The sequence below is a fragment of the Electrophorus electricus genome, chromosome 4 (assembly GCF_013358815.1).
Source record: "Electrophorus electricus isolate fEleEle1 chromosome 4, fEleEle1.pri, whole genome shotgun sequence".
Taxonomy (NCBI): Eukaryota; Metazoa; Chordata; class Actinopteri; order Gymnotiformes; family Gymnotidae; genus Electrophorus; species Electrophorus electricus.
The window spans coordinates 8,757,506-8,829,594 of record NC_049538.1 but is presented as its reverse complement, the minus strand read 5'-3'; the positions used below and the strand labels follow the sequence as shown (position 1 = coordinate 8,829,594).

Sequence of the window (72,089 nt, the reverse complement as noted above, 5' to 3'; positions counted from 1 at the left end):
CAGAGGTCCAGGCAGGCTGTCAGAGCAAAAGCAGCATAAGAACTGTGTATCGGAAGTTTCACGAAATGAGTTTCCATGGCTGAGAAGCTGCACACAGCTAAGTTTACTATGCGCCAAGTGCCAAGTGTCAGCTGGAGTGATGTAAAGCACAATGCTACTGGACTCAGGATCACTGGAAATTCTCTGGAGTGATGAATCACATGTCACTATCTTACAGTCTGATGGATGACTCTGTGTGTGATGGATACGAGAAGAATCTTCCTTACTTTAAAGTTTGGGGGAGGAGGGATAATGGTCTATGGCTATTTTTCAGGCTTTGAGCAAGGCGTGTTAGTTTCAGTGAAAGATTTGATGTCAATTCTACAGCAAGCCAAGACATTTTAGACAATTACATGCTTACATCTTTTTGGCAACAGTGTGTACAAGGCTCTTTCTTGTTCTAACATCACTTTGCTCCAGTGCACCAAGTGACGTCCATAGAGACATGGTTTGACGTGTTTGGTGGGGAGGAACTCCAGTGGCCTGCACAGGACCCTGACCTTCGAGATGAAGTGGAACGTTGAATGGAAACAAATATTCACAAATACACTCCAAAAACTTGTGGAAAACCTCATCAGAAAAGTTGTTATAGCAACAAATGAGGGGCAAATTATTATTAATGCACATGGTTTTGGTATGGGATGTACAACAAGCTCATATAACTGATGGTCAAGTATCCACATACATTTGGTCCATGTAAAATTTCTGAAATTATATATCTGTAGCACAGCTGTCTTAAATAGTAACCAAACCTCCAGTGGAATAGCTCTACTGTACTGTATATGACATTTGTGAAACTGTCCGGCTTTGTGCTTACTACATTAGGAGTCACTGCTTAGGTTCCTCATTTGTGTTTAGAACAGTAGGTACCACATCGAATGTGCTTCTAAACATAAATTGCCTAGCCAAAATAGAAAATGGAAAAAAGGCTATGGTGTAGAATTTAGTATTTAGTACCTCACCTCACTGCTTTGCTTGAGTGGCAGTTAGCAATGAGTGATGTTAGAAAATTGCACTGGTGCTGTTTTCTGGAAATAGCTCTCATTTTGTATTCATGGACTAACCATTTTTTAATTTCATGTGGCTTAATGCATTGAGCTCTTGCATTGTTTTAGCACAGTGACTTTGTTGGGTAGAATATATTGTGGAATTGTATTTTTACTAGAATGTGAACATGAAATGAGTGGGATATATCCGATCATAAGCCGCAGTAATAGAGGTCAGAAACATTTTTGTGAAGCTCAAAAAGTTAAATTCCTATTTTGCTCCCTGACAAAACAAAAAAACCCACGGAACTCTGGCTGAAATCGTGGCAAGATCATCCTTTGCTATCTTTTTGTGTGAATATTGTATGAACTTATCAGCCATAGGCCTTCTTTTTCTTTTTCTTTCTTTCTTTCTTTCTTTCTTTCTTTCTTTCTTTCTTTCTTTCTTTCTTTCACATCATACACATTGTGCTTTTCTCCAGGCCAGATATGCTGCTGTGTCAGTGTTCTTTATCCGCTCATCTGTATTTCTCATTTATCTCTGCAATATAGAAAAAATAAAGCATTCAAAGCAACTCCCCTCATTTCTTTATCAGACAGACACACCAAACATCTGTTAGACAGTTTTTACATTTCCCTTACATGAACTTATGTTGGGAAACAATTGACATTATACACATTCTCTCATGTTTTACAATCATAACTGTGATTCATTGTCAGAAAAATTCATAAAAATGGCTCATCAAACCTTAATGCTATTGATTATGATGGGTCATTGGACCATCCTCATGCATAGGTACATTTTGTTGATGTATTTCCCATTTGTGTGTGTTTCAGCTCACTGTCTGAAATTTGAGCCCTCAAGATCAATCTGATCCATTAAGAAATCAGAAGCTTCAACTACCATAGCAACTGGCACCACATCTTAGCATTAATTGAGGCGTTTATTTTTAACTGAAGTGTTTTTTATTATTATTGTTATTATTATTCACTCCTGTGTGCAAGCTGCTTGTTTATTAATTATGTGTGATGAGGAGACCATAGAGGCGAGAAGGGTCATCAGGCAATTAGATGAGCGAATTTAGGATAAAATAGAATAATGTTGCACAGGCCTGTTTCTAAAATGAAAGCAACAATAGCAGTGATGAATATTGAGATTGTTTATCATAGTGAAAGTACCCAGAATAACACCTCACTTGTAGAGTCTAGAGTTTGCAGCTTATGTAGTACACCAAACCTAGAGAGCCTCTCTTGGATTAAAGTGTTTGAAGTGTGTAGAGTTTGTGAAGATAAAGTTCTGTAACAGTGTGTGAAATTGTCTATTTGAGTTGCAATCATAAAAGACTACAAGGTCTTTCTCAGAATCATTGTAGTTAGTGAGCATTATGTTAAACTACAATAAGAACGTAAGATCATTGTTACACAGTTACAAACGATAGGAGTCGCGAGTGAAATACAGAGGATGTAGAGGGTTACTGCAATGGCAGAAAATGAGAAAAAAATTGTTATAGCAACAATAATTGGCATATTTTATTTGTATAGGACATTTATCAAACTCAAAGACATAAACACAAACCACTTTAAAGAAATCCAAATATAGACCTCTAAAGTGAAAGCCAAGGCCGTTGAACAAAAAAGGTCCTGAGGCAGCAGGAGAAAGAAACCTTTAGAGGAGCTAGAATTAAACTGGCAAACCATTTTGCTCTGGTGACACCAGATAGTAGGATTTTAATATTAAGCCCCTGGGGATTTACAGTATAACAGAACATGGGTTCTACAGAGGATTAGTGAACAATTTTGGTAATCCAGAATTAAAGGACTGTTGATATGAGAACATTGTGAGACAAAACCAAGGAGAAACCACAGAAAATACAAGAGACTATGAGTCTAGGAAAAGATTTCACTAATGGATTTGAGGAAGTAATCAAGGCATGAAGCATCATCATCAATGTTTCATCATCTGTAGTAGTAGGGCAGGTTGAGCAATAGCATGAAGGTGAAAATTACTACTTTGTGTGTACCATGTGTGAGTTCATGTAGGGTTCAAAGGTACGTGAAGGGTTAAATGTTACACCCAGGTTCTAATTAGTTTGTGAAGATGATACCATGAGTGGAAACCAAGTTGGGGGGCAACTTGTAATGGTTCGGTTTTGTCATTATCTAAATTGAAAAAGTTAGAATGTATTCAAAATCTCTATAAGCATTTCAATTTTGTAGAAGTGTATCTAATTAAAGCAAAGTATTTCTAGGATACTACTGCTCCTAGGAGACTGTGAGCATACAAAGGAAAGAAGTGAAAAAGAGAGAAAAGAGATCATCTTTTAGTAACAGCAGTATAGTCAAAAATGTTGTCTTAGTTAGCATATCTTATTTAGTCAAGTTAATGAAAAGATATGTGACAGCAGTCAAAGTCAAATGTATTTAGGACTGTTAACAACAACCATTGTCACAAAGTGGGTTTACAGGTATCCAAGTCCAAGCCCCCAGTGAGCAACCCAAAGGCGAAAAGTCGAAAAGAGAAACTTCCTATGGCCATGACGAAGGAACCAAGACTCAAAGCGGGAGGGGGACACCAGCATCCTCTGGTCAACACCAGACACCACAATAACATTATTATAAACAATAAATAACAAAATAAGTCAGAGAATAAAAAAGCAATGCAAGTCTCTTTCAGGTTTCTCGAAGGCTTGGTCCTAGAAACCCATCTGGCACAAGAACATCTCCTCGGGGTGATGGAAAAGTGGGTGGCTGGGGTGGAGGGGGCAAGGGCCACAGCGGGGGGCATCATGTTGTGGTGGGAGTACTGTACCTCAGCAGAAAGAGGGGATTGGTTATTAGGCATGTCTAAACAATAAAGTGTGTAAACTAGGGCTCTACACTGTGCATGGATATACTCCGGCAGAGCTAGCTATGGCAGCACAGCTAAAAGGATGGAGCCAGAAGGAACCACAGCCATGAAGGCTGTGGAACATCAGCCCTGGAACATCAGCACACTAACGCTCTCACTCAACTTGAGTGACAACAAAGAAGTGACATGACAGCATCATAACATTTCTGTTTACAATAATTTTCAGTGCCCATGAACCCATAGATTTTACTTAAGATGGGAGGTGTTTAATAAAATGCCTGACTGTACAGGTAGGTTTTCAGCCAAGCCTTAAATACAGAGACAGGAGATAGGAGTAATTTGATTAAACTTTCTAGTTCTTGCTGCTGCATTTTTAACTAACTAGAGCTTGTTTATGCACTTAGTGGTACAGCCAGATAGTAAGGCAATACAGTAGACCAATCTGGAAGTGATAAATGCATGGACTATCTTATTTGCATCATGTAAAATTAGTATGTTTGTGATCTTTGCAATGTTCCTGGGGTGGAAAAGTGCTGCCCAGAAATATTATTTACATGAGCTTTGAAGAAGAGACTGGGATTCATAATTACATCAAGATCTTTTACTGTTAAAGATGGTGTGATTTGGAGACCATCAAGGTTTATTACATAATGAGAGAGCATATTCCTGGCTGCCTATGGGCCTAGTAATTCTGTTTCTGATTATGTGATAGAAATGTTCTCAACATCCACTCTCTGATGTCCTTTATGCATTTCTCAATAATATTAAACTGATATTTGTCCTCTGCTTTGGCTGAGACAAACAACTGAGTATCATCAGCACAGCAGTGGAATATAGCAGAGTGGCTTTGAATAATTTCACCTAGAGAGAGCATATATAAAGAAAGAAGCAGGGGCCATTTAACAGACCCTTTTTGGACATCAAAACCTTGGCGTATGCTGAAAGGTCACTGTTTATGTTGACAAACTGGTTACAATCAGCTAAATAAAATTAAAAACAGGAAAGTGTTATTCCCCCAATCCCAACAACATTTTTGAGTCTATCTAGTAAAATGTTGTGAGTCTATAGTGTCAAATGCTGCACTGAGATCAAGCAATATAAGCAAAGAGACACAACCCTGGTCAGAAGCCACCAACAGGTCATTAACTACTTTAGTCAGTGCTGTCTCTGTACTATGATGAGGCCTAAAACCTGACTGAAAGACTTCATATATTTGGTTCTGATGTAGGTATGAGCTTAGCAACAGCTTTTTCTAGGAGTGTAGAGATAAAGGGAAGGTTTGAGATCAGCCTGAAGTTTGTCAACTGACATGGATCAAGGTTAGCTTTCTTGATGAGTGGTTTGATGACTGCTAATTTGAATGATTTAGGTACATAGCCAATGTTCAGGGAAGAATTTATAATATTTAGTAGAAGTTTAATTACTTCAGGCAGAATTCTTTAAGAACATGTGTGGGCAGTGAATCTCATAAGCAGTACAGCATCACACATGGCCCAGAGGGGTGCTTTATATTAAATGAGAAGTGCAGGTGGTGAAGACGCATGGCTGAAGGCATGTCTGGTTTTATAACAGAGGCATGGGGAGACGTGCTGAGTCAGGTGGCAGAGAGGAATCTGAGTTCAGGGCTGCGCGGGGTTCTCTGGTCAGTAGGAGAGAGGGTGGGTCGGCCAGTAATAGGAGAGGTTTGGAGCTTTCTTCTACTCGTTGCTAGCAGCACATACTCCAACCATGCCCTATACTCACCCCGTCCAGGATGGGACGCAAACGAGGCGCTGATGAGGTCATGTTGCCTGCTGCCATGGTGCTAGGCAACAGTAGTCTGTCATTCCCAGCCATGTGTGGGTGGGATTGGAGATGGGACGATGGTTACTACAGCTGCATGCACGGTATGCTACACTGCCAAGACTCAGTGTGATTGAAAGCTAAAAAGTGTCAAATGTAATAATATGTTGAAATACAGTTATAGAATGTTGTTGGCAAGGCAACATAATGAAACCTGGTACACACTGTAATTACTGAAACCTAGACATTTTTGGTCTTTATTAATGAAGCACCCTGTCAAAGTCTTGAATGACATAAAATGATGGCCTATGACTTAATTACCTCTGTTCTATTGCCATGACTTAAACTACCTTGTCACTCTTCACTGTGAGGTCTTGAGTATAAGCTCTTTGGCCTTAGTGGTGGCTGCATCGACTGCCAAATGAAAGACAGCTTGAAAAACTGACTGGCAAGAACACTACGCCCCTTCTCTTCTGGTCCTATTGGTAATACTGACATGCTCCATTAATTGCTAAGAGCATGTGCTCTGCAGGGTCAGACAAGTCCCCCGCGACTCATCACGGCCCCATTACGGCGCCCATCATGACCCCATCTGCCTGGCTTCTGTGTGGAGGAGGCCGGGCTCTCTCTCGGCTCGCCAGCGGTCATCACCAGCACCTGCGTGTCTTGTGCACAAGGCAAACATTAGAATAACAAGGTTTTACTAGGCAATCCTAGTATACAGGGGAAGTGCAGTGTTAGGAAAGTGCTAAGCAGAGGTAAGACGCATGCATTTTTAATAATTTGCAGCACAAAATGAGGTCTAAGGTTTGGCATTCAAGCGAGAGCCGGTAGTTATGTTTGTTTTTACAAAAGCAATAAGTGCATGAACCTTCATGATAACACATGACCGTGAGTGTGTCATTGGTCTTGTATGTTTTTGTAAAGTAAAATAGGGTAAAATGAGGAAGCCTCTCCGCACTGTTTCAAGTGCATTTTTAATATTGGCAATTTCTTCTAACCAAATGTATTTAGCAGAAGCTTAGATTAAAGTATCCGTAGTTGTTACTTAGCAACCAGTGGTCAGCAGAATGATACAAGTATGGTGAAAAAACATGACTGTTAATTGCACAGATAGAATGCTATTCAACCTATCAGACTGTAGCCAGAACTATTGTCTTCATGTCTATATGGTCAGCAGAATCCTGAAATGTGACATAGTAGGCCTTGTGATACCAATTAGACAAGGAGGGAAGATCAGATACTGACAATAAACTGGTAAGTTTGTCATGTGTACAGTGTGTTTGTCAACAGTGACATCTGGGAGATAGGCCAATGAGATTACCTACTGCAACCTAAACAACAGGAACCAGACAGAAATTCTGCTGTTTTTCAACCCTTCAATGTGCTATAAGGCCTGTCTCATTACATACAGTACAACTGTTACACACATCATACTAAGGAAATGTAAAACAAATCAATGAATGAAAAGAAAGAAAAATAAAAGAATTAAAAGAATGAAAGAATGTGTATATATTTAACATGGACCTGGCATAAAACTCAGAAATTTCCTCCTATCTGAGCTGATGAGGACTGTCCCTTAAAGGAATGTTTCTAAAACAAAGTTGACTAGAATGGAAATGTAGAGGGGCAGTTTGACTTTTATTTCAATCTTATTTGGCTCAAGTGTTTTAAGAATAACATGCAGTGCATCTAGCAGGTATTCACAGGATAGAGAGAGGGAAAAGAGAGGGAGGGAGAAATGCATGTAGCAGGTATTTACAGGATAGAGAGAGGGAGGGAGAAAGCAAGAGAAATGCACTGTGTTTATGGCAATAATGGCCTTTAGTCTGTCAGAGGCAACAAAAAACCTTTGCAACATTAAAAAACAGGATGGTAGGCAGCATGCATACACACACACACGCACACACATCTCTCTCACACACACACACACACACACACACACACACACACACACACACACACACACACACACACAACACAGCACCTTTGACACTTCTGCTGGATTTGAATGGGAGCCAGACGGAAACTAACGTCTTGGCTGGAGGCAGCTGCTATGATGAGGATGAGAGAGTTGGAGGAACAAAAATGGTTCTTATGTGTTTGTTCCTGTCAGCAAAGAGCTGTGAACATGCTGCCTGCCAGCTTCTCATTCACACTTCAACAAAATGGATTTTTGTTGAAGAAAAACAGAAAGAAAAAAAAGATTTTTTTAATGTTTAGTAATTTTGATATTTTTGCCCAGTTTTCTTACCAATGCTATATTAGCTAATATTAGCCAATATTAGCCTATATTAGCCAATATTAGGCTGTTCCTGGTCTTTCCTCATACCGCATTCTGTCATCATCACACATGAAGTGTGAGGCCTTCCCAGTATTCTTCCAGAATGTTCCAACAAATTGGCACTGCTATATTTTATTTATAGAAATTATAAGAAGTTGACCTCACTAGATAACTCATAAATACACAGCTGACCTTTTGTGATTAAAACAGGACCTCTGTTGGCAACTCCTAAAACAGGGGGTACTATGGCTCTTGTTTACACATGCTGTTGCATGACAAAAACCCACAGAATCAACTTTCCCTTTAGTGCATATTTTATGTGTGCATGCGAGACAAAATGGGTTGATGCTGTTATGTCCAACTCTGCGCCCTTCTAGCAGGTGAATTGGCGGGTGGCAAGAGACTTTCATCCCATCCCGCATGCTCTTTCATATGCCCCCTGAAGGAGTGCTAAGAGGAACCAAGAACATGAAAGGATATGCAGCCAAGCTCTACACACATGGACATGCACCCCTCCTTCCAACTCTGCGGCGCAAAATAAAAGTTCAATTTAGATTTTCTTACTGGGTCAGAGGACTCGCCATTTAATTAACAGCAGATTGGTAAATCCTGGTAAGGACTCATTTAAAAACAACAATAGTAACAATGAAGAATTAAAAAAAAACAGATGATAGTTTTCTCCTTTTTTCTCCCACTGTAGTGCTGATGCTTTGTACCAGCCTACATATAAAGCATCATGTGTCGTTAGCGTCACACCAGCTGAAGAGCTGAGGAGATGAATGGGTGGAGGCTTTGGTATGTATGGGGAGCAGTGTTAAGATGTTTTCTTCCTCTCTCATACTCCTATCTGACATTTAGTGCAGAAGGCAGACATCCCTCCATAATGCAGGTAATGAGCAAGCGCGACAGAAAAGGACACAGTGCGCTCGCCTTGCGTACAAAGAGAGGAGGCCTTTTTGCTCATGTGAGGCTCTTGTTCTGTAAATAAATGAATCATACTCTTGTGCTGATCATTCCTGGAAAAGTGCACTACGTGATTTCATATTGAGCCTTTTCCCCCCGTGAATTTATTCCAAGCGTATGCACCTGCAGAAAAGAGGTGTCTTTTCCCCTTATTTTTGTCATGCTGGGTGCAGAGTATTGATTTCTATATAGATCACTGTGTCTTAGGCTGAGTACATGGAGGGTTCTGTGACTCCTCATCAGTGTACTCTTAAAAATGACTGGATCTGTTTTAGACTTGCTATATTCACAAAAATAAAGAATGTAGCCCACACACTACCAAAAAAAAAGATTGGGAAAATCCAACAGAAGTTTTGATCAACATTATTCCATAAGTATGTTCTGAATCCAACCAGTAAAGCAAGAGCAAACGTTTCACCTTACATGCTATTATCACTGAGACTTGTTATATTTGCCATATGTAACAACACCACTGCACTTGACATGACTTCTCAAGAACGTTATCTATGCTTTGGCTTGTTCAGAGCATGCTACTGGGATACTATATTCTGGGAGAAGTATTTGGGTGTATTTGGGTGCAGTATCAGCAATTCAGACATGGCAATCTGTAGTCTGTCCATGTAACTGTCAATAAGGTTTATACAGGACTGTGTCTGGAAGAGTATTAGCCAGGGTCACTAGCCAAGGTCACTTATATTAAAAGTCAAATAGCCACAAGGGAAATACGGAGCACGAGCAGCACATTTAAATGAATAATGACAAAGTCATAATAGCAGTTGGCTCCATAAAGATGCGCATGAATTCTTTAATGCTCCCATAACTTTGTGACAATAGACATCTTATGATATTTTATTCTAAATTACTGACTGGAAATATATGACATGGAATCTATATGACCTGTCTTGCTGAATCTGATTGCGAAGCAAATAAATTTAAATTTTAAACATGCCTTAAATACATTTGACATTCCATTTGCTTCTCCAAAGCTCCAAAGCCTTAAGTATCATTACAATTATATAAGAGACACTGTTTTCATAATAATAAATCTTTACTTCTCTTGGAAAAATATTTAACCTAGACGTTCACAGTCTGGGTAATAAAACTGGATTAGTGATATGGTCCTTTTTTATCCCTCTGGTTTTAGTTTTGCTGCTACAGATAAACCTGCCAGAGCAACATGCTAATCACTGGCACATCTACTGTATATGTGAGATTCATTCATTTTTAATTAATTGATTGAGCCATACAACTGCACAACAGAATAAGCACATTTAGCCATAACTATGGTTTAATGGGAAACTGATAGTCTATTTATTTGGTTTTTATTGAAATTTCATTTTCCTTTTTTATATGAACAGAGCAGGTTTGCAAATATACAGAATCACTATCAAATATTTTCTTTATTTTGACTTCAGTCTCCTCTAATCAAAGAGCTAAATCAGATATACATATAGCAATACGACCAGAACACAGCAAAACAACCCCTTTCTATGATTTCACTGTATAGGAAAAGCATTTATTTCTCATTTAGAGAAGAATTACCACAAAGAGTCAACTTGTGAGTTTGTGGGATGTTCATCTTTACAGATCTAACCCACATCTTTCTGTTTTATTTGCATACTACTACAGAGATGATGCCAACACTACATTACACTGTCCCAGTCCTCCCTGCAGGTGAATTGACGTCTCCAGCAGACAAACTGAAGCTGCCAGTCGATGACCTAGTACTGCCATGTCAGAAACAACCTGCCCACCCAGACCCGCTGGGGTAACTGAGGCTCCCACATCTACACTGAAGTGACTACTTGGACTAAACATATTTGTAATAAAGTATGGAGTAGCAGGGCTGCCAATGGAAGATGGGTTCTCTCTGGAGTCTTGGTCTTCCCAAGGGTTTTTCCTTGCCACTGTCACCACTGGCTTGCTCATTAGGGATCTGGACCTGTACATTTGTAAAACTGCTTTGTGACATGTTGTAAAAAGTGCAATTAATACATTTGATTTTTAGTTTTACAATGGTATTTCTATGAATGCTCAGAAAGTATTTTTATGAATGCTCAGATAAAGGCAATAATTACACACAATCATAAGTTAAGATACTGAAACAAATAATCTTCCTCTTATTATTATTATTATTATAAGTAGTAGAAGTAATAGTAGTACAACTACTTGTTATAGTAGCAGTTGCAGTATAGTTTTCTGAATTGCAACAACAATTATTTTTAATCTGCCCTTGTCACTCACATAAGGTCAAATGAACAATTAACAATTTAATTGATTCAGCCTGACCATATTGCTTTAATCAAAGTGTTTAACAGCAAATTAAAATCAGGGGTTTGTCTGTGCATTAGAACATGGTTGTTTTATAATTATATTTGTATCATCTAATTTTATTGTCTTGCAGGATATTGTGCACTACCAGAAAAACACCAGTAGCTGGCACCAATTATAATCAGAATATATCATACTGATGTTGATAGATATTTTGTCAAAACATAATTTACAGTCAGAGTGGATATTATCTTATAGTCTTTACAAATCAGAAATTAACATTGATAATGGTCTAACAAAACTACTATTTAAACCTTAATAATAATCTCTTCTGAACAAATACATCAACAACCAATGGTTTTGTGATAAGTAAAGACAGATTAGGAATATACCATACATATATGGATTTTATTGTTGTAGCTGCAAGGATTTTTCTGGACCAGCAGAATGAGACTTTGAGCAGTTGAGACTTTGATTATGTCGATCTTATAGATTATGTTTAACTGTGGAGAAAGAACAGTCTGCAATAGCTTTACATTTTTTAATATGAGATTAAAGAGGCTTCATACCGCTGAAGTGGTGTCACTTACTAGTGTCAGATCAGTCTCCTGTTTGAAGTGAAGGGCAGATGAGTGGAGTGGGATCAGTCACATTACTGAGTCAGAAACAACAATCATTCACAAATTACTTTAATCACTTCACAAAGACTTACCAGTAAAGAAATCCCAGTTTTGTGAGGTTCAGAGCCCTTTAAATAACTTGTAATATTAAATTCCACTTATAAAAATACTATTAAGGGTGATGATGGCAAGTTTCAGACTGCTTTTAAGTTAGACTGGTGAACTGAACAACCTTGAGCCACATCGTAAGATCAATAACACTCACTCAAGTGGTGTCTTTGACAGCTGACAGGAAATGTTTACATATTCCCAGTAAATATCAAATCAGCTTCAGATCACTGATTGGTGCTAACAGTCTGGGCTTGGTAATTACCTGTGGTAGCTACGGGCAACCTATCTGTGTGTGTGTGTGTGTGTGTGTGTGTGTGTGTGTGTGTGTGTGTGTGTGTGTGTGTGTGTGTGTGTGTGTGTGTGTGTGTGGTAAGGAGCACCGAGGTCTTTGGCATGAGGTAGAGTCTCATATGATGCTAGTTTGCGTGGCAGATGTTAAAGCCAGTGGGCGTTTCTAATTAATCTGCTTTTTGCAGCCTTAATGCACAGCACACTAATACAAACCTGAAGCTCTGAGTCATGGAACCACACAACAGCCAAGTCTCAGTAGCTGCAAATTAGGGACCATCAATGCATTGATGGTGACTCTTCATAAAATTTAAAGCTCCTTCAGCTAATTATTTCTAATCTGCAGTTCACTTACTACCAGCCTTAGGCTTCATACAGACGTCTTTCTCATAGTCATAAAATTACATGGAACTTGGAACTTACATGGAATTTTATGGAACTTCTCAAAAATACTGTAAGCATAACAAACCACTAGACTATAATATTGTGTACTAGCAATAATAGTGAGTGGTTGTGAAAGTCATCATTTCATGTTTCAATTTAGCCATTATAATGAGTTATAGAATGAGCCAGTAATTTTACCTCATATTAAGAGTCTGTGGTCACAGGACGCTACTCATTCTAACATGCATCCAGTCCATCAAATGGCCTCCATTTGCAGGAAGCTGAAAACTGACTGGCTTTTCTTAGGCCTCTTCCCTCTGTACTTGCTCTGTCTATCTTGTTTTGCAGTCAGACCTTCTGTGATGAGCCAAAGACGCAGGAGATGGTCATCTGCTTCAAAGCCCTCTACTTTTAAAACCATTACTCAGGGCAAATGAATTAGCATTTGTGGGAGAGCCTATGAGATTATGCTTCTCCACTCCTCCTCGCACACACATTGAAGGTAATGGAGCTCTTCAAAGGCACAATAATCTTTCTCAGCAGTCAGGGGGATTTATATAACCTAAGAACTTAGCACACTTCATTTGTGGGGGATACGTCTGGCCAAATATGGAGAGTTTGTGGAAAGGATTAACAAATGACAGATGACCAAATAGCAATGCCCCTCCCCCCCCCCAGACACACACCCTCCACCCACGCCCAGGTAATGTGGTTTCTACTTGTATATGAAGGAATACAGCATATTTTAGCAGTTCTTTCAGGAACATACCTGGATAAAGTTATATGCCAAAAACTCTATATGTAGAAGGCATAACCCTGAAATGAGCAGTGCGGCAGCTTTTTATGAGTGCACTAAAAAAAAAGCCTTAAGATAATAGCAAGCTCATAGTCTATAAAATTATATATCTTGTGCAACCGATAAATTGTAAATACTTGTGTGTCTAATGTTACATGCCAAAAATTCTTTTTGCCAGTTAAAAAAAAAAAAAAAGACAAATCTTTGAATTGGAAAATATACTTCTTTCTACTGCTGTATTGTTGGGGGAGACATATGGATGCATTTCAGACATGGGAGGCAATTCAGATCATTATGTGCATCTGTGAAGTAGAGACAGCCTTTTGCAGACATGCACGTGTGGCAGATGGAATCGCACACACCACATGCAGGCCGGGGGCTGGGGGGAGGGGTGGGCTTCATTGATCCTATGCTAGCACAGCACAGCATGGCTTTGGACTCCACCAAGGAGCACACACGCAGAAGGCAGACTCACTCCAATCTGTCATATCCACTGTGCATCACAGGCCTATGGTCAGCCAGCCAGCCAGACGGATGCACACAAATGCCCTCTGTCTGCTTCATCAACGGCCCCAGCCTGCTTCTGTCTGTCATCTCCATCACGCTGATCATCCCCACTCTTAATTTCAGTGGCACTGTTCAGCTCCCTCCATGGACTTGACATCCAGACACCAGACAGTCATTTCTTTGTCTCAAATGTGCACAGAAGGATATAAAGGATGTCATTCAGTGTTGCGTGGAGTGTTTGGAAGCAGGCGGAGCAGTCATCTACACTTAACTCCAAATCTGGGGCATGGCATTTGTGAACATTTTGGTGAAGCCTTTTATTAACTTTGTTTTGAATAGACAGTAAAGGCTCCAGCATATTTTCTTCAGGCCCTCATCTACTCTGCTATGAAGCAGACTTATCTTTGGAGTTTCTATAGAGAATAAAGTATAGAAAATAGCTATATACATGTTTGTCACACGTCCATATAGACCTTTCTGATGCATGAAAGGTAAGAATAAGTACCTTATAAGTGGTCAAGTATACTATCTCTCAGTCATAGTGTCTTTAAATGTCAATCAATCAGTCAATCATTCAATCAATCAATCAAACAAACACTTATTAAAGATTAGTATTAATTAATTCTCATCATAATATAAAACAAAACAGCTCAAAAACACTTTGTTGTGAGAACTTCAAAATACAAGAAAACATTTGAGTAACCCTGTAATGTAACCCTGGCTTTAGGTTAGTCATGTGATCCACTTGTATATCTTATCTAGTCTTCTCTCCTGCAGATAGATGAGAATTAGGGGAGCTTATGCCAGTTTTGTACCATTATTGTAATAGTTTTGTAATATTATTGTATAATTGTTTTTACAGGAATTGCAAAACTAAAAAAAAAAAAGTATTTGAACTTTTCGGTATGTACTGTTGAATCAATAGGAGAGCCATTAAGACCTCAATAGCTTTCTTTACAACTTCAGCCGAAGCAAAACTACATCTGACACATAGAAACTACTTTGTGCAAATAGTTTATTGGAACTGAGAAAGTGGTGGAAAGAGTACAGATATTCTTTCAGGCAATAGTACTGTTCTACACAAAATCTTTTACTTTCTACAGTATGTCTGTTCTTCTCAGCGTGGAGATTTGTCAGAAATAAATATGGTGATTTAGAGTTTCTAGAAAACTGTTCTATTCACTGCAGCAGTTTTCTTTGTAGATATACTTGAATTTCAACTACAACTGCAAAACCTGCAATATACTGTATAACTGCAAAAACAAAGTAATTAGTATAGTAATTAATTGCGTGAACTGAATGAGCTATAGATTATGATTCCATATTCAAGCTGTGTGCTAGGTGCCCTCACTGAGCATGCATATATGTGGGCTGATGTGGGATATGTTAAAATCAAGTAAAGAAATGTATTTATATAGCGATTTCTACAACAGTTGTTGTCACAAACCAGCTTTACAAACGTCTGAGTCCAAGCCCCCAGTGAACAAGTCAAGAGTGAGTGTCACGGCATGGCCCCCTCTCCTAGACTCCTCCATGCTTGTGTGTGTCTGTCCATTGTCACGCCCATGATGTATTGATTGTCCATGTTACACCTGTTTATAGTTATGATCCTTGTTAACACGTGTACTTAAATGCCTATTGTTCTTGTTGTCGGTGTTTAACCCAGTGTGTATCTTGTATCGTATGTGAGCACACATATCGCTTAATGTATACAGTCGTTGTGTTGTTAATGTTTGGTGAGTCTGACGTTATTCTTCGTGTTGATTACTTTCGGTTTGTGTTTATTATGTTAAAGACCAGTTTAGTTGTGGAGACTTGTCTTGGCATCCCACTCTCACGACACGATCTTTACAGACACTGGCAAGGAAAAACTCCCTAGAGCATGAGGAAGAGACTTTGAGAGAAACCAAGACTGAAATGGCAGCCCATCCTCCTCTGGCCGACAAGGGACACTGCAATATAACAATATAAACAAATAATAATATAAATAAATAAATAAATAAGAAGAATGAAAAAAAAGCAATTAATGTCGTCTGGTTTTCTAGAAGTCTTAGTCTTGTGCGCATGTCCGAAACCCATCCCACACGAGAACGTCCATCAAGGGCAACGGAGAAGTAGTTGGCTTGGGTGGAGGTGTGGTGGGCTACAGCAGGGGAGCATCAAGGGGTGGTGGGAGGAACCATGGCAGCTGAGACGGGTTGAGGCTAAATGACATCCTGACATCAGGGGTAGGTGCACCTCGGCAGAAAGAGAAAATAGATTATTAGGCATGTCCAGGTATGAGGGTGTCTAAATTAGGGAAGTATAATGTGCAAAGATGGATTCCAGCAGATCTACCCCCCCCCCCCCCCCCCCCCCCCCCGAAAAAAGGTACATTATGAAAGCAAAAGTTAGCTAAGTTCCCTAATGGATTATGGGAAAAAAGGCCCCAATATTCCATTTCATTTTGCTGTTGTGGCCGATAGTGTTTTCAGTACCATGAGTACACAGTTTAATGTCAGATAAATCTCAGAAGCACAGCAGCACTCAACCCAGCACGAGTGCTTCTCTCCTCCACCACGCTCTATTACACACCTGTGGCCTAACACGGAGTTGAACACACTCACCTCCTAGTGTGCAAGTGTGTGTCAACGTGTTCATGCCTGACCAGAGCACTCCTACTGTGACATCGAAGCAGAGATGAGGCAGGAAACAGACGAACTATAGGAATAAGGCATAATGCATTCCAAATGGCCATTAATAATAGCCAAGAAGTTATGTACATTTAATTTTTATTTTACCGATTCAGATTAAAATGACTATATGCTATATTTAGTATGCTAACAGTCAATGCAAAGTGCATCAACACAACTTTATGCAGTCAGGTCAGCAAGAAGTTAATTTATTAATTTCCGTGCATGGGATAGAGGCACACGCACTTTGCAGTATGATGGTCGGTGACACTTGTTCCTAGGGACTATAATGAGAACTCTTGTTATCGGCACTGCTGGAGAAGTCAATAAAGCCAGGCGACACAGTTTATCTGTAATCAATAACTCGTTGGCTATTCGCATAGCGAGCAGATGAGGGATTACGGCGTCTTTGCGCGTCCATATAACAGCCTTATATCTATCCTTTGTGGAGTTAGGTTATGGTTAGAATTAACCAAGATGAGCAGCCTAGTCGCTACACTCTCATCTAGCCCGAGTGTACTTGCTCAGAAAACATTTCCATTTCCCACCGCGACAGCAAACTAACGTTTTAACAAAGCTTCTTCCTTGCTGTTTGACCATTTCTTCATTTCTGTCTGGTTTTTTATTCACTCCTCATTTGTTCCTTCCTTCTACACGCACAGCTGGCCCCACTTGAGTCTCTTTTGAATGGCGAAGCTTGACTGAGCTCTGCTAATTGGTCGGAGCCTCTGGAGCCCAGACTGGCATGCCGGTAATAACGTAGTCCTAACAGCAGAGGCAAAAAGCCCGGATAGGCTGGAAATTGCCACAGTGCTTTGAGGTACACGGCAAGAAATCTGGAAAGGACAGCGACGCGGGAGCGGTGGGGGAGGTACAATGGGAGACAGAAGACAGACAGAACCGGAGACATCAATGCTTCTCTACAGGGAGCTAAAGGAATGGGCTGAAAAGGACAATGGAGTCTTCCTTCCGCTACTGACTGATCTGTAAACAGAGCATTACAAAGATCTTCCCCATTTTAAACATACAAACAAATCTTTGAACTGACCTCTAATCGGAAATGAACAAAAAATATATACAGACATTCTGTATACGCATCCAATTTATGCAGCACACTGTGAGTCGCATTCTCTCCTTCCATTTAACAGGTGATGGGAATCCATCTGCTTCCTGATTAGACCCCAGGTGTCATAAAAGGCCTTTCAGACAGGCGCCGGCTACTTGTGCAGTAGCTCCCTGCCCCACTCACCGCTCTGCTCCTGCCTTTCACAACCAGCCCTCCATCCCCTGCTCGTACACCATTCAAAGTGCCCCACCAGCAGCACATTACAGGTGCCTGGAAGGGCCCTCTACATCCAGTCCTCCATCCGAGCCCTCTCCATCCAGCACATCTACTGCCACGCTCCCCCGCATCCCTCTTTAATTCATCGGCTCCTTCATACGGGCTCCAAAGACTGAAGGCTGGGAACATGAACAGGAGAGCAGAATGGTGGGGGATGGGGGTGGCAGCTGGAGAAGAAGGTGGTGTGTACGGAGCGGGTTTTTCTGAACCTGCAAGGTAAAGAAAGGGGGAGAGTGGGAGAGAGAATGAGAGAGCGAGAGAGGAAAGGAGAATCATCAGATGCACAGAGTACTCGGGATAAACCTCAGTCCACAGGACAGCTGGTGAATGAGGAACTAAACAAAGAATGAAACAAACAAATCTGTCACAGCCCCACGAAGGTCAATACTCTGAGCTCAAAACTTGAAAAGCGGTTTTTGTTTTTCTTGTTTTCGGTGCACCTATGCCACTAGTTAAAAGGCATAGTTGATCGGTAATTATACCCATGTGTTAGCACCCTTTTTGAGGAAGCTTTATTGCACATCTTAATGGATATTAGGGCTGTGTGTGTGTCCGTTATGAAGAGATCTGTACTTTTGTCACATTTCTGTATTTCCTGGAGTGTCTTGGCTTGATTGTTAATGTGATCCCTGCCAGCAATGAGTCCCTATTCCCTATACCCTTACTAAATATGTCCCTATTCCCTATACCCTTACTAAATATGTCCCTATTCCCTATACCCTTACTAAATATGTTCCTATTCCCTATACCCTTACTAAATGAGTCCCTATTCCCTATACCCTTACTAAATATGTCCCTATTCCCTATACCCTTACTAAATATGTCCCTATTCCCTATACCCTTACTAAATATGTCCCTATTCCCTATACCCTTACTAAATATGTCCCTATTCCCTGTACCCTTACTAAATGAGTCCCTATTCCCTGTACCCTTACTAAATATGTCCCTATTCCCTGTACCCTTACTAAATGAGTCCCTATTCCCTATACCCTTACTAAATGAGTCCCTATTCCCTGTACCCTTACTAAATGAGTCCCTATTCCCTATACCCTTACTAAATATGTCCCTATTCCCTATACCCTTACTAAATATGTCCCTATTCCCTATACCCTTACTAAATATGTCCCTATTCCCTATACCCTTACTAAATATGTCCCTATTCCCTGTACCCTTACTAAATGAGTCCCTATTCCCTATACCCTTACTAAATATGTCCCTATTCACTATACCCTTACTAAATGAGTCCCTATTCCCTATACCCTTACTAAATGAGTCCCTATTCCCTATACCCTTACTAAATGAGTCCCTATTCCCTATACCCTTACTAAATATGTCCCTATTCCCTATACCCTTACTAAATGAGTCCCTATTCCCTGTACCCTTACTAAATGAGTCCCTATTCCCTATACCCTTACTAAATATGTCCCTATTCCCTATACCCTTACTAAATGAGTCCCTATTCCCTATACCCTTACTAAATATGTCCCTATTCCCTATACCCTTACTAAATGAGTCCCTATTCCCTATACCCTTACTAAATATGTCCCTATTCCCTGTACCCTTACTAAATATATCCCTATTCCCTGTACCGTTACTAAATATGTCCCTATTCTCTGTACCTTTACTAAATGAGTCCCTATTCCCAATACCCTTACTAAATGCATTACACTAAGAGTATATCGGAACTATGCAGTTGTTGTGTTTTATGAAACCCCACATGCACACACACCCCACAATCTTGCACTGTCTCACTTACACACACATAGTGACAGGTGCCAAATCTCCCACCTCAGCTCCAGTGTACACCCATGGTCACTGGCTTTCTCCTGCTTTCTCTCTCTCTCTCTCTCTCTCTCTCTCTCTGAGACACAGGGACACACAAGGAGACACACAAGGAGATCTCTGCATTTGACGGAGATCTCTGCATTTGACTTTCAAAATAAATATTTCTTATTTTGTAGTGCTAGTTTGGAGCCTAAGTGAGGGAAGCACAAAATCATCAATAGTCTATAAAACCCAGGAGGGGGAAGTAAATAGAGAGTGGTATAGAGAGAGAGAGAGAGAGAGAGAGAGAGAGAGAGAGAGAGAGAGAGAGAGAGAGAAGTTTTGGTTTTGTTACACTAACACATTCTAGCTATCATTTCCTTTCATTAGCCCAGGCTGTGAGAATCCCCACTGAGGACATAGTGCTCTGTTTAAGCGTGGCGCTCTGCTGAAGCATGGTGCTCTGTTGAAGTGTGGTGCTCTGTTGAAGCGTGGCGCTCTGTTGAAGCATGGTGTTCTGCTGGAGCATGGTGCTCTGTTGAAGCGTGGCGCTCTGCTGAAGCATGGCACTCTGTTGAAGCGTGGTGCTCTGCTGAAGCGTGGCGCTCTGTTGAAGCGTGGTGCTCTGCTGAAGCGTGGTGCTCTGTTGAAGCATAGCGCTCAGTCACATGCTGCTCCCACATCCATCCATCACTAGACAACAGGGCCATGTAGAAGAACCCAGAGGACATAAATGTGCCAGCTGGTAAACGATGGAACTGATACTCTGATAGTACGAGGGCATACATCACCATAACAACCAAACACACACACAGAGATATACTACCCTGTAGAGCCATTTATCTTCCAAATTGCCAACTGAGGCTGTAAATTTTAAACCATTGTCCTATTAAAACTGAATTACAATATGTCATTCACACAAAGATAACTATCAATAGTCCAAAAAATTGGACGAGACCACTCAAATGACTTTGGAAGAGTCCACGCAATTACATTTACATGTAATTAAATACCTTTTGATGTGACAGTATTTTAGTTTTTTCCAGATAGATGTTGATATATTTCCACTCCATTTTAATCTCTGTGTGTGTATGAATGTAATTCTGGCTGTGATTCGGGTTAATCGGTAGAACATGCAGTATGTTTGTTAAACAGGCGCAATGTGTGAGTGTTGGAGGCAAATAGGATTATTAAAGAAAAATGCAAAAACCCTTGAGCAGCTCTGCAGGGCAAAGGGAGTGAGCTTTAGAAAGACCAGTGCAAAGTGCTGGGAGCCAGCACCTGTGGAAACAGAGAGGAGGCGATGAGGAACAGGTGTTTGGATATTCAGTAAGTGAATCGGGAGCTGTGATTTTTGGTTGTGTGAACATGACCTTGATTGAGTGCCGACTGGTGAACACCATTGCAAACATCAGCATGGTCTTATAAGTGGACAAGCAACAGATTAAACTAATCCAACTATGAGAAGAGTTTCATCCTTTCTGCTGAAAGCTGCTGGCTAATTGACTGAATATCAACAATTAAAACGAATTCTTAAAATGACCCGGTCAACTCAGCTTCAGGCTGCTTCTCCTCTTATCTCGTCTTATCATGTCAATTGCTTTACAATAGACACAGGTCAAGTACTACCAACCAACTTAGATGTTGAGGACAGTTTAGTTTAAGAGTTAGAATGAAAGCTTTCCGTTCTAGAAACAATGTATAAAAAACTATATATATATATATATATATATATATATATATATATATATATATATATATATATAAAACACAACACAATATGTTCTGTGTCAAAAAAAATATTTAATTATAACTACTCTCCCTGTGATTAAAGCTGCTTATAGAATAATCCCATGTTCCTAATAAAGATTAAACCCTGCATATCCCTGTCTGGAGTCCAGTAGGAAGAACCAGCCTGGCACAGTTAAGCGTCATCAAAGAAAAATACATAAACTAGAGAACTATGACTTACAATTTAAAAATGTTCTAAAGAAATCAATTAATATCAGAAATGTTTGTAATCACACAGCCCTCCACTAATTAAAACTTCACTGCTCTTAATATCTAACGATAACAGGATATTTCTCTGCCCTGCCAATATAAAGGAACAATGCGATATCAATGACCATCAATTCATAACTTCAGTTAATGCAATAGAAAACCTTTCAGAGAAGCCACATTACAACCTCTAAGATGCACTGTATGGGATTTAGCCCCAGTAATGCATGCTCACATGGCCCAGCCTCAATAGACAATTCTTGTCAGACTTTCTGGCCCTGTCCTCTTGCTTAGCAGTTCTGGTCGAGGGTCATGGATGGGCTAACAGAGATTTTGGGCCTCGTTGTCTCTTCCTGTGCCACTGTAGCACTCCTCAATGATCTTTCTTCATCCCCAGTTACCAATCACCTTAAACCATTTACATTAATATCACTGCAAAAAATTTATTGCAAAAAATAAACAAAAATTCAATAAATCATTTACAGGACCTCTTTCCAGATCACTCCAACATGTCTAGATTCACAGCAAATCTACAAAATAACCCCAAATCTTTAGAGGAAACCTGATCTCAATATATTGAGAGCTAATTTCTCTTTTCTTTTCCATTGTCTTTAAGAAAAAGCTGAAAACAAGCATTTGACAATTATCTATATCATAATTACAGCATGCCAAAGGGGGAAAAATCCTAAACTGTTGCTCTGTTTACTTTGTTTGTTACAATTTCTGCTTGTCTCTCCTGTCTTGTCCGCTCGTATCTACTGTCCTATCTTTCTCAGTTGTCTCACTCTCTCTCTTCACTTAGGCAGCTGGGGTGGGTGGAGGCGGGTGACTGTGGTTGGAGGGTTGCATAGATGCGGGTGAAACACACCCCTGTGTTGCTGCTACCATGAGCAGCCTGTGAACTGGATGAAAGAAAGAAATACAGAAATACAGCACTGACCATATGCACGGAGAGTGCCGTATGTGTTTATCGCTCAACTCAAAAGCAGCACCTGAAACCTCGCTAGGGTTCACCTCGTGTGGGAAGAGAGGAATATGAAATCAAGCTATTGTACCCACAGTCTAATCGTTAGAGATGCGTGTGTGTGTGTGTGTGTGTGTGTGTGTGAGTGAGTGAGGTGGGTTGTTCAGTCAGCTTGCTTCTCTTCTTCCCTCCACTGCTCACTTTCTCTCTGGTCCTTGAGTGCTTTTCCCAAATGCAGTAGCAAATATTAATGTGTCGGTGTCTGTAATAAACAGACTGACATATGGGCTGACATATGCCACTTAACAACACAGTTCAGTGAGTGCTGCTCTACTAGGGGGATTTCTCTCTAAGGAGGGGCTTGGGGGTGGTAGAATAGCTGCTGATATTCCTAACACAGTCCAGTCTAGCCAGTCAAAACAGCCAGGCTCCATATGCGGTTAAGCAGAACTCCACAGCCCTGGGACCGCCACGTCCTTCACACCTCTGTTCTCTGCCTGTTCCCCAGCATCTGGTTCATCTTATGGAGGTTTTAATAATTATCTGATACATATATTAAGAAAACTAAAGGTTTAGCCTTTTGCTTCATGCAAAACAAAATTGAGGTAAAAAAAAAAAAAAAGAAAAAAAAAAAGAAGAAGAAGAAGCAGCTTTGGGCTTGCAAGAGCTGAGATGCAGAACAGGCTCATTAAGAAGTGTGGCTGCGCTCCTCATAATGCAGACCTCGGCAGCGAATACCTCAAGCCCAGGAAAAACAAACACCCCCAGATGGGAATGAGGAGGCAATAAAAAGATCAGGAAGAGAAAAACACAATCAGAGAGAGAGAGAGAGAGAGAGAGAGAGAGAGAGAGAGAGAGTCAATGGTGCCAGCTAACATCAAAATACCAGACTTCATCAGATGCAAATAAACACAGCTCTAGAGAGAAAATTGCTCTTTTATTCACTTTTTAATTTAAATTCCAGAGCTCTCAAGTGATCAGAAAAAGCATGATTTAGTTAGGAACAAATAGCTCAGCTGGAATTATAATGTTATATAAACTGTGAAATATTATACAATATACAAAACATATAGACTAAACCAGTGTAGACCTATTTCATTTCATCAATGTATAAAGGGTTGTAAATGAGGGCATATGCAGACATTTGAAGTATTTAACAAGCAAGATTATCTTAGAGCTCCCTCAACAGGTCACTTTAGTGCAGCACAACTGAAAGTCCAATATCCGTGAAAGTCCAACATGCATAACTGTGTTTAGGAAAGATGCTAAAGAAACTGGACAAAACCCATTAGACAGCAGAACTCCAGCCGAAGAACTAAGCCAGAAGCTTTATTCTGTTGAATGAGATTCGCGTTACACACCAACAGTATGGTGGCCACCAGATGGCACCATACACCTAACAACACATCTTAATGAAAACGTCTACAACTTAAACTTGCAGAAATTTGAAAGGCAAACTTGCCTCGCACCTAGTTTAATAGGAAAAATATTGATAAATCAAAATCGATGTTCATGCAACAAAATAGTAACTCATACAAGCAAAATAGGTAAATGCACAGGAATTTACTCCTCTTAGTCAACTCTTATTGTGCACATTTTAAAGACTATTTAAATTGCTGTAGTCTAGTTTAGTCTAGACTATGAAACATAAGAATTGTACTCTTGTGTAGCCATGAAATGTTGGTATGCTGAGAGCTAACTCACCATTTATATTCTTTGATATAGCTACTCTAAACACCATGCAAATGAAATACTAACATAAACCTCACCTGCTATATGTATTTGTGCTCACCAAAGCAGAACCTCGGGGTTTGTCCTAATGAATATTCTGCCCTTATGTGAACATTTTTTCTAGTCTTTTAGTGTCATGGTTTATGTTATGAGTTTTAAGAGCAAAACATACTTTAGTAAAACAACAGCGAGGTGTCAGATTTTTTGGCATGACCCCTCTCTGAATACAGTTTGGACAGAAGTCCTTCCTCAGCCATGCAAGCAAAGTGCTTTAAGATTCCTGTCTGACCCTTCCAGTGGGTCAGATCATTTTTCCTCACACCTAGGACTTCTACGAGAGGCCTGAGACTCTGAGAGTGTGGCACAGTATTTTTGCTTGTCTGGACTGAGATTAATGCTGTTGTTCCTGGGATGAGTTGGAGTCACTCCTCCAGCTTAGAGCTGACATTCTCTCAATTATGTTTTTCTTGGTATTTTTCCAGTGTTTCATATTCCTTCCTTTTAATGTTTCCATCACTCGAGACTGCCACATCTATCATTGCTGTTTTCCTGCGTCTCATATGTTCTGATGATATCTGGTTGCTTCACTATTTATTTATGTTTGGAAAGCCCATATGCCTTTCTATATGCTTTCCCTGTCTGTATCTATCTGCTATGAGGTAATAGGTACCAGGTCTGAGAGGTTCTTTTGCACAGTCTGCATCTGTGGTCTTGTCTGGTGTGACAAACCCCTGATTTGATTGACATACTGCATAGAGTTTGAGCTTGTGCTGCCATAATTAGTGCATATGTGTTGTTCTTCAGTCTTATTTGCACATCTCCTTGGTATATACCAGACTTTATGTTCATCTGGACTGAGTTGGCTTACAATGTTATCCTTGAAGCTCTTATGGTCTTACTGATCTGATACAGAGAGAGACATTTAGGTATCCAGGTGTGTGGTGCTGAGTCATATGCCTTCTTATAGATGAACCAGGCAATGCTTAGGTTAGTGTCACTGGACTTGGAATCTTGACGGACAGCTCTGTCTGTCAGGAGGTGGTGCTTTGGGTCTCTGGTCAATCCTCAGAGCAGTATTTGTGCACTTACACATATTCCTGATAGGAGCTTTTATGTTGTAGACAGGCAGGTTTTTGGTTTCTATTTGGAGGGTGTTTGGCCCATGTTGGGGTCCATCATCACCAGTACTGTAGTGCCATGCATTAGCTAGCCTGGATGGGAGCCAGTAATTAGCAGCTGGTACATTTTTTTCTGCTAGCTGGCCATACAGTGCTGATTCTTAACCACTGAGCACTGGTGGTGTGAGGATTCATACTCACCCACACACAGTTGCTCTGTAACTGAGATTACAATTTAGATGGTTCTTTAGTATAGAGGAAATTTACTCTTTTGGTTGTAGGGTTTGTGAAAATAACTAGTCGAAAACCACCAAATATCTGAGCTAATAATCTTATTGTCTAAGAATAAAAATTACAGAATGTAAAAGGAAAGGTGAATGTATAAAAGAACATCTCAATAAACAAAACCGCGCAAGAAGGCAGCAGTTGTGTGTGGGAGACTATGGCCTAAGGAATTAAGAGTGGGCTGCAACCACTTTCCCCATTTTGCTTTTGGTTGCGTCAGCTCTGGAGCATTCTCAAAGTGCTGGATATGTGTGGCTAATCGAGAGCTTAGGCTCTATCTTTTGAATTAGTGGCTACTTATTAAGGCAATGAGTTACCACAAAAAATAAAAACATAAAAAAGTTAAATCAATGCCTTGTGGACAAATCCATGAACCCTAAGACTGCATATGACCAGTATAAAAAGTATAACATTAGTGTGACCGATGAATTTGTACCCGATAAATACTTACAACCACTTCACTACCAAGTAATTGTAATTTCCATGTAGAATGACGGCCCCTCAATCAAATACCCAGACACCAGTAGTCAAAAACTACTTCAAAAGTGCTATATAAATCTTGTGTATTATTATGGATGAATAAACTGTGACATGAATAGCTGATGAAATGTCTTTGCCAACATATGGATTGTAATTGTACATGCACATACTGCAACTATAAGACATATACTCAATAAAGCAGCCAGTGAGCCGATACAAAGTGGGTGTTTCTAATAAAGTGGCTTATTTGGTCAGGATACACACCTTCAGTGAAATTTAATTTTTACCATTAGCATCAGTTAAACATGACAGAAAAATAATGTATCCGAAATTAGAGTTTTAATCATGATGTAACCGTTCATTTGTTATGATTTTTCATAAAAAATAACTATACATCAGTAAAATAGCAGATTTCTTTAAGTACATTTTTGCACTACTTACACTGTTATACTGTTACATTTGTGCTTTAAAAACATCTTTGTGTAATACTATAATTACAATTAAAACACATTTTGAACATTATGTTCAGGAAGACAAGATATACAATTAACTGGATCTAGAGCATACACCTATACAAAGCAGGAGTTTGATGAGGTTCCAAAACAGTGTACCATACAACCAATTAAGAGTCATTAAATGCATCAAACCAAAAAAAGGTGTGCAGAATGGTCAGTTTAGGTTTACAAAGTAGCTTGTAATATTGTCCGTTGAGTTTAATTTAGAATAAAAATCTGTATTACATTTAAGCTGTTTGTTGGAAAGAAAAAGCACAAATGCTTAGTCACATCTTAAAAAGTAGAATTTACAGTAGGACGCACGCCGAGAGAATGCAGCATGTTTGAGGAGTACCACAGACTAATCCTGAGTTCGATATGGATGCGATTTCGATCACACACATCAGCGCTGGAGTATTACTCTTCACATTACTTCAGCTAACGCATGCAGTAGCTTTGTCAATGTTCTGAGCCCTTCTGTTACGGGCTCATACAGAGGCTGGAGAGATCTGAAGTATTTCTGCATCAGCATTAAGGCAGAGGAGAACAGCACATCCCCAAAACATACACCCCCTCTCTCACTCACACACACACACGCGCACCACACACACGCGCACCACACACACGCTCTGACACCATCACATTCTGTTCTGACTACAAAGATCACAGTGTCATCATTACCATAAAATTAATTATTGCTGAACACGCAAATTCCTGTTTATAAAAATACACATATGTATATTTTCTGGGTTTGCATAATCTAAAAACAAGAAAAGGCCATCCAGGTGACAACCAGCTGAGTGACTCCAGAAAGCGTTCAGCGCAGTCTTCTGATGCCCGCCCTTACAAGTCCCAGCACGGGCCAAGTGAACCACTCGGCCTGACCGAGGAGTCCAGGGAAGGCCTCGTGGATTGGCACTCCACAACGACCCTCAGAAAAAAGAAAGAAAGATAAAGCGCGGTAGCCACGGCACACTGGTCCTGCGCAGCCTGTCCGTCCGAGGCTGTGGGGTGGGACCATGACTCTGGTCCCACGGGGCTGTGAGCAGCAGCGCCGGCGGAGGACAGGAACGTGTCCCGCGGGTGGAGTTCCACAGCCCCGGCTGGGTGAAGCTTTCTCCCTCAGTGTCTGGTGACTACGGTCGGTGAAACCTGTGAGACGGGGGCAAGGCTCCTGGTTAGTGCCTCACAACACGTTCTGACAGGCTGTAACTCAGTCCTGATAGTTATGCGCTACAGAGTGTGGGGACTGTGTGGAACAGTTCTTATTAGGGATGTAAACTGGCTGAATATGAGTAAATCAGACTGAACAGAGAATCCAAGCTACATAAGAAACACCAAGGATACAATTCATCTTGAAATTCTGTTTTACTATTTGTAATGTTTTCCACCATAACAATGCAAAGCCTTTCAGCTTTATACTAAATATGCAGCCACAACTTGGATATTTATATTTATACTTGTCACTTTGGGGTCACTCTAGGCAAACGTTCAACTAGTGTATAAGGCTCAAATTAACCACTGGATCTCCAACCAAAGCAAAAGCTATATGATCACATAATAAATGTGATTAATGTTTGAGAGATGTTTTGCCATGTGTCCATCAGCTCTAAGTCAGAATTAGGAGGCGGAGTTTGCTGGGGTGGAGAGGGCGTTACCTGGTGTACATCCTGCTGTCTTCATGCACTTCCATCTCTGAACTCTTGAACTCATTCAGTTCCTTTCTGATGGCAGCCTGCAGTGAGTCCCCAGAAGAGACAGAATTGGAGCAAAACTTAGTACATTCCCTCTGGGCTCAGCCAACTCCAACATCGAAATACACACACCCCCACCCACCCACATCCCCTTTAAAAGCACCTAAGACTCTTCTGTAACCTCAGATGGAGAACTCTTTAAATAAAAATGCCAGTGTCCAGCACTCTCAGTCAGTCCTTACATAGAAAGGATGTGGGATCAGTGTCGAGTGACCACGAGCATTTCTGGCCTAGTGCAGAACTTCCAAAATGTGAAGTTCATCTTACAGATTTAACACAGAGCTGGCCAACCCGCCTCCTCTGCACAGCAGGTCTAAGACTCAGACACTCCAGTAGACCTGCATTGGCTGAAGCTGAGCTGATCAAGCACAGCATCTCTGGACTTTGAAACAGTGGCCTATTACTGTGTGTACTGGCTGTAAGTGAAGCCGCAAGCTGTTACCTTGTCAGCAGGGGTGAGTTTGGTCCAGGGTTTGTCGGCACGCCGGTCGTAGTCTTCCGCATGTGTGCACTCCACGTACTCGTGGAAACGCAGGATCTTCCTGGCCTGCAGCTCAGCCACTGTGGGCCTTTGGGACAACTGCACGAGTGGACACGTTCATGAGCACACAGCTACCAAGCAGATAAGGCTGCCCCATCATAGGCTGGAGCCCCTTGGAGCCAAAACCTAGAGCACCCATTAGTATATGTGCGTGTGTCTAACCTTTCTTGTGAGTCTACGTTTAATCTCACTCCTCTCTGCCCGCCGGTCTGCCTCGTTCTTGGCTGGAACAAGTAGCAAGCATTTAGACAAGAAACAAACAAACAAAAAACACGCGCGCACACGCACGTACACACACGCACGTACACACACGCACACACACACACACACACAGGTACACACACACACACACACACAGGTACACACACACACACACACACAGGTACACACACACACACACACAGGTACACACACACACACACACACACAGGTACACACACACACACACACAGGTACACACACACACACACACACACAGGTACACACACACACACACACACACAGGTACACACACACACACACACACACAGGTACACACACACACACACACACACAGGTACACACACACACACACACACACAGGTACACACACACACACACACACACAGGTACACACACACACACACACACACAGGTACACACACACACACACACACACACAGGTACACACACACACACACACACACACACACACAGGTACACACACACACACACAGGTACACACACACACAGGTACACACACACACACACACACACACAGGTACACACACACACACACACACACACACACACACACACACACAGGTACACACACACACACACACACACAGGTACACACACACACACACACAGGTACACACACACACACACACACACAGGTACACACACACACACACACACACAGGTACACACACACACACACACACACAGGTACACACACACACACACACAGGTACACACACACACACACACAGGTACACACACACACAGGTACACACACACACACAGGTACACACATGCACAGTGAAAGGCTCTGCAGAGCTTCACCTGAGTGCACCCGGAACAGCTAGGATGTGCTTGAGAGAGCAGAAATCATTACATTTTTTCCCCCCCTCAGAATTGTGTTCCAACAGTACAGAAGCTGATTAGCTGAGGCTCTTTACATTCCACCCAAATCCCTGCAGGTGTTAATAACTGTTACGGCAGAAAACCAGGGGGCAGCAGTAAGACACTGGAAGTGATTGAGTAGGAATTGGGAACTCGGGGCACTGAGATGAGCACCGTGTTCTGCAGGTCAGTAGGTCAGCGCTGCCCGAGGAGCAGAGGGGGAAGGAAGTGAACGCTGTTCCTGACGCTCACCTTGCAGAATGTTCCGCTGCTCCAGCTCCTGCTGTGTGGGCCTCTGACTCAGTCTCCTAAGGGGGTACAGTAGCAACCATGCCACAGCGTCAACGTGAAATCATACACAACACGCCACAGCACCAACGTGAGAACATGCATAACACGCCACAGCGCCAACGTGAGAACACGCATGCGACTGGGTTTGCGTGCATGCCCGTTCGTGCGCATTCAGCACTAGTGGGGATGGTATCTGAGGGCTGAAGTAAAGTTGAGCGTGAGTCCAGGCGGCCGGCATGGGCGTACCGCGTGAGGGTGGTGCCGATCTTGTTGCGAACAGCCTCCCACTGCTCGCGGCTCTTCCAGCTGCTGGCCTCCTGGGGGAGCTGCTCCTGTTGCTTCTCCAACTTCATGGCCAGAGTGTCCTTCCGCTTCACACGGGCCGCCAGACCACCTGACACACACAAAACACCCACCCCATGCCCCAAAACCTGTTACAACCCCTCTCGAATCTCTTTGTTTCATTAATTCAGTCAGGCCTTCTCCTAGCAGGGGAGGATCTGTGAGGCACTGCATCAGTGTTTATCTGCGCGGTCACTCTTGCCGTTGTTCTGTGGTTCCACTGCTTATTAAAATGCTGCCCTCATTTTATCAGCTGTGTGCATCAGCAAATCATAATTTGATTACGGTGTTTATAAAACATGATTCAGAATTCAGGTTCATGATACAAATTTGCTTAGAATACACTCAGCTCATACAGTTAGGAAAAGGGATTTGAGCTTCGTACTAATGGGTACATCCTCCTCGTCTTCCTCCTCGTCGTCTCTGTAGAGGACGGGTCCGTCCGAGTCGCTCTCATCCTCCTCGCTGTCTCCGTTCCTCCCGTGCTCAGGGATGACCGTGACGCTGGGCTCACCCACTAAGCCCCATCGGCTCCGGGGCTCCAGCTCAGGCTGCCGCGGGGCGGGGTGTAGCTTCTGCATCTCCTCCTCCAAATCAAAATCATCATCCTCAGGCCTGAGAGAGAGCAAGAGAAAGAGAGAGAGAGAGAGACACAGAGGAAGAGAGGGTGAAGGTTGAAGCTTAAATGTTTCTCACAAGATATCAAGTTACAGTGAAAAGTAAATAATGCTCCATCACTCACTGAGAGAGCTAGACATTTTAAATTAGTAACTTTTATGCACTGGCACAAATACTCAAAACAAAATGGAGTAGACTACATAAATTAACTACGCAAACATTTTTTAAAAATATATTGTGTGTGTGTGTGTGTGTGTGAAATATAAAAGTAAAATATCTACAAGATGGAGGATACGATATAGCAAAGGTCTTCTCAATGCTGCATAACACTACTCTTCTGGGCCCCTTTTACCATTCCAAACCTCCATTACTGAAACAATGAGCACCTTACATATAAAGGCACAATCAATGGACAATCAATGGACAATCAATGGACAATCAATGGACAATGCTCACAGTCTGAGGGGTTCGATGGTGACAGGGAGCGAGTGCCGTCCCGTGTCAATGACCAGTGCTGGTGGTGTCTCAAACAGCAGCGAATGAGCCCTCTGCGAGCCCTCCGGGTTGGGGTGAGCCGGCCTAGGGCTGGCCAGCGCCCTCCGGATCTGCAAGTGCAGGGGCAGGGCCGGGGGATGGGAGGGCGGCTCGGTGGTGGGGCTGGGCGGGTCCACTCTTAGGACGACAGGCTGGGGGTTGGCATGAGTGGGAGATGGAGGGATATGGGCAGGCGGAGGAGAGGCCATCCCAGGTGCGGGGTTGGGGCACTTGCTGTCTTCGGATCGGGAGGACGGCAGCTCGAGGGAGGAGGTCCTGGCGGCAGGCTCGACCTGGTGTGATGAAAGGTCTTCAGATTGGCGTTTGGCGACAGGCGTCATCCTCTTAGGGGGAATGGGAGGGGAGCGCTTGGCTGAAACTGGGTGTGGACCTCCTGTAGCTGGAAGTGCATCACCTGTGAATGACGAGAGGAAAATGCAAAAGAAAAGGTTCTCCAAAGGCAACGTGGAGGGAAGACAACGGCTGTAGCGAGCTTTAAAACGGGCAACTACAGCGTTAGTGGTGCCTCAGGCACATATTTAAAAGGAGATGGTAAATGTCACTTTTAATCACTAAATGAGGTTAGTTTATGCAGTGCTGTAGACAACAGTCAGTACTGATAACACAGGAGTGATGCAGGAGTCAAATCGACTTTTAAAACAAACTTAGGTTTCATGCAAACAAATGCTTGATTTATAGTACACCATGCTGGACAAGGACGATTTTGCTTTTCCAAAGCTTAACTCATGTGGTGACAAGTTCAAGGGCCTGGTGCAACAGTGCCATGCACTTGGATGGGTGTGAGGGCTGCACACATGGGTGTAGCGTCAGCTGCGGATGGCCGCCAGCCATGATCTGTTGAGTGCAGTCTCGCGTCCAGGTCTTATTCCAGTACAAAACAAGACCACTGAGACACACTACATGCAGAGTCTGGGTGTGGACACGAATATGCCAGTCGCTGAGCTGTTAGTGGCAGGCAGGTGTGCCGAGGGACGGGTTGGCACCTGGGCACGACTGGGCGCCGCGGCGACACAGGTAGCTGGGCAGGGAGAGGTAGACCCCGTACTCGGCCTGCCATCGCCAGCTGGTCCAATAGGGAGGGGGCGGAGGCTTGCCGTATCTGCGTAACGTTGCGGCTGAGGGGGGTGGGGTGGGGTGATTAGCCTTCAGTTGAAGACCTCAAACTTGTAGCAAGAAATATTTCCATATTCAAAGATGCAAATTAGATGTTTAGGGGCTGGTCTCAAGGTTTGTCGTGACTCACAGATGAGAAGAGCATTTCTCAAGAGAGGGACCTCTGAAAACCATTACAAAACAATCCTTCAGAATAAAATACCTACTCTTATATAACACACGTTTTAATGGTCTATCTTGTATAGACACTGTGCTGCATACATTGCATTATGTTGATATATATTTTTAATATACATTCATGTTTATACAAGGCCCTGACTGTATTAATGCAATTTCCTTAAAGGCTATCTAGAGAGTTGGGTAGAAACAATACAGGTAGTGGCCACACAGGGCTCCTACCCCAGGTGCATTTTTTGGGTCTTTTATTTGAATATCTTGTGTGACTGGAAACAGACGTTTTGAACCATGTTCGGGAAAATTTTTGAATCCAACAGGTCCATAATTTCATAGTAGCAGAGAAGAGTGTTTTTAAATCAGAATATTCCAACAAAGCTCCACCGATGTGGTATGAAGAACTTAGTTGTAGACTGTTTTTGGCATCAGTGAGAACAATCAGGGGGTGTCAACACTGGAGGAACATACCAATCTGACAAGAGAGTAGAGACAGAAAAGCAGAAACGATTCTGCAGAAAAGGGTCTTAGCAATGCTAGAATGCAGGGGAAGGCGCCTGTTTATGCAGACAGCATCAGTAACATCTCCTGAGCTTACGAGTCTGCACAGGGAAAACATAGGTGCTTAAGGGAGACTACTGGTGACTATAGTGGCTGGCAGATTAGGGGGGCAGAGTTCTGAAATTCGTTGCCAGTTAATGGGTTAAAAAGTAAAAAGCAGAAAGTAGTCATATCAGTTTACTTTATTATAGGTTAACCAAAGGATTACTATTCCTTAGGTTAAAGATACATTTTAATATGGTTATCAGTCATTTGTAATGGAGCATACTTGCTTGTCTGGACAGCAGAATCCCTTGCAGTCTTCAAATGCAGACTGAAGACCCATCTATTTACAGAATATTTAAAGGACAACTGACACTGCTCCCATATTGACTGACTAAATTAGTACTTATTGTAGGGTTTTGATTGTGTTGTTTAACAAACTCTAGCACTTATTGTTTATAGCACTTGTCATTGTTTAAGATAGACTTTATGTATTTTGTACTTCTAGGCATCAGCATTCATCCCTATATTCTAGTTCATTGGTATGTTTGATTCTAACCTACTGTACGAGGATAAATTCTATGACTAAACGACGACGCACTTTTGTAAGTCACTCTGGATAAGAGCGTCTGCTAAATTTCGTAAATGTAAATGTAAAGTAGCCCTCCAAACCCTTTCCATAGGTTTGCCTTTCAAATGTTTTATCATAAATGTTTTAACAATCGAACGAACTATTAAGTTCTGACTGCACTTGTGGTGTTTTCAACTAGTCAGTCCATCATACAACATTTTGGGGTAGCCCTAATAAACCTCTCTGTGACGTGAGAGCGGCCAGGCCTGACCTGGCGGACTGTTTGCAGGATTGGTGTTCTATAAATGGCCTAACACTCGACAGGCATGGGGCTCTGTGTGCTCCGAGTGCAGGTACGCTGGCAGCCGCCTGCCCCACCCCCAACGCCCTCGTCAGGGTTGGTGGCGTGACTTTAGAGAGGGCGTGGTTCTCCAGTCCGCCGCTCTACGGTACTGCTGGAATGTTTGGGACGGAGTCTTTGATACTGTTTATGAAACAAAGTAGTGCATCTTGCGAGGTCAAGAGGGAAGTGGAGTGCTGGTGATTTCCTGATGGGGACTCGACTCTGAGAACCAGGGCCACTGCATGTGCGGTCTGTGAGTCACTGCTGATAAGCAACAGATCTATAAACTCATTCTATAAAAACATCACACAGACACAGGCACACGATCAGACCTCAGCTCTGTTTTCTGCTTTTTCTAATTACATTTTCAAGCGTCTTTGAGTATGTCCTTTAACCCGGAAACATGCTGGTATTAGTATTAAAATGAATAACAAAAGGTATCACATGTATTATTTAAACCTTTGTCCATTTTGCGTGGAAACGCAATTACACTGTTTCCCTAGAATAGCTGCTGCTTATGGGTTGTTTTGACCTCTCTGAAAGCCTAGCAATGCTGCTCAACACTATCATCATTTTTTCTCAACAAAAGCCTCTCAGAAGGTGCCACATTTCTGAGGTCTGGGACAAAACTCCTCACCTGTCCCTGTGTAAATAACAGCATGCATCTGTCAACAGATGTTTTGATTTTAGCCGGCACTCTAGGCTGGGCTGTGGTAACGGAGTGCCACGTGATATAAAGCTTCCACACTCACACACACTAAAGTGTACACACGCACAAACACTTTCCACTTTCAATATGTCCCCTCTGTAAGTGGGTGGGGCTAAACTTCTGTAGACTGAAAATGTTGAGATAATTTACCTATGTTCTCCTGACATCACCAAAACAGTGAGTCAAAATGGGCTGTTTCTGCAGCTTAGATTCCATATATGGACTGGAGGTGTGAATTGTGTTTTTTGAAAATGTAACAATATGTATATATTACGTGAAACTCCTTTATTTCAATAAAGCGAGGGAAACAGTCTACAGCTGTGGACAATTTAGCCAACCTTCTGCCAAACCAGCCTGGACGTCAATCCACTGAACTGCTACTTTACTATAACTACTCAAAAGTTTAGCTTCTTCAGTTCCTCAGTACATAAAAGATTCATAATTTGAGACAACAGAACAGTTTAATACTGTGGTTATTAGTTTCCACTCAGTGCATTCCATGCGCCAGTATGCAAAGCTGCATGTCAGACAAGCCTTTCTAGTTCCAAACACATCAGATGAAGCTTCAATGACTCATCAGACAAGAAGTTTCATTGTTTGCTTTGTCAGTCAGCTTATTAACTTCAAGCCCCTTCTCTTGTGTGTCCACTGAGCAGGTCGATTTCTCTGTTAATCTCTAGCAACGCTTCCGTTCACAATTTCATTGCAAACAACTCTACTCATGGTTTGTTATGACTGCTGAAGTCAAATGTAGCCTGATAAAAAATGGCAGCTTGAGTTTTTGAACCCCACCTGGCTAGATTCCCAAAAGCACTGCAGCGTTGAGCCTGCCGTCACTATACGAGTCATTGCAGTGTTATCTGATCCCAATATCTCGACCCGATTTAGTTGCGCAGTCTTTTTGGGACACGCAGCACGGAGAAAATGGATGCATGTAGCAGCTGAAGGGTGAGAACGCTGGCTAGCAGGAACACGGGGTGGGACAACCACGGCAGACAGGACTCACCTTGCAGTGCAGGGTTGCTGTTTCGGTTGGAGGGTTTGGGTGGAGGCACCGGGGGCTGCTTGGCAGAGGTGGGGGGTGCTGAGGGATCAGAAGCTACAGCAGGAGGAAGCACAGGGGAGGGGGGCGGGGCATGTCCCAGAACAGTGGGCGGGGCCTCCTGGCCTCCAGCCGTAGCCACAGGCGCGGGGCTCTGGCGGGACGAGTCGTCTGCCAAGAGGGACACGGTGCGGGGAGGGGGCTTTGCAATGGGGGGAGCAGACGAGGAAGAGGATGTCGAGGACACCGATGAAGCAGACGAAGAGGACGATGAGAGGCCAGACTCAGTGGAGGACATCAGCCATTTTGGGGGCAGTATGGCCTGTTTAGTGTGAGGCTCGGGCTCGGGGATAGAGAGAACACGCATGCCACTGGACCCTAAAGCAAGGGCAGGGGTCACAGAGACGCAGACAGATGAAAACAAGGAAATGGACACAGAAACAAAAGGCATAAGCAACACATGGAGCATAAAGAGCAGAGCAACACAGACACACAAGCAAACAGGCAGTATGGTAATACGAGAGACAAGCAGGGATTAGCTAAGCTGTTCCTCAGAGATTTTAGCTACATCCTTTTGTATGCAACCTTGCATCAGGAACAGTAGATAATAAACGGACTTGTGATCCACCATTTAACAAAAGCACTCAGACACTGTAATGAATAGGAGTGTGTGAGAGTGGGGGTGGGGCTTTACCTGTGTGTCCTCGGGGCTCATCCACAGAGGGTGCGTGGCGGGGGAGCGTGCTCCTGTGGTTTGCCTCTGAGGCTAGCCGCACTCTCTGGCCCACTTCTGATGAACTCTTCTGCAGCGTGCTCCTTAGGTCCATCTCAGACTGAGGCCTGAGCTGCCTGCTCTCTACAACCTGCCTGGCGGGCTCTGGCCGTCGGCCCTCCTTCCTGCCTCCCTCCTCCCTCCTCTCGCGCTCCTCCCTCCTCTCGCGCTCCTCCCTCCTCTCTCTCGTCTCCTTCTTCTCCTCCCTATCCCCCCGCCCGTCTCTCTTCTCCCCGTCTTCTCGCTCTGTCCGGTCGTCCCTCCTGTCCCGCCGCTCTCGGTCCTCCCTATCGTCCCTCCGCTCACGCTTTCTGCCCTCGTCTTGCCCGTGCCGGTCCCTAGGCAGAGACGCGGTGCGATTTTCGCTGTCTGAACCCAGGTGGCTGCGTCGGTCCGTCTCGAGGGGCCCACGGGTGCGGGTATCCACGTCCAGGGGCTGGCGGTTACGGGGCGCGTCCGATGGCGCCCGGCTGCGGCGGTCCGCATCTGCTACGTTCTTCCGATCCTCACCCTGTGGCCGCCAGGTTGGGCCCTTGACATCTGACCCCATGGTGTGCCCCCGGTCCCCTGGCAGAGGTGCTGTGTGACCGTTTTTCACTGAGGGGGCTTTTACATCATTACTCTCTACAACACAAAAGGTCAAACAATAGTGGATATTACCCAGCGCTTACCTTACAGGATAGTTTTGTAACAGCCATGTCAGGAGTTGGTCTGTCATTTGGTACTTGAATTGCTGTTACCAGGATGCAACATGTGAAATGCCTTCATGTTGAATGTATGATGCCGTACCGTTGTCCAGAACTTCCTTTAGTACTCCTTTGTCTATCAGCTCCTGCCTGCTCCTCCTCATCGAGATTTTCCTCTCCAGCACTGACAACACGGACATTAGAATCCATTACAGAAGCAAAGTTAGGAAGCACTATTAAACCAAACAGATCATCAGGATGGTAGCTCAGTGGCAGTAAAAATAAATAAATAAAATTAAGTGAAAACATGTTTGGTGAAAATGAAAGAAAAATTATTATTTCACTCTACAGCTACTAACTGGCGTTTCGCTAGTGCTGTAAAAAGCAGGCTGAAGACCACTAATGTCATACCCTCTGATGTCTCCTTGAACTTCTCATTCGTGACCTTCTTCTTTCTCCATTTCCAGGGCTTGAAGATCTTGCCCAGATTGGAGAACTTGCCCTTGCGTTTGGATGGGGGCGAATCTCCGCTAGAGTTCGCGCCGTCGCTGCCCGTCGTGCTGTTCTGCTGGTCGTCAACTTCATCTTCTGTGGGGAGGTGGAGGGAGAACGTGAGAGAGGGGCAGCTTTTCAAGGCTGAAACACTGGCAAAGGCAGTGGGAAAGGGAACAGAGTTTCTGCCAACAGCCCTGTGGACAGGAATATCCTAGAGAAGCTGAAACCCATCTTTACTCCTAATCACACGTTCAGTACGTATGCAGTCTGCTCCCCACCTGTTCACCAACATCAGGAACCCACGAAGCACGGTGCATGAAGGCAGAGGAAAACACCCCACACCACCAGACATATCCACGAGTATCAGAGTTTTGCCTACACTGTGGAGCCTCGTCATAGGCTAAAAAGACTCAGGATACCTAACTAAACACTACATCTGAAATAAAATAAAATAAAAATACAGCTGTCTACTGAGATCATGCAAATATAACAACTTTGTTTTTGTTCCCTCTGGTGTTAAATTGTAGCTTGTGCATACTCTCCCTTTAACACTTAATTGAGGAGGGTGTGAGATGCACAGATGGTATTCAGTTGTGCACATTTGATGTGAAAAATTGAAATGTACAAAATACAAACTGAACACCGAAATGATTACACATTGTGGTACAGCTACAAAAATCTTCAATCTCAATTGGACAAAAAGTGGAGCACGGATAAAATGATGGTAGCAGCCATAGTGAAGCTGGAATTTTGTTTTTTTCGATAACATTTTTTAGATAACAGTATGTCAAACAGTGTCAGAATGAAAATAAGCAGTAGGATTACCCAACCTCCAGTTTACCTCCACTGTCAACCAGTGTGATTTAAAGGCACTCTGCAGCAACAGAGTACTGCGTTGAGTTAACAAGTGTGACTCATTGATCTGTCATGTGATAACTTTTTCTTGATTGCCTTTTTATGGGGCAAACTGACCATTGGGTTAAAGATATTAAGTAACACGAGAAACTGGAATGGATTAGTAAAATTAATCAAATTACTCCCATGCACTGTATGTGTGTCTTCAGAATGACACTCCACGGTCATGCATGGGAGGAAAGTCAAAACCAAAACATTTCTTAGATCAGTGGTTCCCAAAGTGGGGGGTGCACCTAAGGAAATGAAGCCCAAAAGAAGCCCCCCTCCCCCCCCACACACACACAGTGTTAGATGATGAGTAATCCTGCTTTAGCACAGCCCTCCACTGCTAAACCACAGTCCACCAGTCAAATCAAACCCCATCCCACGAGTCAGATTACTTACAGTTCCACCAAACCGATCATGGGAAAGGCAAGGCGAGCATGCCCCGTTTCCCTAATTACACTGTACGAAAGAATCCAGGGCTGCTTCACAACAATACACAAGAAAAGTTCCCCTGGTAGACCTGAGAAGGCATACACACATATCCCACTGACACCTGTGCGCCAAGAGGCAGGGATTAGCGTAGTAGCAATGGCAGTGGGATATAATAAGATGCATGTCATCCACAGGCATGGGGCTATAAATGAAACCAGGCCATGCGTGACGGACGTCTCACTGGGCGCACACAGACTTTCAGACTTCTGTTTGGCATTGTCAGCAAGCCACACCCCGTTTTAGACCAAGCACTGCTCTGGAAGACGAGCGGTGGCAGTGCCTTGCCGCAGACAAGACTGTGCTGTGTGTGTTAAAGGCTAAGACTAGAGGAGGAGTCACAGAAAGCAGAGGCAGTGCTGGAAGAGTCAATACTTGAAAGAGGACATCATGAGATGCTGGCGCCTGGGTGAGCGGTGGAGTATATATATAGCAAGCAAGCTGTGCCATTCACTCTGCAAAAGACGTCTGTTCCAAATGAATAATGCAAAAGAGGGAGCGAGACGTAGACGGAGACAGAGAGAGAAGCCAAACTGGCCCTGAGAAACAGGACAAGTCAAGCCTCGCACGACTGCTCCAGTGAGATGAGTGTTTACATCTTTGTAGTTATGCTGGCATTAGAGGTCCTCTGTTACTCTTGACAGGAGGTGGAGAGTGTCAGCGACTAACTTACCCAATACCACCATTCGGGAACAGGAATAAAGCAGGCAGGAAATGCCAACATCCTCCTCCCCATTCAAGAAAGGGAGGACACTTACCATTTTAGTTTCATTATAAGTTCTACTTTGCTACATATGCAGTAAAGGATGACCACAGAAGAATGCTGTGGCATAGTTTATATCTGTACTGCTTCTTTATATTTTAACAGAATGGATCAGTCATGCAGTAAAATCAACCTACAGCACTTTGAGAACATGGAAGTTAATAAGTATACTATGCACTAGCAACAGACTCTGAACAGAAAGGACCCCGTTCACTCTATAGGTCAACACTGCTGACAGGACTTAGGCCTCAACATTATGGGTGGGAAGTGGGCAATTAAGCACCCAACCATTATGCTCACAGGAAGGACGACATGATGACAGATTATGATGCAGCCCGTTGCCATGGCACTCAAACCTCGTGTTACAATGTGGAGCGTGGCACTGCGAGTGGCAGAGTATCAGAGTACAGGCAGAAGAATGTGCCCAGCGACCCCTAACCGAACGAGCCGAGAGACACACGCACACTCGAGAGGCAAATGCATGTTACCAAGCTTTTGTTCCTGAATTCAACTATTAGGGAAGGACCGATTATCAGCCCCCACAGAGAGCCAGACCGGATATTCACCATTTTCAGGATTACCGGAACCAGCGCTTGTTTCCTTGCTGATAAAAGCATTTTTTTTTTTATGCACATATCTGATGCAACCATGATAAACAAGCAAACAAAAAACAAAGTCAGGCCCAATGTCCCAGCCAGAGCAATGTTCGATTACTTGAAATGTGGATGATGCATCAGCACAGCACACCCACACATTTCTGTCGTCTGTCTCCATGTCCCACCTGCAGTTGCTTGGCAGGACAACCAACCAACACCTCTGTAGTCAGTCTCTATGTCCAACCCGCAGTGTCTTTGGACTGGTAGAAATGTGGACCACTGAAATGTGTCGTTGTAATTTGGGAAAACATAGCTGTTCAAGTTATTTCGTTTGATCTATTTAAAGATTACTTTTAAATGTTTGTGTTACTATTTTTGCAAGCTTCATACCATCTAAAGCTCAAAACACATTTTAAAAATGTTCTAATATTAAATATTATGTTTATTTAAAATGAATCATAAGCAACAGCAACGTAATTGTCACACTACAATTATCAAATTTAAGGTAAATGAACATCAGTCCCAAATATTGGTTATCGGAGTCTTTGAATCTTAATAATCGGTATTGGCCCTGAAAAAAAAGCACAATCAGTCAAACCCTAAAAACTCCAACCCCCACCAGCCAAAAAAATACAGCCCCAACACTCCAAAGTTCCAAGCAAAGCCTGAGAAGCATCACACCACTGCTGAGAAAAAACATGCGTGACGTGAAATGCTGCCATTAGCCACAAATATGTCGTTAATGAGGTCGCTTCCTGCAACTCTAAATCATCATGTGTGGCCTCTCAAAGTGACGTATGGCTTGTGGTTTTGCAGGCCACACGTAATGCCGACGTCAACGAGCAGTGATAAGTGGACAGAAAGGTCAAGGGTAGGAAGAAAAAAAATTAGGTCAGTACCCGGAGAACCGTTTAGCTGGAAAAGGTTCAGGTGAGAGGCTGCATGGCTCCGCATTGTCATACAGACACATCCTTAACAAAGATTGTAGCACTTTTAAAAGGGGAAAATGTAAATTCCGCTCAGAGAGGATGAAGAATGCATTGTTAGGTTCACAAGAACTGAACAACAGTCAGTGTGTTGTGCTGAGTTTATAGCTAAACAAACAGAACTTTTGAACTAATTTATAACGAAATTAAGACATGATCTGTGTCATATATGCACTCACTGCAAAGTGAATGACTAACATATTTGCCAAAAGCTGGAAAACAACTTCATACCTGTTGAAGGCAACTACAAAAAGACACACGATTATTCCTGCCAACACCCTTACACAATATTGACCTTTTTGAGCTCTAAAACATACTAAATTAGTACATGTGTGGGTGCATAGGGGACTGCATCTATGAATAAGGATAGAAAATACCAAATCAAGCAAAAATGGAGGGAAGAGAGAAACAGGCCATAAGTAAAGGAATACTCTGAAGCTGAATGTCAATAAAACATTGTTTCAGCATTTACAATGTTTATTTGTTAAATGCGTAACTGGAGTTACAGATGGTGCAGGAACACGTGACTCGAGCTGGTCTCCTAGCTGTCAAGTTACATTTTTGTGCAAATGCACTGAAAATGCCCATTAGTAGTTCATAAAATAACCTAAGGAAATTCTCAACTCTTTTGTGATGGCAGTTTTCTTAAATTGAAAACAGTGCCAATGGAGAGGCCTATGAGGGGTTATTTTTGCGTTGTGTACATTCCTAAAGCACAAATTTGACACAAACTTTAAACTATTTGAAATTATCCTGCATGTTGAAAAATATGTGAGTTTCTGCTTTTACTTTGGCAAGATTCACCATTAACCACAGCACCAACATACGACTTTGCTATGGAACGCTTATGCAACTCAAGCTGGGCAAGGGTCTATATCTGCAATCTTCTGGAGTAAACATAACCTAAGAGCACAACAAAATCTTTTTAAAGAAAGAATCCTTTACAGAAACCTTTAAAGAGAAAGAGCCCTCAAATACATTGCCAACAACCAACGAAAACCTGTTGCAAAAAAAAAAAAAAAAAAGACCTTGCTGAGTGCTGCAAACAGTGCCTGTCCTGGAGCTCTGTTTTACGGCCCCTGCATTCCATCAGCATGGGCGTTCAGGCACCTGCCCATGGCAGCCACCACCTCTTTTCGTCCCAGGCATGGCAATGGCACGCTACACTGAGCTCTCTTCATCCCAGTGTCTCTGTGCCAGCCCCACCACACCGCAGCCCTTGTCTACGTGCAGCATCCACGACACAGACACTACGGCACCAGTGGGGCCTCATGCATGTTTGGTCTCAGTAAGACTCACCTGCAGTGGGGGTGGAGTGCAGCGCGTCTCTCACTGTGCTGGCTCCCAGGCCCATGCTCCTACCGTGGTGCCCCCCGAACCTCGCCCACCCTACAGACCCCCGTCGCGAGGCCCTGCGGCAGGGAGGGCCACGTGCAGTCCCGGCACTCTCAGGTCTTCTCCTCACTCGCGTGGCTGAACCCAAGCGTAACCCGAGCCTGCTCGGGTATCTCACCTCTGTTCCTCCCTCTTTCCTGCGTGTTCTGCCTTAACTTTGCTTCTCTCTCTCCCTCTCCCTCTCTCTCCCTCCCCTCCCCCCCGTCGTCAGTCTATCAGTTTCGCTCTCTGCGGCTCGGTCCCTCCCTCAGGGCAGCTGGGACTGGGTAAATAAGGTTCCTCTCTGGGCTGAGGTATGCTGGCTAGCGCGGATGCCTGTCATTCCACACAGTGGAGTTTTCAGGATTAAAGTTTATGGAGACAACGCTAACGCAGCGGGAGAGGTTTGATTCAGCCCAGAGTCACGGCAGGGGTCCCGGAGGCTCCCGGCCCTTTGGGACGTCACACCTCCATTTCCCACAGCACCAGACACAGGGTTACCAGAGAGCCGAGTGCAAGCTGAGATGGGGTGAGGTGGATATGCACAATCAACAGGAAGTGACATCATAGAAGTGTCTGATTACACCGAGACCTAAAGTAAATTACCTGCGTGTGCAAAAAAAAAAAAAGCCTGCCTGTTGACTGACTGAGCTGCAGGGTTACAATCTTCTAACCTTTAAATGTTTCCTGAAAGGTTCTGATACTCTGACAATTTGACAACTTTCAAAAACACCCAAAAGCTAATCAGCAAACAAGCTATGTCAAAAGAAAGAAATGTAAAACCAACCAACTGGGTTTGCTTTCTTTTTTTTCTTTTTTTTTTCTGGGGGGGGGGAGCAGACCGCAGTGCAAATTGAGGGACAAAGGCTTTGTAGTGAACAGCGTTCCTATTATAATAAACGCAAAGCATCATTTATTCACCACACTACCTAAAAGGGATCATAAGAGAAAAGAAGCACAACTGCCAGCTCTATAAACACAGCTGTCCCTTCACATACGACTACATTTAGATACCTCAGCATATGCATTCTAAAATATTACAACTGTGCTGTGTTTTTGTGGTATATAGATGACAAGAGTCAGGCAAACAGACAAAGATCATCTGCGCAGCGTGGAAAATCAAACTAATTTGCACAGATGGGTAACGCTATGAACTCAACTACAATTAGGTCCCCATTTTAGGAGGTCCACTGGAGAAGGAAGGGAAGGAAGAAATACTCTACCCTTAGAGCAGAGTGAGAGGGGTTTCTGGTTTGGGAGGACAGGCTCGCCGAACGGTCTGTGTCCTGTGCCAGCCAGAGACAGCACAGTGTGTATGCACACACGCACGGACAGAGCTGTCAGCAGACACAACTCAGATCAGGAGTAAACCAGTAAGATAAAACAGGCTCTTTACTGAAACAGAACAGGATGTATAGTTTCTGATAACATTTTAAGCTGGAATCTCTCATGCTCAGAATTCCTTCTATGGACACAAGAACAGACAACTTCACGTGCACATTGTGTGTAACAGAGGCATATGTAGAAATAAGGTATATATAATATTCAATATACAAGCAATGAATACCAAGCTGTTAGATGGAGGCAATCAGACATCTTGAAGGCTTTTCAACTGTGTCTAATGTACTTGCTTTGAAAAAAAAAAAAAAAGAAAAAAAAAAAAGTTATATTTCCTTTGAGACAATACTTGCACTAGAAAGACATTTTTACTTTATTACAAAACGAGAAGTATACTGTTGCTAAATGATGATAAAGGTGTGGGCTAGTTGTCATCATCTCAAGGGTAGACTACAGGACTAATGGGTAGACCAAGGTGAAGGCTCCTGAGTAGGACATTATAAAACTTCAGCAGAGGGCTCAAAGCCACCCAGCTATAGAACCACCAGTAATCCAGGAAACATGTGAGACCCCATCACACCCTTAAAGTAGAAGCCTAAGCTGAAAGGCTACTTGTTTATTCAGGCCTTTGGTCAGATAAAAGAGCAGAACGTGGAATGGAACTTAACGTGCTGAGATGGTTAATGGTAAACTAAGCTGTTGGTGATGTCACCCCTCTTCTCCCTCTGATGGCGGTTTGTCTCAGGAAGACCTGTGCTACCTTCTGGTTATCTGTTTTAGCCAAGCCACGTTAGCAAGGCCTACCAGAGTCTTTGCTGGCACCATGTATCTACAGGCATCAGGCAGGATGAGCCGTGAACTATTAGATGCTCTGTTGTGTCTTTCTTCCTGATACGAGTGTGCTGCATCAGGACCAGACCCTGCGGCCCTCCAAATCTCCAAACCAACCAGGACATTGGACCACGAGCATCAGTGAACTGGTATGATGGCAAGTTCATGATGACCTTCTCCCGTTGAGGTCCTGCTGGTGTAGGATTCTGGAGTGCTGCATTGCTGTGGTTCCCCTCATTCTGGTCCTGCCTGACATATCCTGTTTTCCTACCTGAGATGTCCCATTGTGATCTGACACACCCACTCTTGCATTCCCTCCACCTCCAACATACTTCACTTCCATGAATAATGTCTGTGTACAAACTAGCAGGCTAATCACCAGAGTAGTCACCATAATTTAATATTTCTATCCTATCATAACCTAATAATTTTCTGCACCATTGTTTCTATCCATTATGACTGAATTCATTTATGAACATTGCTCTCCAGCTTCACCCAGAGAAGATGGGTTCCAGTCAGTGACTGCTCCCAGAGAAGATGGGTTCCTATGAAGGTTTCTTCCTCATGACACTGTGGGAGTGATTTCTGTCCACTGTTGCCTTTGGCTTGCTCATTAGATGTTTACATCTGTTTTCTGTGATGCTGCTTTGAGACTATGTAGTTAAAAAACAATATACATAAAAATTTAACTGAACTGAACTAAAATGTTTCCACCTTTCAGATGCAGGTTGTAGAACCTTATAAGAATCTTGCATACCACACCACATTCAGTTCATTCAGTGCTTCCTCTGTTATAATTTCTTCAGATAATAGTTTACAGGATCACTACTTAAACAGAATTGGAATTTAGAAAACAAATCTAGATGTAGAACCTAACAAAAGCCAATCAATATATAGTCACCCTGCCACTTTATTAGAAACATCTACCTTGTAAGTGCACTTTATAGACTATCTGATGCAATACAGAGTTAGTGTTATACATTCCCTAGCCCTGACCACAGGTATTTCTGACCAGAGGTGCACTGCTGGCAGATCATTTTGAGCGGCCAACCACTTTCAACCATGTGAGTGACACTGACGTGTAAGAGATACACTTCTATACCCAATAAACTGATACCAACAGCTAAGAACTGTCTGTCGTCTGTATACACACACACACACACACACACAAAAAGTTGTGACCTTGAACAAAGACTGAGGTACAAAAAAAAAAAAAAAAAAAAAGGTTTCTTGGGGAAGAACCAATGACTTCGTGAAAATCTATTTATCTTGTTCCTATAACACTTCTCACGTGAGGCTTTTATCTCCAAGAACTAGGTGGAGGGGGTTTGTACTCTACAAGTAAACTGTAGACTCAAATATGTTACAGTAGCTCCCTCTATAGGATAAACACGGTGCTACCTATACTGCCAATAGGAAGGAGGGCCGGAATCCCTAACAGAGATTATCCACATTACAGTAAAAGAAACTTTATTCTGGATTTTAGACCAATGGGAGCTGCTAATTCCTGCTACTTTTCAGCCCAAAGACAGCATCTGTGAAAATTGTGGAGGACTCAGGGTGGTAGATCGTAGGTTTTCTTCAATTTCAGAATAACAAGTAAGATATAAACAGCTGAAAGGGTCATTTAAGGAGACTAACAGAAAGGCCAAGGTGTGGGAGAGGCGCAGTGTTGTTCTAATGTTGATGAGGCAGGGCAGAAACTGAGAACACCATACTTTAAGCTCTCTTTACCACTCTTTCTGCATCATATATGAAACTCTCAGTTCATAAGCCAACTTGATCCATTTTTCCAAGCCTGTTTTACAACCTCTCTCATTCCCTTTTCATTTCTTTTCATGCTTGGGTCTTTTTCTCTATCCTGCTCCCCTTTATCTGCTCTGTACCTACAGCAGCCCCAAGCATGGTAGGGTATATAGCACAGGTACACAATTTACATGGTCAGTATCTCAGACAGAGCAGTGCCCATTTGGACTGAGGTGGCACTGCTTGAAAATAATGAGGTGTACTTGGTAAAAATGTCAACATGAAGTTAGCCAAGTTACAGTTAAGTAACTTTGGGGATTTTTTTTTTATGGCAAAATCAAACCATCAGGCAAGTTTAACCAATTACTTTAAGAGTGCATATCTTGCTTTTTACCACTTATAACTTAACATATCATGTCAAATTTGCAAATGAAAAGCGTGATCTATTTAAACTCAACATTATGACTTCATTGCCTGTGCATCCTAGGCAGTGGAAACTTGAGTAATTGGCTTGATTTGCACTGTTGCCATGGTAATCAAATATCTGCCATTTCCTCACCCTGAGATTAAAATACTGCTTCCTCTTTGGCTAAGCCTGGTCTATTTCATTAAGGTCTGATGCACTATAGCAACACCAAGAAAAGCAAAAATAAGAAGTGTAGACCAAACCAAAACGTAATCTAATTCAAAAGATATATACCTATACATAAAATATACAGTTTAAACTGAGAGCAACTCCATACTCTCAACATGGAGGACACCACCACCACCACCACCACCACCACCACCACTACTACCACCACCCCTTTAACTCCGCTCACTCTCATCAGCAGCTAAATCAGGTGTGGTCAAGGGGCAAAAAGGCAATAAACTGAAATCACGCAAAACAGCCGGGCCCTCCCGGACACGGAGTAAGAGATGAAAGGCAAAGCAAGGACTTCTTAATCAGATCCTCTATTCAAATGTCAAGCTACTGGGTGAGACGCAGCCTACCTGAAACACTCTGCTGCTCTACAGTGCGGCTTTCTTCCATCGATTCAGCAATCCCAAAGATTTCCAAGACAGATCAGGAATCACAAACAGGCCAAAAAAATAAAATAAAAAAAAGGACACACCTAAAGGTGGATCTACTGTGCAAAGCGAGATTAGATCTCTCATGAGTCAACACGTCTACGTGTCACATGGCCGGCTGTAACGAATCACTACTTAGCGTTGGGTATTTGCACTTGCTAGTATCGTTTATGACTAGGTGTTCCATTTCGTTCCACAGTCACCAAAAGCAAACAAATACACGAACATACAAGCAAAGTAAATCTTACTATTATTGTCTTATTTGAGGTCTATTTTATCTGCATCTACAGTTTGAGTATAGGTTTGGAATGTTTTCACAGGTCACATGATTGGTGCACAAGTTTGGACAGAACTGCCCATACTGTAGGTACTAAAAGAAGCAGAATGAAATGCACTCATACCTTGGTTTTCCATTCCAGTAGGTCAGAGGTGCCTGAAAGAAAGAAAAGGATGAATATTGATGTTATTGGTGGGTGTAAAAGTGGCTGTGAATGTGAATTTCGGTAACTTTATCAAAGTTTTAAAGCATTTAAAAAGTTATATATCTCAATTATTAATTTAGAGGCACAATTTAATGAATAATAAGACATATACAACCCACAATTATGTATTATAATTAATTATTATAATTAATGCTTAATAATTAACATTTTATTAATATAATTAATAGTTATAATAATTAATGCTTATAATTATTATAATTCATGCTGCATTTCATTTCACAAATGTTGAAATTTAAGTACTTTCTTTGCATAAATGTGTCATTTTATTCAGAGTGAAGCCCATCAGTGATACCAGAATGTTTTAAGGCAATAAAAGCTATGATAAGCATGCTAATAAAACATTCCAGAGCAAATCCTTCCAAACAACCAATGCTGTGCATGTTTTACTCTCACTACAGGGCACTTGTGTTAAAGCATCCACAACCTCATGCAACAACAAATCTATTATGGTCCATGATAATTTTCCATCTTTAGTCACATTTAGCAAAACGTTTGTCTACAAAAAAAAGAACATGTTATTGTGACTGTGAGGAGCATTTTTCTCAGGAAGTTCACTGTTGTGCATCCACAATTAAGCCCACATTACTCCAGAAACTGAAACCAGCTTGCAACATGCCAAACCGGCCACTGAAATCTTCAGGCACTCACACTTAGGTTAAGTGTTTGGCAAAGCAGGTTCTGCTTAAATGCGGTTTGATATGCTGTCTCCAGTTATATCAGAGAAACACGGTGAAGAAGATGCCAGAGTAATCTTATTTTCAAATTAGCAGACTCATAAGCCTGTGTGTGGACCTCCTTGAACAAAATATTATGTGACCCTCTAGAAACCTCCGGTATGGCGTGTTTAGGCCACCATGTTAAACTGTTGCTTCTATTGTCCACTATGGTAATATTAGGCAGTCATTAAATAATCTAGTAATATGGCTGACTTATGACACCTTTGTAAGACATCGATTACTGACCTGTTCATCTTATAGCCACATTCTTCCAATACTTGGAAGTGGGAAAGACTGTTAACTGTCTCATGTGTTTGTCCAGCACACCAGAGGGAACGCTCTCCTTGGCTTATAACACAATCCTTTAATACAGGTCCTACAATACAGGTCCTTAACACCGTAAAGGTCAAATTTGTTTCAATAGCACTTTTTACCACACATGCTGTCACAAAGCAGCTTTACAAATGTATGGGTCCAGCTCCCTACTGAGCAAGCTAAAGGCGACAGTGGCATGGAAAAGTAAAAACTGTGTGCGCAATAATCAGGATTTATTTTTTTGTTTTTTTCAGTAGACCCAGTTCTTGGCCTAACTAATAAAAATTAATAACTTGTGTAAATGAGGGGGGAAATGAAGGGGAAATTATCATCGTCAGCCACAACAATCTGTTAATTACTAATTACTGTTAAGATGTTAATCACTGGATATGTTTCTTTGAACTTGCCTCAGATACATCCACAAATCATAACTGGGCATGCCTGATGGGACACATTATTAGACAGGGTTACTGTATGTTCTATAAATGGAACTGGACTGAGGAGCCTATACAAAACATGACGACACCACCGACCAGTTTCTACAACTAGAGCTATGCCTGGAGACATCAGTGCCTACCAACTTTCCTGCACTCTTTAGGTGCAGTTCACAAAAGCTTTTCTCAAGTGCCACGTGGACACGAGTGCACTTTGAACTTGAAAGAGGAGTTTGCAACAAGCACAGAGAGTTACACGACCAAAGCAGGTTTGAGACTGCTGACCTTGGACAAGGAGTGCCGGCTGGTGACTCAAACCAATACTAGGGAAAAAACAAAACGTCAGGAAACACAAGGGGCAGTGTTGGTTCACAGTATTGACCTAGACAGTGGAAGAGTTTCGAAAAACCAAACCAAGCCTACCCCCAAGCTCAGGTTTCTTTTTGAAGCTTGGCAGCATCTACCATTTAAACTGCTCGTATACACGATTATGTGAGTAGTTTTTGTCTGATCTTGAGAAAGATCAACAAAATAAGCCTGGCTATACGTTAACCCAACTTGAACAAACTGTCCTGCCAGTAGGAATGTGACTCATAACCTGACATCTGTCATGTGTTACAATAAAAGTAGGAGAATTACGGCAATCGCAACTGCTGAACAACAGTTCTGTTGACGTTGAAACCAAACTTGATCACAAAGTGAAACTGTCTCACAAAGTCAATATTACCATAAATTACCATTGCACCATTATAATTACCTTCATAAACTTGCAGCAAGTGTTGCATGTTCATCTTCGGAAATTCACTGACAAATATCAGAACGATACTGTTGCCATCTCAATCAGTTGCAAATGTGAGTGAAATAATGAGTAGACATTTGTCAAAATTTAGCCAAGTGTCACATTTCTGGGAACCAAAGAAACACACTGAGACAGAAGATGGCCATGTGATCTACTCATTGAGCAGCACTGCAGCTAGTTCCATCAAACTGCTTTGGCCACTGCAGACTTTAGGCTTTGTACGATGATCATCTGGAACAACCAATCTAGAGCTGTGGTGCCCTGCGTACACGGAACACAGCCCACCTACACATCAGATGAGTTTAGACTCACAACAAGACTGCCGTCAGAATTAGGCAAACCAGTTGTTCTAGGTCTGTAGCTCGTTCGAGAGTCGAGCAACAGCTGCTCTGAAGCCAAAACTGATTTTTCACAACTTTGAAGTATTCACAGGAACAATGCGCCTTAAAAGGAGTAGAGAAAAAAAAGAAAGCTTGCTTTGACTACTGTTGCTGTTCCAGGATGGGCACAATAGCAAAATAAACATGACAGAGTCAATGCTGCAAACAAAGGCATCTTCTGCTTTCACTGTTAATGAAGTTTCTAAGAACAATTGTTTTTGTCTCATTTGTTTGATTTGGCTCTCTTTGTCTACTTTTAGGCCTTGTGTGAAAATATCATGAAGTTTTAGGTAAAATGTATGCAGAAATATAGAAACTTCTAAAGGGATCACAAACGTTCAAGCAGCATTGTATATATGAGCCCTTCTTTGAGATCACCAACATCTCCCTCTTCCATTGAACTTGTAAGTCCATGTATATTCTGCCTGTATTTCATTTGAGAATATCAGTATTTCTTCAAAGTACTTCATTTAAAGGCTATTCCACAGGTTCTAAATAGAACTGGTGATGATGGGGATGATAGTGGACACCATTCTTTTTCCGCTTTTATTCCCATAGCAACCGAGAAAATTGTGTTTTGGATTCTTCTTTTTATTTAAGGGCAGAGAATGGTGGATTAGGAACCCAAAACATATGGCAGTGGCCATTTCAACATCCTCAGGGCACCTAAAGGAACCTCTCTCATCACTCCCAATATTCCTACCCAATCAATCACTTCCACACCTCCTGGCTGACATTGCTGGCTATCCAAAACTCAAGCTGTCTGGCCCGGCCAGTGTAGCATGGCATTCATTTGTGAATTAAACTGAAAATTAGTAGTCATGCATTTCTTATCGTTTTTCCCCCCGTATTACATGAAAACTGTGTCTGTGTATAATAATGTGGAATAATCTTTTAAAGTAGCTTTTCTTTTAATTAAGATAATTAGTTTGCCATGATAAACCTGTCAGATCACAGTTATCTAGAAAGATATGAGAAAAACATTTCTTTGAAAAACTAAATGTTTATATTACTGAAATTGTACTGATATGCATCTTGCATAATAATTTGGAACATAGTGCATGTTTGCATCCCTTTCCTACATTACAACACGGTAAGATAATACCATGTTATACTAATGTATAACAACTTTTATTTAGTATTCAGATCCATTTTGTTTTTTCTCCTCTCTGTGGTAAATAACCCAGTGAGGCAGTATGTTATGTATGTAGTCACCAGGACAAATCCCACACAAGCGGAATACCTGGTCAAACTTTAAAAAAACTAAAAAAAGTTACAATCAGATTCTGCAAGTTGCTGTACACTTTTTTCTTAGGTTGATTCACTAACGATACACCGGCCTTGTGCAGCTATTAATGCGAAATGACCCACATAAAATTGTTGTACAATAATAAATACTGAGTCCTAAGAGATTATTAGGTAAAAACTGATGTGAACCCATTGTTCTTTTAAGAGGTGAAAAAGTACAGAAGCACAAATCATTCACCATATGGTGCATGAAACCTGAAAAATCCTTCAAATACATTTTGGAGCTCTTATTGCTAAAAGGTTTTACAACAAGCTGACATGTTTACGTGTCAGATGGCAGACTATGAGCCAATTGCTTGTAAACAACTAGAGATGACACTCAAGCCCATAATGCACTTGTGTTCAACCTGTCCTGCAGGGAGTATGATTGAGCAGCACTGGGGATAATGAGAGCTGCCATTTTACTGTTGACTTAAACGATGCAGAGCCAGTCACAAGAATGTCTGTGTGCCTGAGTGTTCACTAGTGTGAGTCGGCATTATTAATTAACATAATTCAATGTTCTAATTAAGAATGCATGGGTGAATGCATGCACATTCCCCAGTGTATTGTCCAGCTATACTCAAAGCTTTGAGAAGTACAAAAACTGAAGAGGGAATAATAATAATAATAAATAATAAAAAAAAAAACATTACCAAGAGACAGAGCCAGACTGACTGGTTTCGTAAAGTTACCCGATCACATTGCACTATATTTACATAGCTCAGGCAGGTTAAAGTACACACAAAACTTTCACAAAAGAACCTTCCAGCTTCTGCAACCTTGCAGAAGACATTACTGTAAATAGTGTCACAACAGCAAAAAGAGTATCAATATTTAAGGGCCAACAAAGCAAAATGCTTTGAAAAAATAATTTAAGCTTCATTATTAACCATGAAATTATAGAAAAATCATTTTTTCACTGTTCCGTGCCTTTTCAGGGAATTATCATAGCAAAATGTCTCTTTTACATAGAACAGGGAGGGAGAGAATCCACACACAAATCGTATATCAATGCTGGATAAGGCAAATCACATTTAACCAGAAAAATGAAATGTGCATGCAGCACTATGAGCAAAGATAGTGCTTTTACATTTTCAATCAATTAGCTCTATTATTTACAGATGTTTATCATTATACACTTATAGTATATAATGAATTTTGTTATCTATTAGCCAAAACAAGATTCTTGTCCACTGGTTCAAAAACGCCAGAATCTAGCAAGCTAGAATTTGTGCAACTCTTGTGTCAACAACAATAACAACTGTGAAAATACACCACTGTGTTAATTTCCACAACCAAGCTATTAGCGAGTTTTACCAAGTTAGACCTGTGGAGTGGAGATCTGTTGGACACCACCACTGCCAAGTTACCATTGTTGGGGCCCCTGAGCAAGGGCCTTAACCATCAGTTGCTCAAGTTATGTTCACTCAGAATTGTAAGTTGCTTTGGATAAAAGCGTCAGCTAAATTCCATAAATGTAAATGAGAAAAAAGATTTTCACTGTAGAGAACTATAGAACTTCTGTGAAGCTCTCGTTTGGATAGAATTTTAAAAATTAAAAACTGACAGCGTGTGTCAGAACAAGGTTCAGGGGTGAACAAAATTTAAATGCATATGGTGGGCTGCTGGCATTTAAAATCTCATAATCAAAGTACACTTTCAGGTAGAACATCTTTGCATCCAGAAAAAAACACACGCACACAAACAACAAAAAGCCTCTAAACTGCACATCAACCACTCTTTTAAAGTGTCTTGAAGTCCCTATCTACATGTCATGCAAAACATAGAATTAAGCATTCAAAGTATTTCGTTTCAATGTAAAATTACTATAACTTTCTAATTAGTCGACTATTTGGTGATTAAGTAGGCTTATTAATAAATATGCAGACCCACATACTGCATCTAAGTGAATCCAGAGAACTGGGGTGGAGAACCAGAGCATTAGAACACTTGGTAAGGGATAATAATTATTAGATAAGATTATCCAAAGACAAGGTCTGCAGCCCATTTCTTAAAAACAAACAAACACAAAACCCTGTATAGCCTAGACATAATCAAATACATGATTTAATTCAAATACTAGGCACATATTACAGTATCAGTCAAGAACTATACAAAAACTCCAATCACTGCACACTCAGCAATGATTAACCTCATGTGTTGCACTGCATCAGGATGACAGGACACAGCCAAGGTTCTGGGAATGGAATGCTGAAGTACTAGGCCATTGCTTCCTTGCCAAACACAAACATAGCAATGCTAATAGTGCTAGATTAATTAGTGGGACAGAAATTCAATTCATTTCAATATTTCCACCGCCTCTCTGGCCTTTATTAATAGTTGTTTCAATCTGAACAAAACAATATGACCAAATTATCCTATAGCCTTGCATGTACTTGAACCAGACCATTTTATTCCTTCTCCAGATCTTTACAACAAAGATAACTGGGCACCACACCATCCTTAGACCTGCTGTAGACTGAATTTATTGGGAACGCCTTATATTTCAGCAGCTTGCAGAAGAAAACGGAGCCTTTAGTAGTTCCTTCCCCAGCTGTTAACCCTCTGGCTATCAGCACCAACAACCAACCGCGCTTGCCCTGACTTGTTACAGAACGAATGTACAGGAATGTACAGTAGGCTCGATGTTTTACTACACCACAAATTTAAATCTAGATCCATCTCAAGATAATCGTCTGTGTACTGTAGTGGAGCCACGGCTGGAAGGTCGGTCGGTCGGTCGGTCAATATGAGTGACAAGTTCCCAACGAAACAGCGGTTTAACTGAACCTGTAGTGCTATACCGCAAAGGTGACCACAGCGATGACTAAGACAGCTAGCTAGCTTTAGCTAAATCAAATCATGCCTTTAAACCATCTCGACATCCAGATTGGGTTGTTAAACTTAGCTATTTATTGGCCTTAAGGGAAACCGCATATCAGAGTTTAAATTTGAGAACATGAAGGCACGCAGAGAAACGAACACAATGACAGGTGCATAAATGTATGCATCTAGTGAGCTAGCTAGACAGCCAATTTACTAGCTAGCCATATTTGTTTCCTAACCTAGCTAGGCTAACGCTAACTATTCAGCTGTACTAGCCTACTAGTACCATTACTGGAACAAGCCGATCCCAAATTAACTATTGAATAAACAAGCATAACTAAGAGATAACGGAAGCAAACGAGACATAAACAAACAATCTTGCTAGCTTAGCTACTAACACTAGCCAAACAATTTAGCTAGATAGATAGATAGCTGGCTACGTTAACTTAACTAGCAAGGTAGCCATTTGTGTCATCAGACCGGGATAGGAATCTTTTATATTTTTTAAACTTTCACTGGTGAGCACTTCTGTATAATAACTTAACTATCCAACCTAGTATGACTAGCGCTACATGGTTATATTACATAATTATATGGACTCGGATCGTATTCCTCGGAATTCACGGGAGGGTTAGCTTTAGCTACCCTAGCTAGCTAGTACATTTAAATCAGGAATTTTAGCTAGTTTCGCCAAGTTCACTTTACAGCAACAGGTTGCATTGACGTTTTTTGTTTTATAACTTATTATTTAGTGTGACAGCAACGTTTCAAATAAAAATCTAAAATGGAGTCATTAGCATCACATATGTCATGCGTGGCTTACCTGGTCACAATATATCTTGGATGTGCCTCCATAAGTTGAACAAACCAGTTAGTTCACGACGAGCCCTTAATCAGCTACGTAATAGGTCAGGCAGCGTCACACTTGTGAATCTGCGCGTTGAACTTTATAAAATCCAGAAAAACCATAACAGAAAAGGGAATTTTAGACCGAGAACCCAGTGCTGAGAGTTTTATTTCCTCTCACTCAAAGTCATAACACTTGCTAGAGGTAATTAACATACATTTTTTCACAAGTCATCCCAGCTCTGAAATGGTCCACCCGTCAAATACAGTGAACTGTGTACCATGTGATGGATACTGCAAGATCAAGGGTTGCCAGTTGCATCATAATCACTCTCCGCCTAATCAATGCGGCTTTTTTGTAGTAGCGTGAGAAAAGGTAACGATAAAGAAAGGTTTTGATACAATGTATACCAATATATATGTAAGTAAATCGTTAACCAGACCATTCCTACAGTTTTACAATCACAATCATAGACCGTAGAGTCTATTAATTCAATGCCACTGTTTTATTTATTTATTTATTTTCTCCAAATTACTATAAAATATTTGAAAAACATAAAAGACAACTTTTCCTTACGCCTCCAATCTCAAAAATAAGTCATGTCTGCCATCTGGTGGTTTGTTTCTTAACTACAGATTTGTTTGTTTTTTTTTGTTGTTGTTGTTGGGGTTTTTGTTGTTGTTGTTGTTTGTTTTCCAAAATGTAAAGAGATTCCCATAATGATAATTTTTACTAATACAGAATTAGTACTTTTACAGAAATTTACAGAAATATTCACCTCCTTTATATAGTTCTTGGTGAAATATCTTTGTGATACAGGATTGCTTTTTAATTTTTTTTAAGTACTGCTTTACATTCAAGAAATGTATTAATAATGTTGGCTTTCTGTTTGCTTGGGAAAATGGTTTGTTAGAATATTCTATGGCATTAGCTATGAGTTATGTTTTTCTTGTTTAAACCAATGTTTTGTACTTGGAAGTTTAAAGGTAGAATATGAAGAGTGCATTGCTGTGACAAATATAGTAAAAAGACCATTCCAGGTTGTGTTTGGATGCACAACACCCAAATCAACAATAGCATCACTCCTTCTGGAGCCTTATAAGTCATACAGACTTGAATAGCTTAAATGTTCATAAAACACCCTGGTCCACAAAATGGTGGACCAGCCACAAAAACATGAAATGAAGGAGTTTATGATATACATGTACAGTATTTCAAAAATGAATGACATCCAATTAATGACAATAATTACAGCTATAGGTAAGAATGTCTGCCTTTAAAGGCTTTGTGTAACTATCAAATTGCAGGATGTTTTACTGAAAACCTTTTATGGTATCATATTAGAAGTATTTCTTGAACTTTTTATTTGTATTTATAGAACTTCTGATATTCATTTACATGCCCACAATAATCTATGATAGCATCTTTTGAAGATATGGGTTTTCTTTCTCCTGCAAGAAACATAGAACAACCTTTTCTACTTATCCTTTGATCCTAAGATGCATGTACTCTACTGATCTTAACAATATATCCAAAACAGCATCACACTCATTCTAAAACAGCACAGATTGATAATGATAAAGCTAAATTTACGTACAAAACTTTACAAGGGCACAGTGCAGGTGGTGGTTACATAATCAAGATGAATCTTATTAACTAACAGTTCACTCTGATTAGCAAGGTATATGGTTATACCGGAAGGATTTGTGCATTTATGCCAGTCAAATGGTTAATGGTCAGTTATTATCTTTATCTTTATGGTGTCAAATGTATATTAACTGATATGTTCAGCAATGCTTTAGCATTCCATGAATGTTTTGAAATGGTCTTTCTGTGTAGGCTAATAACAATTTCCCCAATGTAGAAGCATCTGTCATTATTTCCAAAATAATTTATTTTGTCCTATTCATAAAAAGGGGGACAGTAGTCATCCTCACACATCACATGACTTTTGTCCACCATTCTACTGCTTTTATTTCTGGCTTTCTTATGTCTACCTCACACAGTGACTTACAATTATGACTAAATACAACTTGAGCAGCTAAGGGTTAAGGGCCTTGCTCAGGGGCCCAACAGCAGTAACTTGGGAGTGGTGAGGCTTGAACCAGCCACATTCCAGTTACAAGTTAAGTACCTTAACCACTGAGCTACCACTGTCCCCTACCCTGACATTTGCCGTAGGCAGAGCCAAATCCAGACTGACTGCTGGAACATCTGCCTGCAGAGACACAGGGGATGCATCTTTTTTGCCGTCTTACATTAGGTGCTTGGTTACATGGCCCTTGTAGAGCTCAGCTCTGTTGTGTCTGTTTGGTATTAGGAAGACACGTTGCTTGCTTTGCACTTTTATTTACTCTGTACCGTTTGCATTGTGTGTTTTGTATATGATTGAATGGATATGATGTTGTGGTGTACATTAGGTTAAGTAGTGTTTATTATTCCAGCACGTCACCCTAAAGTGTACTTTTCTTCTTGATTTCTATTTATACACTGGCATATGAAAAAAGAATGAACAATAAGAAGACAAACATTTTAAAAAGTTTGACATTTTTTAAATATAGTGGTTTATAGGGCTGGTTCCTGTTCACTAATGTTACCACTTTTCAGTCAGCCTTGAGTGAGTTCCAGGTAGGTTTGCAGAGGCCAGAACTGTTTACCGTGAACAACTTATACTTTTAAACATTCCATCAGTGCCTGACGGTCCTCTTCTACACTGTGGATTAAGATTTGGAACTGGATAATCGAATCAACGCCACTCGTGATACCAAGTATATGCCACAATTAGGTCTGCGTCCCTTCTATCATGTTTAAATAGATGTTCCCTGTGTTTGGTGGCCATTAGGAAATAAACAGTTTAATAGAGAACTCTCTGGTGTCTGGGCAGTGAGAAAAGCCAGTGCAGCCATTCCCACTCGGCGCCAGTGTGCAGAGTCCACATGGGACCACAAGGCATAATGAGCTAACATCAGCCAGCACTCATAACCCTCCTGAAGGAGGTTTACTTTTACAGTAAAACCCTCAGTTTTTCTCAATTTGAAGGTCAATAGTACAGCGGATATATCACCAGTGATTTATCTCTAGTTCAGACTGGGGGGCACTGGTCCGAGTCTATTGTGCTGTATTGGTAGATAAGCATGCAGTATCGATATACCTTGGTGTCCACGAGGAAAGGTCCTTTAGTGACCTCATAATTTTTAAAAACAGAGGTTATTGTGGGCTAGTTATATTGTTCAGTAGATACTTATGTTTATGGCATTTAGCTGACACTTGTATTCAAAGCAACTTATAATTATGACTGAGTACAACTTGAGTATTTGAGGATTAGGAGTCTTGCTCAGTGGCCCAATAGTGGCAACTTGGCAGTTGGCAATAACTATTAACTGTTCATTTTGTACATTTTGTACAGTGATATAGCTAAGAAATTTCAGTTCCTAATATATCATACTTTCAAAAAGCTTTCAAACAAGTAAGTTGTTAGAAATTTTATTTATATATATATATATATATATATACAGGTGCATCTCAATAAATTAGAATATCATAATATCATCGAAAAGTTAATGTCAGTAATTCAATTCAAAAAGTGAAACTTGTATATTATATAGATTCATTACACACAGAGCAATCTATTTCAAGCGTTTATTTCTTTTAATGTTGATCATTATGGCCTACAGCCAATGAACACCCAAAAGTCAGTATCTCAGAAAATTAGAATATTGTGAAAAAGTTCAATATTGTAGACACATGGTGTTACACTCTAATCAGCTAATCAACACAAAACACCTGCAAAGGTTTCCTAAGCCTTTAAATGGTCCCTCAGTTTGGTTCATTAGGCTACACAATCTTGGGGAAGACTGCTGACTTGACAGTTGTCCAGAAGGCAGTCACTGAAACCCTCCACAAGTAGAGTTACCACAAAAGGTCATTGCTAAAGAAGCTGGCTGTTCACAGAGTGCTGTATCCAGGCATATAAATGGGAAGTTGAGTGGAAGGAAAACATGTGGTAGACAAAAGTACACAAGCATCAGGGATAACCACAGCCTTGAAAGGATTGTCAAGAAAAGCCGATTCAAGAATTTGGGGGAGATTCACAAGGAGGGGACTGCTGCTGGAGTCAAGAGCCACCACACACAGACGTATCCAGGACGTGGCCTACGACTGTCGCTTTCCTTGTGTCAAGCCACTCCTGAACCAGAGACAACGTCAGAAACGTCTTACCTGGGCCAAGGAGAAAAAAGACTGGACTGTAGCTCAGTGGTCCAAAGTCCTGTTTTCAGATGAATGTAAATATTGCATTCGTTTGGAAATCGAGGTCCCAGAGTCTGGAGGAAGAGTGGAGAGGCACACAATCCAAGCTGTTTGAGGTCTAGTGTGAAGTTTCCCCAATCAGTGATGGTTTGGGAAGCCATGTCATCTGCTGGTGTTGGTCCATTGTGTTATATCAAGTCCAAAATCAGCGCAGCCGTCTACCAGGACATTTTAGAGCACTTCATGCCTCCCTCTGCTGACAAGCTTTATGGAGATGTGGATTTCATTTTCCAGCAGGACTTGGCACTTGCCCACACTGCCAAAAGTACCAATACCTGGTTTAAGAACCACAGTATCACTGTATTTGATTGGCCAGCAAACTCACCTGACCTAAACCCTATAGAGAATCCATGGGGTATTGTCAAGAGGAAGATGAGAGACACCAGACCCAACAATGCAGATGAGCTGAAGGCCACTATCAAAGCAACCTGGGCTTCCATAACACCTCAACAGTGCCACAGGCTGATCGGCTACAAATAAATAAATAAATATATATATTTATTCTTCTTTTTTTTTTACATTTATTTATTTATTTCATACTCAGTGCAAGAACCAAAAAATCCTCTAAACTGGTAAAGTTATCTTAACAAGTAAGTATAGAACCCAGGACTCCAGATCTCACACCTACTGTTATCTGTATCTGCATGTCTCCTCTTTTATAAACACTTTAAAATAAATGAGTTTAGACAAAGTAGAAACCTTTATTTTTAAGACAGTGAACAAATGTAGGAAAAGAAAGTTAGCCAAGCATAAAGACGGTGCTATATATAGACTTTTTACTGACAGCACTTAAAGATTTCACAATAGTTGCCATTCTCACCTTTGAATCACACTGGCATTCAACACTATAAATACATGTTTAAAATGGTACTTTGGGAGGCAAACAAACTTCCTGTAACTAATAGAGATTTGCAGGCTAGCCAAGGTGGTAGAGTTGTCCGATTGAATGCCTGTCCATTAAAGCTTCTCACTCAACAACCCATCTTAGAAATACCCCACACTGACAAAGACAAAACTTTATTAAATGATATGGTATATATACTATCTGGACTTGTTCAATGAAAATTTACTTTCAGTAGGTCAAAGTTCATTATGAGGATCCTAGCAGAAATACCCACAAGTACACATTTGATAGCTTGTATAATTTCAGTAGCATGTGGCTGTTGGTATATCTAGCCTGATTTGGTTATAATATACTTTCAGAACGTATTGAACTTTAGTTTACTAGATAAGAATGTGACCTGTTTATTTTGGTTCTCTTTAAGAAATGTAATGAAGTAGTGCTGTACTGTAGCAGATGCATACCAGCCTTATCAGGGAGCGCTGTTTACAGTAAGATACACATTCCTCTCCGACTCTGAACAATCGGGTTCATCTGAACAACACAAGACCTCTAAGTCACCTTCTCTTTTACTTAGTCACATCCCAAGAGTACTGTGTGTCCTAACTAACACTTTAGGGACAGTAGGGATAGATGTTTGACAGAGTACAGAAAGCTCTTCCTTTCTCGTGTTCTCGTGTTACGCTCGGCTATAACCTTGAGAAGGAACCATTGTCACTTAAGCCAGATTTATGCTGCACACATTATACACAGCAGATATGCATATTCAACTAGGGAAGTAAGTTCAACTGATCTCATGTCATCCCTCAGATCAGATCTCATTTACATGACCGATTAATTGTATAAATGCTGACATATTAGTCAATGAAGGGCACCTTCCACAGTCCTTAACGCGGAAATAACAATGGAATGTTCTATCAACTACATTCAAATGAAGAAAGATAACCTTCACGGAGTGTTTTGTTTGTTTATGACACCACAATGACCCCACAAAGGAGGAAATATTCACCCACTTGCAGTGATAAGGGATAGTTTACAACTCAGGAGAACAGAACAGTTACAGTTAACTTTGGGACAAGGAGGAACCTGGTTAGGTGTTTTTAGAGGATGCTTAAAATAGCTGTATGGCATTAAGTCTTGACAATAGGATCAAATGTCCTCCAGAAAATACTTGCCATTACATTAGAGTCAAAGATCAGTGCGATACAACACACAATAGAAACAGTGTCTGCATTTTTCCCCCACTGTTTTGTGTTCTTATACACAGCAAGTCTTATTTTCTAGCTAAGAAAAAGTTCACTGGAGGAAAAGGTTTCCCTTTATTTCTGATAATATACAACTACAACTTAATATGTTATATAATTAAATTGTTGTTGAACGTCTTATTGTTTTGTTTCTACCTACCAATACACTAGATTTGCAATGAAAGAATGACTATGAGGGTAAGGTGCAGAAAGTCTGCTTTGATTTGAGGATAACATCTTTTGCTGGGTGAAGCATGTAGGGGTAACAATCTGATTTCAGGGAAACATTTGGCCTTTGCTTTCTGTGTTTTTGCATTTTTCATTCTTGCACAAACCAAAACAAGGTGTGTCAAAATTAAATATACATTAGGCTAGACGCAAGAATGTCCTGGCGATCGTAGTGATAACAAACTTGCCAAACCACAGCAGTGACACTATCCAGGATGTGGGCAGAGATGTGTCAAACTGCAAGATGCAAACCCCCGATAAATCTCGAGATCATAAAGGTCAGGTTAGAGGTACCTGTAAGGTAGGTCACAAATGCCTGTATATTTCTGGGCAGGTGGTACCAAGATTACCTTGCAGCAGTTATAGAATGAAGACGCTGAAACAACAAAGAACTCCTGAGAATCCATAGATACCACTTAATCTGTGAAACATGGCAGCTCACGCATTTATGGCTGCCAGTGGAACTGGCTCACACATCTCTGTTCATGACATGACTGCTAAGAACAGCAGTGGGATAAATTCTGAAGAGACCTGAAGCATCCCAGCAGCGCCGATGCAGTCATACGCCTGCCTATGTGAGGTGCAATGCAGGCGTGTCAGAGCATGACCATAGTGGAAGACACCCAGTGATGTCTAGGTATCGCACACTGCAGGCAGTCATTATGGGAGATTATATTCACTTAACCAGTCATAGTGGTGGTTGCCCTCATGTAGATGTAGATGTAAATGCTCACCAGTTAAAGCAAATTTTTTAGGTCCATAATGATGGAGTACAGAGCCAAACCATGAAAACCATCACTGTGGTTACAAGTGAACGCGTGCTGATAGCTTAAAGTGATTTTTTGTTACAATTGCCGCATCCAGCACTTTCTGCATTTTACACACATCCTCCTCATTATCTTGTGATGTGAGTGATAAGGCAGAATGTAACTAACCACAATAGCATCCCTGTTTGCAAGGCAGGGCCCAACCAAACCACGGGAGTACACCACAGCCGGTGCTCTGCCCTATGAGGAGGGATAAGAATAGCACCATTTGGGTGACCCTGTGACTTTAAAAAACCTGAAGTATGGGGCAGCAGTTGAAAGCAATGGTATCTCCATTTGTGTGGCTTCTAAAACAATGACGTGTGACTGCAGATGAATGTGATTCGGGTAGAACGTGGACCTCTCACATGATGCAAAGTGGATGTGCCAGTGGGCGTGTTCTTCAGGTGGCGATGATGGCCCGGATTGTGATGCAGGAGATAAAGACCGTGGCTCCTGCAGGCTGATAATGACTGTGTAGGCCACAGCAAAGCTTGTGCAACAATGCCATTCTGGAAGACCTGAGCGTGCACGCGGTACCAGGCAGCACTGAGGATTCTGCTGACTTAGATGTCAAGCATGTTGAAGTTCTATACTGAAAACAACCCTTTCATTCTGGGAATACCAAGCAAGTCATTACAAATACCAGCCAACATTTTGTTCCTGAAAATATAGAGTCTCCCCTCCATTGTTGTCGTCTTATGACCTAGAAACATTTGTATGGAATGATGTCAAAAAAATTGTCCCACTGGCATGTCATTTTCCGGTTAGAGACAGAAAGCTCTATGGCTTGAAGAAAGGCACGCATGTCCGCTGAGGTCATGACCCCGCCACAGATTTTCAGCACGCACGAAACAAACAGGCAGACCTTGCATGCCAGGTGTGGGCCATTGTGAAATGCCCCCTCGGCACAGACGCCGTCACCAGCAGACAGGTGAATAAAGTGTGCCGGCAGCTAAAAGCATGACACATGCACATGTTTACAGCAGACTGCATTTCTCAGGTCCTAATGAGATGACATGCACTTGGCTCATGTGCTCACAATTGTGTGGGTGCTGGTGCAATTACGACGCATTAGGCTTTGAGGCAAACCGGCTACACTTAATGAGATTGTTTTGTCCTGACTCATGTAAGCCTATTCAGGTCAGAAGCAGCTACTGAGGCATGCCTTGACACATGTATGAGCAGAATATCTGGCATAAAGAATCATAGGCTTTCTTTGACCTCCACTTTAGTGTGATGCCAATGTAGGCCATCACATAACAGTTTACCCAAATGCCACCCACCCCCCACGCCCACCCCCCACTAATATCAAATGGACAACTTGACCCTACAACAGTCATGTCAAACTTCTGATGGACATTTATTAGGACATTTTAGTTTTAGATATCTGCCAGGTAGTCTGGTTGATAAGAGTCCTGATAATAATAGCCTTCAAGATGGAGCAATCCAAACGGAATAAACCTATGACATCATGAGCCATGTACCCTAGCCTCCCACAGACTGGTGCGACGCCTGTGCTAGCCCACTGGTTCAATCCACTGCCACAGAGTGCATTTTGTCCCCTCTCCCACTCAGAAGATAGGCACTCGCATCCTCAGTTCACTGCCACATCATGGAAAACGATAAAGGCATGCTTGGGATGAAAGAATTCTGCTCTGAACAGTGGAAAACAGCTCCAAATTTAGAAGATCCAAAAGTCTGGAGAATATCACATAGTCACACAGGAAAGTGGAACAATAGCTTCAGGCTAATGTGGAATTTGGGTGTACCCAACAGGGGCACTGACTTTCAAAGCACAAGCACAAGGTTGTGCTGGACAAATGCCTTATGGAATTCCTGTTATCAAACTCAGATGCACTGTTCTAATGATATCTGAAAATAACTCTGAAGTATAAATAAATAAAATATATTTGAATATCCTCATGTACAAAAAATTAGCTGAGAAAAAACAATTATTATTATTAATAATAATAATAATAATAATAATAAAAAGAAGAAGAATTTGTAATTATTTGTCTCTTTTTTACTGCAAAAGTTTAAATTGTATTCCACAGGAAATATTAAACAGGATTTATTACAACAGGATAAATATTACACAGGATTTATTATGCATTCAATTTTATATGAGAACACTAAAGCAATTAATTGTTATTAATAATTAATAATAACTATGTATAGCCATAAATCTAATGTAAATTATTAATATGAATGCATATATCTGTATAGATGACATGCAATTATAATATAAATCATAAAATATTAAGTAACAAAAGACCCAATAAGTTTAAACCAGTCTAAGCAAAATAAATGTTAGGTCTGGATGAACAGAATTAAGCAGCTAACAGTCTGCATGGTAGGAACTGCATGCTTTTCTTCCCTTCTAACTGTAAATGTTCTGGACATCTCATTACTTCAGGCTTAGGGCTTTTATATATTAGACTCCTGGAGTAAAAGGCGTCAGTTTCATTGCTTTAATTCTTTCAGACACAAACTGCCTCCACTGTCTCATATGCTGCTTTGTTTTTAAAACAGCACATATATAACCTTCACTGAGTGCAGTGTTTCTGTACTAGCTGAGCCAACACTCATACAGAGCTTCTGAAAGGCTGCTTGGTATGCATAATGTGTACGTGTGTATGTGATGTTTTTTGTTTGTTTGTTTTGTTGTTGTTGTTGTTTGTTAGGAATAGCACGATTTGTTTGATTCAACACAATTCAGAACTGATTCTAATTCAAGAATCATTCAGTGCTCTTGGGCATCAGTCTGAGTGTGGACGTTTGTGCTTGAATCATCCAACAGAAAGACAAAGCCCATGTCCGTGGTCTGCTTTTATCTAAGACTCCAAACATGTCAAAATCCTTTGTCATTGGGTCCACATTTTCGACCCCCATGTAGGCTGTGGAAAGATAGGGACAGGGCAAACCATTCTGCCCCCAATGCTCTCCAAAACACAAGCCTCACCTGAGCTGACCTGCCATAGGAGAGATTGAAAACTCCAGGACTTTAGACTCAAGTTGACCTCAGACTCAAGTAGTTGGCACTCTAAAACTGACAGAGGCGCTCCTGTCTATCTCCCTGTCTGTATCTCAGCTGTGCAGTGATATGCGGGGCTTAGGCGTGCTGATAATGTTGATGGTGAGGAGAGCAATGTCAGAGATCTCCTAATAGATTTTGATCTCCACACCACAGCCATTTGTACTGGTCACTCATGCAGGTGAAACAGTGTTTGTAGCTTTGCTAATGCAACATGGAATTGTGAACTTTTTTACAGGACACGGGGGAATTCCAATAATGTTTTTCCAGCCCTCTCATCTACCAGCAGCTTTGCTTTTCATTTTCATCTTGTACATTTACATGTATGATCTTTGACACATTTACATGTATGATATTTGATACTTTTACATGTATGATCTTTGATACATTTACATGTATGTATTTGATACATTTACAGCCCATGGCAAAATAACCTTAATTACAAATGTCATGTGCTTGACAAACTCAAAAAAGTTAATGTTTACTGTAATATAACCAATACAGTCGAGGCAAAAACATATGGTGCAATATGTATGTGTGTACATATATATAGAATTGTTTCTATCTATCTATCTATCTATCTATCTATCTATCTATCTATCTATCTATCTATCTATCTATCTATCTATCTATCTATCTATCTATCTATTTCTCTCTCTCACTCTAACTCTCTCTCTCTCTCTATATATATATATATAGAGAGAGAGAGAGATAGATAGATAGATAGATAGATAGATAGATAGATAGATAGATAGATAGATAGATAGATAGATAGATAGATAGATAGATAGATAGATAGATAGATAGATATCAAATATACCACTGATTTTAAACATTTTACTACCATGTTTTTGTGTAAAAAAAAAATGTTTTACTAATTTTGCTTACCCCTACTGACTTAGCTGGGAAGCAGGTTCAAACACTGAAGTATGTAGGTGTTTCACCATTACAACATTAGAAGGCTTAGAAGACTTCTTTGAAAAAGCCCCTTTTTCACATATGTGACATAATTGCTTATTTAGAATGAGACCTGTTCCTTACAAATAAATCCAAACACGATATTTACAAAAGATGATATTTTACATGAGGAAACTGACTCAAGAAGATCTGGAATTACTCTATTCTACTCATTAGAACTATGAGTAGAATGCCGCCAGTTATGGTTTTTGTTTTTGTTTTCCCACAGGTTACTTTGCCAAGCATGGAAAACCCCATACTCGAGAAAAGAAATTTATCTCAAGATCATTATGTAGCTTGATTACCATTTTAGAAAGTGGAAATAGAGTCTTACAGGAATTTGATGTATTCTTCCTTCTCACTATAGGATATACTTTACAGAAGACCAGTGAAGAAGCTGGCAGCTAACAGATGGAAAATATATGTTCAAAATTTTAATCTCATCTTTTGAACAGTCACACTGGAAAACAGTGTCTTAGCCTGAGTATATAGGAAGGCCTAATGTGGAAATGTCAGAGAAATTACCCACAAATGATTTGTGAGTAAATGAAAAATAGAGGAAGTGTCTCTGGAATTCTGGAATTATAAGTGAAAGCCATAACTAGACATTTGCTGGCATCTGTAGGTGTTCTTAATAAATTACCAAATGGAAACCCCCCACATGGCAGTGTGACTAGTCCAGAAAAAATTCCGGAAAAAAGTCAGGCAAAAAAGCCCTTGGTATTTCATAGTGGAGGAGATGATTTGGTGTTTAAGTTAAAGCTAATTATATTGTATATTATATATTGTTATATTATATATAGCTAATTATATTATATATTATTGCATTATAGTCAGCTATATTGACAAGTTTATCTCATGTAGAACATTTTATTGAAATACATTGAATGAACTTGTGTCCAGTCAGTTGGTTCAATGAGTTTTGTATATCTTGGCCTAATACATTAAGCTGCAACATCTTGATTAAGCCAAAGCAAGCAGCTTCCTCAAATGTTAGTGTAAATTCAATTTTGCAAAGCACTTTTCTTGTTAGTTTACTATCCAGTCAGGACCAGAGGAGGATGGGCTTCCCTTCTCAGCATTCGTACTTCTAAAGGTTTCTTCCTCTAGCACTTTTCTTTGATAATGTCGCCTTTGGCTTGTTCATTAGCTGCTTGGACCCAGATTCTCTGTAAAGATGATTTCTGTAAAACTGCTTTGTGACAAATATGTGTCGTAAAGAGTGCTATACACAAACATTTGGAATTGAACTGACTTCTGAATTGAACTGACTTTGAATGTTGCAAAGCTTCAGGGCACTTCTGCCAAACTAATGCATGATGGCTAATGGAAGGTAACCTGGGTCAGGCCCTGCTACCCTCAGCCTGCTCTACGTACCCTGTGTGCTGGAAACCTCAGGGCCTGAGGTGCATCCCTTTCTCATTCACTTCCTGTCCTGTGCCTAGTCTCCTGCAGCGTTATGGCTCCCAGACACAACACAAACAAAGAAAATTCTTGCCCTTTACACAACTGTGTGTGAATGTGTGTGTGTGTGTGTGTGTGAGAGAGAGAGAGAGAGAGAGAGAAAGAGAGAGAGAGAGAGAGAGAGTGTGTGTGTTTAGGACACATGCCAGAGTGTTCTGAAAGTAGACTTGAGGAGACAGGAGATGGGAAGATGAGGGCAGTATAAGGTTTCTGGAAACGTTCAACTAGGCTACTGGTCTCAGCTCAGCTTGGCCAAACCATTTGTGTCTCCAGCACCACCTTGTCTGTCTTTCTGCCTTCTATCTGTCTGTCACTCTCCTTCGTCCTTTTTAAGCGGAGCATGTGCTCTGTCGCTGGTTCTCCCCATTGTCTCTCACAACTGGGAACGTTCCAAGCCCTTTCCAGACACAAACTCACCCACCCACATTCAGCTCCTGCAGCGCCAGTCATTAACTACGAGAACTCCAGAGCCATTCTCTTCTGAAAGGTCATCAGAGCCATATGAGCGTGCTTTCTTTCGCAGCAGCGCGTCCCTTGTTGACTCTTCCCGGCGATGCCATATGCTTCGGTTCACGGTCCAGGCCTGGTGCCCTGCTGTTACCTGTGTGGTCATACTTTACAACTGAGGGTCTGTGGGTGTCCCCGCACCACGCGCCTGGTCAGGACAGATGTGCCAGCCTACATTCACGTTCAACTTTCTCCCCTGGCGGATACCATCACTCATACCATCCCGCTCTGCACTGAGGAGAGGTGGCCACAGATGGGCATCTCCCCGAGGTCTGAATGAGAAATTAAGATTGGGATCCAAGCTGGTCACAATGAAGGGTCATGGCAGTTTACAGAGCGATCTGGAGGCTGTTTATACTCCTAGAGGCCTGAGAATGTGACTTTATCAGACGTACGTGTGTGGTGACACAAGGAACCCAGATGGGAATCTCAAGCTGTTATTCCCAGATATGTCTCCAGTACTGACATGTACATGCGTTTTCAATGTAGGCTGGGTTTGTTGGCCAAACCTGAGGTGCTCCTGATTAAGGTTTGATAAGCATACTGTGGTTATCTAATATGAACTGGTTTGCTGAAATGAGTTATGGCATGCTATAAAAATAGCATTTTAAACAGCTTTCACTATAGAGACATAACAGACTCTGGTTAAATGAGTCAGGACACTTGACCCATGATAAGGAATTTCATAACTCATTTTGCCTTATGGTTGACACCCAGTTAGAGTCACTGAGGGTAAGATCTGTTGCATAGCTGCTGCACATTCATATAAACACACACACACACACACACACACACACACACTCACACACATGCACACACACAAATAGCCAGCATTCCTCCTGCAGTTCCCTGCAAACAAAACCAGGAAGGGAAGGAATTTTCAGATATGGGTTCTACTGTAATCTGTCTACTGAGTTACCGAGGAGACTGGAACAGACTGGAGCAAAACAGCAAATACAGCACTTACCGCTCTCTCCCTCTCTTACAGACAAAAACACACACAGACACACACACACACACACACACACACACACACACACACACACACACACACTGGGCTGGAATTTATAGTACTGTCTTTATGGGTGGTTCCCTTTCACCTGTGCTAAATACTGCTATGCCCACGCCTTAACCCAACCCTTGCTTTAAGCTCCCTAACTAAAAGGAATTTTTGGTCTCTTCAAGTTTTTCATAAAAACAGGCAAACAATCAAACAAAAAACTAGTCTTTGTTTCACCTGACATATGCGTGCAGGTCCCACAAAATATGTTTCCCTGCCATCATTGGCGCATATAATCCCTGCAAGGGGAATGACACGTCCACATGTGCACTCTGCCTCACCCTTTCACCTCTTCACATACTCTAGTAGAGCACCCAACAAGCAACCTTGCAGGAACAAGTGCACGTTCACCTGCAGGCACCAGCCACATCTGCCCCGCTTCCAACCGTGTGACCAGATCAAAGAAAAGAATCCAAACAAAAACACACCAGAAAAACACCAAGAACATGAAGCGGACGGTGCTCGGACACCGAGGAACCGCCGGCCTTAATCAGTTTCCATCCTCTACATATCACTTCCTCTCGCCCAGCCGACACTCTGTTCTGTTTTTCCAGCATTTTCCCACTCTCCCCCTTCCCTTCTCTTAACTGAAGCCTGACAGGAATGCGAGGGGAATGTGAAAAGTGCATCCTGTTTTGTTAATTTCCTACACGTGTCAGCCGTTTACCTTTGGAGGACGTCCACAGGCTGATGGAGCCCCCAATCCGTGTGACATGTGGGGGCAGACGTAAAGGGAAGAGCGTGACTGAATGCAGGTGCATGCACTGACCCCCTATGCACCCCTGCTTTGAAATGTGCTTACATTCAATCATCCAAGTGCTAATGCTCACCCTTCAAAGGGCGTGTGTGCATTTCTCTAACGCACAGCGAAGTATGCAGGTAAGATTATGTCATGGCATGAAAGCAGAAACAGACGATCCTCCACTAAACATCAACAATCCCCCCCCCGGTTACTGTGCATGACACCACTAGTTCGGCAGTCAGTTCATGGTGAGGTGACATACTCTATATTTAAAACAGCCCCACAGATGGTCTGTTGCCCTCTCATCTGCC

At 41.6% G+C, this 72,089-nt stretch overlaps 1 protein-coding gene across 8 annotated transcripts; it reads right to left on the bottom strand.

The window, feature by feature from the left end:
• Positions 1–26,550: 26,550 nt before the first annotated feature.
• On the bottom strand, positions 26,551–56,857 carry phactr4a (phosphatase and actin regulator 4a). Of its 8 annotated transcripts, XM_035525194.1 has the most exons (17): positions 56,802–56,857; positions 56,561–56,682; positions 48,876–48,907; positions 38,297–38,473; positions 37,989–38,069; positions 37,122–37,823; positions 36,392–36,805; positions 33,179–33,211; positions 32,919–33,050; positions 31,837–32,329; positions 31,148–31,377; positions 30,667–30,814; positions 30,382–30,437; positions 29,185–29,246; positions 28,924–29,061; positions 28,386–28,462; positions 26,551–27,879 (listed from the first exon to the last, which is right to left on the bottom strand). In XM_035525194.1, the coding sequence occupies exons 3-17, from the start codon at positions 48,886–48,888 to the stop codon at positions 27,864–27,866; spliced, it is 2,772 nt and encodes a 923-aa protein (XP_035381087.1). In that variant the 5' UTR covers positions 48,889–48,907; positions 56,561–56,682; positions 56,802–56,857; the 3' UTR covers positions 26,551–27,863. The 8 variants fall into 8 exon arrangements, with proteins under 8 accessions (XP_035381087.1, XP_035381086.1, XP_035381084.1 ...); XM_035525193.1 differs by having other exon boundaries at positions 56,561–56,839; XM_035525191.1 differs by lacking the exons at positions 48,876–48,907; positions 56,561–56,682; positions 56,802–56,857 and adding an exon at positions 48,397–48,465.
• Positions 56,858–72,089: the final 15,232 nt, after the last annotated feature.

Coding starts and splice junctions, on each gene's coding strand:
- phactr4a (XM_035525190.1), bottom strand. CDS start 43,468: ATGGGCCTGGGAGCCAGCACAGTGAGAGACGCGCTGCACTCCACCCCC. Junction 38,070..38,296: donor GTTCAAGGAGACATCAGAGG/GTATGACATTAG, acceptor CCGTGTTGTCAG/TGCTGGAGAGGAAAATCTCG. Junction 30,438..30,666: donor ATCGGCACCACCCTCACGCG/GTACGCCCATGC, acceptor GTACCCCCTTAG/GAGACTGAGTCAGAGGCCCA.